This window comes from Mustela putorius, unplaced genomic scaffold (genome assembly GCF_011764305.1).
Source record: "Mustela putorius furo isolate JIRA1106 unplaced genomic scaffold, ASM1176430v1.1 tig00003903_pilon_pilon_pilon, whole genome shotgun sequence".
NCBI classification, from domain to species: Eukaryota; Metazoa; Chordata; class Mammalia; order Carnivora; family Mustelidae; genus Mustela; species Mustela putorius.
The window spans coordinates 3,363,636-3,426,337 of record NW_025422051.1 but is presented as its reverse complement, the minus strand read 5'-3'; the positions used below and the strand labels follow the sequence as shown (position 1 = coordinate 3,426,337).

At 52.0% G+C, this 62,702-nt stretch overlaps 3 protein-coding genes and 1 long non-coding RNA gene across 16 annotated transcripts; all 4 read left to right on the top strand.

Moving 5' to 3' along the window:
* The first annotated feature begins 3,021 nt into the window (after positions 1–3,021).
* UBA1 (ubiquitin like modifier activating enzyme 1) lies at positions 3,022–25,521 on the top strand. Of its 4 annotated transcripts, XM_004754954.3 has the most exons (27): positions 6,535–6,756; positions 10,935–11,057; positions 11,213–11,329; positions 11,464–11,522; positions 11,622–11,790; positions 11,879–12,013; positions 12,959–13,065; positions 13,322–13,412; positions 13,523–13,655; positions 14,179–14,276; positions 14,350–14,496; positions 14,645–14,821; positions 14,946–15,050; positions 15,136–15,216; positions 15,536–15,691; positions 17,321–17,486; positions 17,657–17,853; positions 19,884–19,948; positions 20,194–20,389; positions 21,117–21,191; positions 21,311–21,500; positions 22,997–23,085; positions 23,378–23,470; positions 23,624–23,815; positions 24,755–24,856; positions 24,965–25,065; positions 25,196–25,521. In XM_004754954.3, the coding sequence occupies exons 3-27, from the start codon at positions 11,213–11,215 to the stop codon at positions 25,329–25,331; spliced, it is 3,177 nt and encodes a 1,058-aa protein (XP_004755011.1). In that variant the 5' UTR covers positions 6,535–6,756; positions 10,935–11,057; the 3' UTR covers positions 25,332–25,521. The 4 variants fall into 4 exon arrangements, with proteins under 4 accessions (XP_004755014.1, XP_004755013.1, XP_004755011.1 ...); XM_004754957.3 differs by lacking the exons at positions 6,535–6,756; positions 10,935–11,057 and adding an exon at positions 3,022–3,171; XM_004754956.3 differs by lacking the exons at positions 6,535–6,756; positions 10,935–11,057 and adding an exon at positions 3,997–4,020.
* A 3,323-nt stretch (positions 25,522–28,844) lies between these two features.
* On the top strand, positions 28,845–40,669 carry CDK16 (cyclin dependent kinase 16). 10 transcript variants are annotated; one of them, XM_045068427.1, is made up of 17 exons: positions 28,845–29,261; positions 32,825–32,908; positions 34,110–34,317; positions 34,863–34,996; positions 35,092–35,217; positions 35,318–35,374; positions 35,472–35,586; positions 36,281–36,375; positions 36,465–36,527; positions 36,780–36,903; positions 37,102–37,222; positions 37,331–37,428; positions 37,509–37,614; positions 37,679–37,742; positions 37,911–38,001; positions 40,236–40,313; positions 40,374–40,669. In XM_045068427.1, exons 2-17 carry the CDS (start codon positions 32,903–32,905, stop codon positions 40,439–40,441), a joined length of 1,554 nt encoding a protein of 517 aa, XP_044924362.1. In that variant the 5' UTR covers positions 28,845–29,261; positions 32,825–32,902; the 3' UTR covers positions 40,442–40,669. The 10 variants fall into 10 exon arrangements, with proteins under 10 accessions (XP_044924362.1, XP_044924361.1, XP_004755010.1 ...); XM_045068428.1 differs by lacking the exon at positions 28,845–29,261 and adding an exon at positions 29,584–29,703; XM_045068426.1 differs by lacking the exon at positions 32,825–32,908.
* Positions 40,670–44,339: 3,670 nt separating this feature from the next.
* USP11 (ubiquitin specific peptidase 11) lies at positions 44,340–60,691 on the top strand. Its single transcript, XM_004754944.3, is given in 22 exon segments — positions 44,340–44,471; positions 44,473–44,627; positions 52,216–52,325; positions 52,489–52,619; positions 52,880–52,997; positions 53,376–53,521; positions 53,640–53,701; positions 53,827–53,926; positions 54,296–54,469; positions 54,579–54,737; positions 55,057–55,281; positions 55,418–55,501; positions 55,589–55,683; positions 56,663–56,869; positions 57,550–57,602; positions 57,775–58,017; positions 58,106–58,176; positions 58,385–58,497; positions 59,448–59,597; positions 59,687–59,802; positions 59,976–60,064; positions 60,151–60,691. Coding segments are annotated over 22 exon segments (2,856 nt in total). The 5' UTR covers positions 44,340–44,354; the 3' UTR covers positions 60,289–60,691.
* LOC123388597 lies at positions 44,634–46,017 on the top strand. Its single transcript, XR_006603069.1, has 2 exons — positions 44,634–45,325; positions 45,952–46,017. It is a non-coding gene; the product is annotated as an uncharacterized LOC123388597 (long non-coding RNA).
* Positions 60,692–62,702: the final 2,011 nt, after the last annotated feature.

Below are 62,702 nucleotides of genomic sequence, written 5' to 3'. Positions count from 1 at the left end.
TCCCATCCCAAATACAGAACCTGAATCTAACCACAAGGAAGCATGAGACAGGACCAAACCAAGGGACATGCTACAAAATTCCTGGCTTCTCATCTTCAAAAGCGCCAAGGTCATGAAGGTCAAGGGAAGACTGAAGAACTGTTCCAGACTGAAGGAGACAGGCCATTTGAAAGTTCAAATGTCACCTACTTAATGAGGCCTGCCCTGCCTACCCTATTTAAAATTCCAAACCCTCCCCCACCATACTCCCTATGCCCCACTCCTTGCATTACTTTTCTCCATAACACTTCTCAGATTCTAACATCCTCTCTCTCTATTTTTCCCTTTTCTATATTTTCTTCTTCACCAGAACCAAAGCTCCATAAGGGAAGAGACTTTCGTCTTGCCTTGCTCACCACTATGTCCCTAAATGCCTAAACCAGGGCTTCGCATATACCAGTTCTTGGAAGTATAAATAAAAACACATTCCACAAAAAAAAAAAAAAAGGCTAGAAAGAAAAGACAAAAACAAAACCAAAAAAGGCTAATATATAAAGAGTTCCTAAAAATCCATGAGAAGTACAGCAACCCGACAGAAATGAACAAAGGACCCAAACAGAAAATTCCCCCCAAAAACAAGAACCATAAATACCTTTAAAGCTATGAAAAGATGCCCAAGCTCACTCCCACAGAGTTCACAGGACACTCTCATCCGTGGCTGGGGGCAAAGCTAAATGGTACAATTCTCTCTCACCCTCACCTCCCCTTCCCTCTCTTTTTCCTGCTTTCTAACCTCCACGGGCTTCTGCCCAAGCTGTTCCCTCCAACTGCAATGCTCTCCTTCTCACTTAGGAAAGTCCAAATCCTGACTCAATGACTCCCTCTGATCCATTTGAGGGTAATCGATTCTTCAGAGAACTCGGCCACACCCATGGCTTCAGCTGTCCCCTCTGATGGTCCCCAAATCCGTATCTCCAGCCGCAGACCTCCCTCCATCCCCTGAATTTCACACCTACTCCCCAACTCTTCACTCAACCAACACAAACCACAACCTGGATGTCCAGCGTGCATCTCAAATATAACACATCTGAAAACAAACACCTGACCTTGCCCCACACCTGGTTCCTAATGGAGTATTTCCCCTGTCCGTTGATGACAACTCCATCCTTCCAGCTGCTCAGGCTAATAACCTGGGGGTCAGCCAGAACTCCTTACTTTTCATGTCCTCTATCATGACCCCTTGGCAAATCCTGGCATCTCTACCTTCAAAATCAACCCAAAATCGAATCTCTCCTCGCCTCTTCCACTTTTACCATCTCAGTCTGATCCTCTCTTGTTACTTCTGGCCTCTTGCAGTGGCCCTTCTGCTGGTTTCTTGGCTCCCATCTTTCCCCTTACAGTTGTTCTCTCTCCACACAGAGCAGCCAGCTTGTTTACGCTAGAATGGAATTTCTATCAGGTGGCACCTCTGCTTAAAATCCTTTCACGTCTCCCCACGGATCTTAGAACAAAACCCAAACATCTCAGCCTGGCTTATAACACCCTCCTTGACATGGCCTCAGATGTCATCACCAGTGTTCTCCCGTCCTCACTCCTCTCTTGACTACACAGACTTCTGCCCTCTTCCTCAGACTGGGACTCACACTCCCAAACTCCCAATGCTGTGCACCTGATGATGCCTCTGTTTGGAATTCCTTCCCCCATGTGATACATGGCCTGCTTCCTCACTTTTCACATGCTGCTTCCTCAGAGAGGCTGTCCCTGACTACCTCACAGGGAGTATCTGGGGAGGTCTCTCTGAGGTGAGGCAAAAGATGAGTAAGAAGGAAAAGACCTGATGGAAGAGTGTTCTTGACTATTGCAAGGGCAGTCTCCTTCATAGGTTCTCTGCTGTTTTCCCAGTGCTCTGCACTTAGTAGGCACTCAAGAAATCCTTTTCTGTTTTTCTTTTATTTATTTATTTTTTTAAAAAGATTTTATTTATTTATTTGACAGACAGAGATCACAGGGAGGCAGAGAGGCAGGCAGAGAGAGAGGAGGAAGCAGGCTCCCCGCTGAGCAGAGAGCCCCATCCCAGGACCCTGGGATCATGACCTGAGCCAAAGGCAGAGGCTTTAACCCACTGAGCCACCCAGGTGCCCCAAGAAATCCTTTTCAAATGAATAAATCTGGAGGTTGTTGACAGGATATGAGGTACAGAATTTGGGATAAGGTGATAAAGATATTTTCTGTGAGACGCATTTGCTCGAACATCACCTTCTCAGCAAGGCCTTCTTTGATCACTCAAAAAATGCAATCTGACCCCACAGATTTCCCCTTACCTCGTTCTGTTTCTCTCCATAGCACTGACAATTGTTACATACATATATACTACACGTATTTACATATATCTTTAATTATATATTCACCTACGAATATAGAATACACACAATGTATTTAAGACATTTATTATATACAGATGTAAATTAGTTACATATGGATACTAGCTATCATGTTATGTCAACTATGTATTTATATGTATATTTTATTACATATAATTTATATTATACAGTCACATGTATCTATCATAATAAGTATTTATATGCAAAACTATGATTTTTACTCATTTGCTGTATTTATGGTCTATCTCTCTCGCTGGAATGTCTGCTCTGTGAGGACAAGGAAAGAGTCCCTAGCGCGCCTGGCCCACAGCTTGAACTGCATAAATGTCAAACGAATGAACTCCTTTGGCCATCTGAGCCTCAGCCTTCCCATCTGTAGGATGGGTGTGCCTTTACATCTGGAGGTACCCCACGTTCCACTCTCTTTTCCCATCCCCCAGAGCACAGCTCCAGGAATTCCACAGCACAGGTTCACATTTTCCCATACTCTGGGCGCTGTAGCCCACCACGTGCACCAGGCACTGGCCAGACAGGACTACTACCCCCAGCATGCCTTGCGCGCTCGGGACGTACCACAACCTGTAGGGGTGTCTGGGTCTGACACGGGCGCCGACGGCGCGGCAGCAGGGGAGGGCGCCCCTCTAGCTAAGCGTCTGTGGTACATCCCCAACCGGGGGCCCTCTAAGGCCCCGCGCTTCCGAGCTCCGCGCAAACTCTGGCTCTGGTACGACGGAGGTGGTGTGCTCTTCCGTTGCCCCGTGGCTTCGGCTCATCTCCAGCAGGAAGGCGAGGCTTCCGCCCGGCGCAGGGGGTGAGCTGGAGCACGGTGCCCCCAAACCCTAGACAGCGTTTGGGGGAGGGGGCTCAATTTGGGGGATCCCCTAATGGGCACATTTGGAGCTCTGGGCCCGGGGTGGCTGCTTTTGATGGGTCCCTTAGGAAGTGGCATTTGGGGACACCGGGACGGGATTTGGAGTCTGTTTTAGGGAGTATCACTGGGAGGCAGGATTTATATACCCTTCAGAGGCAGGCTTTACACCCCTCGGAGACAGGGTTTTGGGGGGGTGTTTGAGGAGACCCTTAAGGTCCTTGTATGAGTTCTCTGTCCATGAGGCAGGATTTGGGGGTACTCCCCAAAGGGAGAGGCGAAGTTTGAGGTTCCTGAAGTCAAGGTGAAATTTTGGGAGAGCTTGTTTCAGGACAGGTCCTGTGACAGTGGTAACGTTCGGGACCGACGTGGCATTGTGGACGTATCCATGGCCTTTGTGACCTCTGGTTCTATGATGCGGTCCCCCCCTCCCCGCCCTTAGGTAGTCGGGGCGAGGCGACTGGACAGGTCGGAGCCCACACGTTTTTAGGGAGAGGGGGCCCCCCACCCCCTCCAGGCCAGGCTGTGGAAGGCACGCTGGAACCCAGTGTGCTAGGCTCTTCCCGAGGGGACAGCGTGCTACCGGGCCTTCGTTGCCCGCGGCTTTTTTCATTATTCATGAGGAGGTGTGGCTGTTGAGGAAGCCCATTTTTGCCTCTTTCGCACCTGGTCCGGGGAAGTATCCGCTTGTGAATTATTCACGAGGGGGCGGGTCAGCGTGCTGGAGGGATGTGCTGAAGGGGCGTTCTGCAGTCCGCCGGGCAAACTAGATCTCATTGATTAATCGGAAAGGTGAGTAGAGCCCCGAGTTTTCTGTGGCTTTTCTAGGGGCGTGATTTGCATAATTCATGAGGGGCGTAGCTTTTACGGTTTCATCTGCATGACCTGCTGTTAGCTTTCCCCTACAGGTTCCAGGATTTAAGTAACCCTTAACTCTAGCGACGGGAGGTAGGCCTTCTACACTGTTCATTCCTTATGGCCTGGTAATTCCAGGTTATCAACACAGGCTCTAGATTCAAATCCCATCGATCCTTGCCAGCTGTGTAATCTTTGGCAAATCTTTCTGTGAGCCTGAAAATGGGTATGGGCATAATGATAATCAGATGAGTTTACATTCATTTCACACTTTATTAGCCCATTTAATCCCCACAACAATCCTAGGAGGTAGGTTATTATTATCCCATTTTATAGGTGAGGAAACTGGGACACCGGGAGGCTAAGTAATTTACCTAAAGTTAGTCACAGTCAGTGAGTGGCTGAGCCAGGATTCATACCCAGTCAATCTAGTTCCAGAGTCTGTAGTCTTTTTTTTTTTTAAGATTTTTTTTTTTTTTTATCTGACAGAGATCACAAGTAGGCAGAGAGGCAAGCAGAGAGAGAGGAGGAAGCAGGCTCCCTGCAGAGCAGAGAGCCCGATGTGGGGCTCGATCCCAGGACCCTGGGATCATGACCTGAGCCGAAGGCAGAGGCTTAAACCACTGAGCCACCCAGGTGCCCCCAGAGTCTGTAGTCTTAATCAAATGCCACAATATCTCCCTCCGCCGCCACCACTTTAATGACATGTACTACTACTAATGTTAGTCATATAGTACTTGTGTCTGGCACTGTTCTAAGCCCTTTCTGCCCATTTACTCATTTAAACTCTGATCACAAGGTAGGTTACTATTGTTCTCATTTTATGGTTGGGGAAACAGTGGTCCCGAGAAGTGAAGTGTCTGGCCCTAGGTCACACAGCTAGTCACTGGTGGGTGGAAATGATTTTTGTGAGGCTTCAGGAACTCTCTAAGGAGGTCACCTCTGAGCTAAGACCTGAAGGCCGGGAAGGAACAGATTTTCTGCTCTGCATTCCTGAGATCAGTGGCACAATGCCTGGAAAGGACACATCACCATCATATGCGATCTGTTAATATGATCTGTTGTTATTTGAGAGAAGTGTGTTGAGTGCTTATTGTGTACCTGACAGAGCTTTGGCCTCAGAGATACAGTTGTATCTCTGGTGGCCTGGTCCTTTTGTCCTATCTATTCAGTGGACATTGGTGACCTTAGCATTCTGTTTACCATTGTCCTTCTGGGCGGTTGGTTGTCTCAAGACATTGTTTTTTTCTTTCTTTTCTTTTTTTTTTTCTCTCTTTAGTGCTGTGTAAGATTTCATTGCCTGGTCAAGACATTGTTTTTTAAATAATGCCCCAAGCTGGGAGTTTCTGTAGTGACCTGAGTATACCCTCAGCCATAACTAATTTTATATTAATATAAATATATATCTACATAGCTCTTTTATATTAATATAGAATACTTAAATTTAACAGCGCCCTGTGTCAGCACTGCTAGCTCACATCACGATCCATATTCTCTGATTTTCATAATAGCACACTTTGCTTTTATGAGGTAATTGTATTACTATCCCCATTTTACAGTTGTGGAAACTGAAGCACCTGCCAAAGGCATGTTAGTCTAAATTCAGTTGGGCCAAGGCTGCCCTGATGTTAGTCAGGGGTGGGGAGAAGGCGGCTACACTTCCCCTGGGTTTCCCCTGTGGCCCTGCAGCATCGTCTTTCATTATTCATGAACAGGAAGGCGTGGCTGTGTTCCTTGGCTGGAGTACTATAATCCCTGCTAGCTGGGCAGGGTTGTCTTGAGTGTTTCTGTCCATCCAGCTTCATACATAATTCATAAGTAACTAGGTGGGACCTTTCTTGGCCTCTCTGAGTTTCCAGGTTGAGCTGCCGCAGCATCATCATTCATTATTTATGAGCCGGGGGAGTGTGTTTTCCCTACCCCTTTTCCCTGCTTATAGGGTAATAGATGCGGCAGTAGGCGGGCCTCTACCTTTTGTTCCAGCCCACCGGGCTTCATGCATTATTCATGACAAGATGTGGCCTTGGTCTCTTTGGCTTCCGGGCTGCCGTGAGATTTATTAATTATTCATGAAGGGGCGTGGCTCCATGTTTTAACATGGGCCTTTTGGTTGTAGGGAGTTAGTCCACCAACCACCCGGCCTCATGCATAATTCATGGTTAGGAAATGTGGGCTTTTGAGGTCCTTTCTTAGTTATCTTGGCAACCTGGCTGCAACAATGTATTCATTATTCACGTTCCATGGGGCGTGGCATCTATGGTTTTTGTGTTTTGGGTTTTTTTTTAACCTGTCTTCCTAGTTGCTACCCCTTTCGCCACCAGGTGGAGCTCTTCGTCTTCGAATGGGTCACAGCGGGCTGGGACCATTTATACATGATTCATGAATGGGCGCGGCCTGCCTGCATCCGGGTTCCTGGGGGGTGGGGCTCAAGGTTTTGTTCCGGCCTCGGGCTCTCCGGCCGCCATCTTGTGTCGGCGGCGGAGGTGAAGGAGGTGGCAGGGTCGAGCACTACCACTACGGCCGGGGGAGGAGAAGGCGGCCCAGGCGGCGGCGATTCTAGGCGGCCCAGGCGGCGGGGAGGAGGAGGAGGAGGAGAAGGAGGAGGGTGGCAGCCGGGCTTGGCTTCGGCTCCTAGAGGAGTTGGCGGCGGCGCGACCCGGGGAACCGGCATTGGTAACAAACGGCCTTTCTCAGCGCCTTGGCTGGGGCAGGGGTTTCGGGAAGCATTGGAGGAGCTTGGGTCGGCGCTGGGCCAGGCCGATGTCGGGATGGGCGGTGGTGACTCGGTTGCTAGGGATCTGTGGGGAGGGGGACAGGTCTTGGGGTGGGGTCCACATTTCCCATCCTGGACCAGCCCTCGGGCTCGGAAATCTGACCTTGGGGTCAGACCACCCTCCCCACCCCCCCCCAAGGATCTGGTCTTAGAGACTCAGGCCCAGTATCCCTAGTCAGGGACCGGGACTTTGACCTGAACCTTGTATCGCAAGTCAGAATGTGTCTCAGTCGCTAACAGAGACTTAATGGGATTGACATTCCTGGGCGAAGCCCCGCACGAATGTGTGCCCTGAAAGCCCTACCCCAGAATCTTCTTTCAGACCCTCCTAGTCCTTCACTATTTGCTCTCACAGCTTCCAAGAGGGGCTAGACCCCGGGGAGGGCCTTCATTTCTGTAAGTCTAATCTAGCAGCTTCCTTCAGATAGCTCTCCCTCCTCCCCCAACTCACACAGGCATTATCTGCTCTCAGAGCCTCCAAGGAAACTAGACCCTGTGGAAAGACGATTTGGGCCTGGCTTCCATGTCAGAGACCTATTCTCTACATGTCCAACCCGAACCTGGCCCTAGTATCTTCCATGAAAAAGCCCTCTGGACCCCGCATTTCTAATCAGAGGTTCTCTTCAACATTTACCTTTAGAGACTCATTTGCTTTTAGAGGCGTTCTCTACTTTTAGGGAATGCCCTTTTTCACAGTTTCAGTATTCTCTCTGGAGACTACCGCTCATGGGCCTCAGCAGCTCCCTGGTCACACAGTCCTCACTGCAGGATGTTCCATCACAGATTCCCCTGGCCAGCACCTGCCTTTGCAGACCCCGTTGCCTTCCAGCCCCCTCCATCAGACTCTCCTCATACCCCACCCTTCACTCAGCCACTGCCTTCAAAAGCCAACCAGGGTTGCACCTTCGCTCCCAGATCCCTTAACATCACATAAATCAGGCCTCAGAATCTGCCCTCAGTCTTTCAAGGTCCCTAGCATCAGTTAGAGGATTTTAGGTTCATAGGACCCCAGCATCATTGTCAGATGTCCCTTCCCCCAACAGGCCCAGTTGTCTTCAGTCAGAGTAGAAAACCCCCTTCTCAGCATCTACTCAGAGCGTCCGTGGGATTCCATACAATTGGTCAGAGAAACCCAAACCTACTTGGAGATCTAGCCAGTATCTGCTTGCTGAACTTTTTAGGACTAGAACTATCTGGGCTCAGCCTCCTGTTTCCTCTCTGTTAGAGCAGCTGCTGTATCTAGCATGTACCAGAGATCAACACCAGGCCTTTGTGCTCCATTAGAAATCCCTCCTCAGCCCTACCCTAGGACTCACCATTCACCTTATAGCCTCCTGGGACTCTGACATCAATGTCAGAGACACCTCTCTCCCTACAAGTCCCTGTTTTTTTTGATCAAAGGTTTTTCTGTGCCAGTAGCATCCATCTGCAGAAACCCCTAAGGCCCCAGCATCCTTCTGATGGACAACACACCTCCCCCTGGATCCCAGCATCTTTCCGCAGCCTCCTTGGGTCCCAGAATCCCCCCACCTGTTCTTCGTGTAGCTTCCATGGGGCCCAGCCACTGCCCTCCTTTCTCCTTGCAGCCTCAGGGGACCTCTAGTGCAATTTCCTGGCCTTTCCCTAAAAGATCCTTTCCAAAGACTCAGGTATGAGTCTTAACAATCTGGCCTAGCTCTGCCTGGCATGCTTCCCATGACTTCTGTCCCCTTCTCCATCTCCCTCTGAGCCTCCATGGGCTCAAACAACTACCTAGTGACTCCTCTCTTTTGTGTTCCCAGGGACTTCTCAGTTAATCCCTCCCAGGAGGCTTGACAGGCCCCAGCATCCTGTGCCTTAGCTTCTCCATCTTGATAACCTGACCCTGTGCCTGCCCCCTTTCAAACCTGCTCCCAGACTCCTACCTCAAACCCTCTTTTCTGGTTTGTATGGTAGAGAATGCTCAGGCTTCAAAATCACCAGTTTGGAGACCTCAGGCAAGTTCTGAAATTCTCTAAGCCCCAGTTCAGCTTTGCTGAACAATGGATCAGATATGCGTCCCAAGGGGGCCTGATCATATGTTGAGGGAGAAAGGGTATCGATTTTGTACTGGGGGTGGGGGAATTATTAGCTCATCTCTGGGGTTACTGCCCCAGAATCTCTTGCCTTGAGACTGGGCTGTTCCAAATTCTCTGCAGTTGAAATCTTTTCTGGAACAGTCACCCAAAACCTGCTTAGTCCCTTGCTGGCAGCAGCAGGAATCCAGAGATAAAAGTGCAGATACTAAAGATCTCTCTGGTCCTGGATCATCACTGATTTAGGAAGCAAGGGAGGTGGTGTGTCCCAGATGATCAAACCAGTGACAAGGCAAAGAAATAAAAGTAATGGAGGCCACTGCAAGTGTCCAGGGAGGAGCTTACTTACGTCTTCAAGTCTCTGAGTTTTGACCACAGAAGTAGACTTTTTTAACCTCCCTAGCTGTTTGTCCCTGCTTTTGGAAAAGATGGGGCTCAGTAAATGAGATCCCTTCCTCAGGTCAGAAAGCCGGTAAATGAAAAAATTATGATTTGCCTCCATACTAATTCACCAACTTTTTCTTGTTTAGGTTAGTGCTTTGCATTCCCAGTACTTAGGCTGGTTGGCTCCAGGGCCCTAGCCAACCTCCTGCCTTCTGGGTCCTCCTCCTCCCTCACACCTCATCCCTTAGCCCCATGGGCTGGGTCCTGACCTTGGTCCTGACTCTCTTCTCCCAGGAGGCATTTGGCAAACAGGCCCCCACCAGCTGCATGACTGTGGGCAAGTGATTGAGTTCCCTGAGCCTTTGTTTTCTTACTTGTGATGTGGGCATGAGGTTATCTCCTTCGGTGGGCATTGTTGGGATTAGACAAAGCTTTTTACCCTGTGATTGACAGGCAGTGAGCTCTTGGTAGATGATAGGGAGCTCCTGTTTTCTTGCCTAGCGTCAGAGGGTGACCGGTGCCGAGATAGAATCTTAGGTACACTGGGTGTTCTCAGTGTGATTGGGGAGGGGGGCAGGCCAGAAAAGGCCCAGTGTGAGAGGACAGTGGCTTAGGAGATCATTGGTGGTAAGGGGAAACGATTGTGGGTCCTCTTGTCTCTGCCATGTGGATCCAGTCACACACATACATTTTTCTCTGCCACAGCAGGCTCTATTGTTCTCTCTCTGAGACCCGGTGTGTGATGCTCGGCAGGTTAACTTGATCTCGTGAGCTCAGGTTTTCTCATTTGTCTGGCAAGGATGCTCAGCCCTGGTTGAGGGGATAAAATGGGACTAACACAGGCGGCAGCCTAGGCTTCAGGGTCCGCAGATCCTGGTCAGGGCCTGGCCACTGTGTTTGTGGGAACCTTAGTCAAGTCACTAAGTGTCCCTGAGTGAATTTTTTTCCTCCAGTGGGAGTTGTGGGATGACACAGTAGTAGTCCAGATCTCAGGGAGACACCGTGAGGACAAAGTGAAGCAAGGCTCATAACGTGCTTGTTCTGACATCTGGCCCAGGGAGGATTCCTAATCAATATTCCTCTGCCATCATCGTTAACCTGTTTCCGGGTTCCATATGCAGACAGGGCTCGGGATGTGTGTGCGTGCGTGCGTGCGTGCGTGTGTGTGTGTGTGTGTGTGGTTTCTCCCCTGACCTCTTTCATTGGCCTGAGCCTTTCCCTTCCGGCCGGAGGGAGGGGGAGGGCTGGGGTGGGCTTTGGGAAACTCTCCTCCCTGAGCCCCTTTGGGGCTGGGTCTCTGGCAAGGTGTCTTCCGCCATCATGCCACCCTGATGGAAGTCTAAGCTGCGTTTCCCTCCTGTGCCCCTGTTGCTGGGGTTAAGGGGGAGGAGAATGGCTGCTTGTGGTTGCCTGCCTGCTCTGTGCCAGGCTCTGTGGTCTGGGCTCTCTTTCATCACTTCGGCAACTCCGTGGGGTAGGTAAGTGGCCCTGTCAGCCCTATTGCACAGGTGAGGGAACTGAGCCCACAGGTTAATGCTTAAATGAGGTCTGTCAAGGAGTGGCAGGGTCTGACCTGAGCCTACACCCTCCTCTGACTTTCCCACAAGGACATTCTTCATGTCACTCCTCTCACCCCGCAGGACTGGAGTCTCTCCCTCATGCTGGGCTGGGGAGAAAGGCGAATGGCCTAGTGGTCAGCAGCATGGATTGCAAGCCAGACCACCTGGGTTCAGATCTTAGCTCTGACAGCTCTGTGACCCTGGGCAAGTCACCTCACCTCTCTGTACCTGCCTCCTCTTCTGTAAAATGGAGATACCAGCCCTTAAGTCTTCCCTTCCCCCCGCCCCACGGTCACCACTAACCAACTGCAATACTCACATGCCCCAAGCTCACCTCTGACCCTCCTTTTCCCTTCCAGATGTCCAGCTCGCCGCTGTCCAAGAAACGTCGCGTGTCCGGGCCTGATCCAAAGCCGGGTTCTAACTGTTCCCCTGCCCACTCCGTGTTGTCCGAAGTGCCCTCGGTGCCAACCAACGTAAGTGTCTTCTTCCTAGACCCTGGCAGGCCGGGTGGTGGGAGTGGTGGGTGGGAGAGTCTTCTGTATCACAGAGCATCTGTCCACACCCTCCTCTGTATCTCCCTAAACCTGTTCCTCTTCTCTGTGCCTAGGGAATGGCGAAGAACGGCAGTGAAGCAGACATAGATGAGGGCCTTTACTCCCGGCAGCTGTAAGTGGGGCCTTGGTTGGACCAAGCAGCGGAGGGGGTACTGGGAGGACAGGGTCTGGAGGGCCAGACCTTGACCCGGAACGCCCCCCAACCTGGCAGGTACGTGTTGGGCCATGAGGCCATGAAGCGGCTCCAGACCTCCAGCGTCCTGGTGTCCGGCCTACGGGGCCTGGGCGTGGAGATTGCCAAGAACATCATCCTTGGTGGGGTCAAGGCTGTCACCCTGCATGACCAGGGCACTGCCCAGTGGGCTGACCTCTCCTCCCAGGTACTTCTTGGCAGCCCTTCTCCCTGGTGGAGGTGCCAGTCCCCCGGGCTCTGCCGCCACTCCCTTCCTCTCTGGCTCCCCTTTGCAGTTCTACCTGCGGGAGGAGGACATCGGTAAAAACCGGGCTGAGGTCTCCCAGCCCCGCCTCGCCGAACTCAACAGCTATGTGCCTGTCAGTGCCTACACCGGGCCTCTGGTCGAGGACTTCCTTAGTGGCTTTCAGGTACACTGGGGGCGTACCACCCAGCCTCCTGCCCAGTTTTCTCTGAATCTGTCTTTGCTCATTAGTTCTCTGGTAAATGGGCTGGCCTCTGTGCCAGGTTTCATGTTGGGGATGCAGGTGGGATTCAGGCTCTGGACCTGCCTATTCTGGGGGCGGGGGTGTGGATGGGCAGACCCACAGAGCCTGGTGGTGGTCAGCACGTGCTGGAGTCACACTTCCTAGTGAGGGTCTCCAGTAGAGGTCACTCGATCTCCTCTGTTTCATTTTTTTTCTTTCTTGTGGACTTGGAACCCATAGTAATACCTACTTCTTAGAGTTTTTGTGAGGGCTAAGTGCTTAGAATAGCAGCTGGCACATGATAAGGGCCATCTGGTTATTTGTTAAATAAAAATTCTGAGCTGGAAAGAGGAGTTGTGGGAGCTGAGATTCTGCCCTGGGGCATCCTGCCTCAGAACCTGAGGTAGTTGTAGGTGTTCCTCCGGGTGGGGAGGGCAGGGGAGGGAGGGCATTCAGGCAGAAAGCAAAATCCCAAGGCACGTGTTTCAGCAGGCATTGTCTGGAGAATTGGGAGCAAGTGGGTGTGGTAGGAGTGAGCTCAGTCTTTGGCTGCTGAGGGAGGGTAACTTCTGTGTCTCGCTGGTCTAGGAAGGGTTGTAGGCAGGCTGCGGTGGGCGTTGGTGCGTAAATGAGTCAGCTGGGCTCCATGCTCTGCTCCTGGCTGCCTCATTACCCAGCCGGCTGCTTTGCCTGCCCTGATGGAGGGATTGGCCTTTCTCTTTCCTCTGGGTTTCACCCTGGCTGAATCTGCTACACGGTAGGTCCTTTGTGAAAGTCTCTACTGAGCCAGGGGAGATAGTTCGAGTTCCTGGCACGAACCTTCCTCCGTTATTCTCTCCCCTTTGGTCCAGTGCCGGGCCCGTGCCCTGAGCCTCCACTTCTCCACAGGTGGTGGTCCTCACCAACACCCCCCTGGAGGACCAGCTGCGGGTCGGTGAGTTCTGTCACAACCGTGGCATCAAGCTGGTGGTGGCAGACACGCGGGGCCTATTTGGGTGAGTGCCCCCACCCTGGTTTCCCGACCCCTGCTGGGCCCGGGCCGAGACCCCTGAGCTCTCACGGCCCTGTCCCTCAGCCACTCGGGGTTTGGATTCCGTGTGTCCTTCTCTCCCCACGTGACATGAGCGCTGTGTGATTCCCAGCAGTGATGGGCAGAATTTGCTCAGCAAGTATTCGCTGCATCTCGAGGGACATGCGGGTCCCCGGGAGCATGGGACTCTGGGGCATCAGCCCTGTTGCCTCCCTTTACAGGCAGCTCTTTTGTGACTTTGGAGAGGAAATGATCCTCACAGATTCCAATGGGGAGCAGCCTCTCAGTGCTATGGTTTCTATGGTCACCAAGGTGAGGAGGCTAGCCTCAGGGCTCCGGGCAGGTGGATGGGCAGCAGCAGGCCTTCCGTCTGCTCCTGGTACCCCGAACCTGCCTCTGAGGCTCACTTCTCCTTTAACCAGGACAACCCCGGTGTGGTCACCTGCCTGGATGAGGCCCGACATGGGTTTGAGAATGGCGACTTTGTCTCCTTTTCAGAAGTACAGGGCATGGTTGAACTCAATGGAAGTCAGCCCATGGAGATCAAAGTCTTGGGTAAGCTAGGGCTGTGGAGGAATTGGGTGAGAGGATATGACCCTGGGCTCAGAGTGGGGGGAGACAGACACATGCTGCATGTCTGAGATGAACCAGAGACAGACCTACCCCCCTCACCCCCCGTCGAGGTCTAGCCAGAGTTGGTGGGCCTGGGGTAGAGGTGCTGTCTTGAGTTTGAGCTGTTTGTAGAATAGGTCTCTGGTGTCTGCGCTGATAGGGAAAAGGTCTCTGGTGTTTGAACAGAGCAGATCAGAGGATCCATTCTTTTCTGAGCTGGTGTAAACAGGGAGCAGAGAATGTCTTCTAGTGTAGACTTGGATCCAAGGGCAGAGGGTCGCGTGGGTTCAGAGCCTGGGTCTTGGGCAGAGTGGAGATGGTTTCTGATGTCCGAGTAGAACCTGGCGTGGGGTCTTGGCTCCTGATGACTGGGCTCCCTGAAAATCCATGGATTTTTTCCCTTATCTTGAGGATATTGTGGGCTTTAGGGAGAGTGGGTAGCCTGACCTTTTTCCTATCTACATAGGTCCTTACACCTTTAGCATCTGTGACACCTCTAACTTCTCTGATTACATCCGTGGAGGCATTGTCAGTCAGGTCAAAGTACCTAAGAAGATCAGCTTTGTGAGTATGGTGGGTAGTAGAGGGTGGGGGTGGTTCTGGGCATTTCTAGGCTCTGATGCCCTGTCCCCCACAGAAATCCTTGCTGGCCTCACTGGCAGAGCCTGACTTTGTGATGACGGACTTTGCCAAGTATTCCCGACCTGCCCAGCTGCACATTGGCTTCCAGGCCCTACACCAGTTCTGTGCTCAGCATGGCCGGCCCCCTCGGCCCCGCAACGAGGTGGGTGAATGGGTGGGCCAGCCAGGGCAGGTGACCTTGGCACCGAAGGTCCACTGTGCCTGTCTACTCTCCCTCCTCTTTGCCCCTCCCCATCCCTCTTCCCACAGTGGCCTGACAGGTGCCCTCTTGGTTTCTTCTGCCCCACCAGGAGGATGCAACAGAGCTGGTGACCTTAGCCCGAGCGGTGAATACACGAGCCCCGCGAGCGGTGCAGCAGGACAACCTGGATGAGGATCTCATCCGAAAGCTGGCCTATGTGGCTGCTGGGGATCTGGCGCCCGTAAACGCTTTCATTGGGGGCCTGGCTGCCCAGGAGGTCATGAAGGTCAGCGTGGGTGGAGAAGCTCAGGGTCGGGGGTGTGGGCCAGGCACTTCTCTGACTCCATCACTTACTGTCCATCTGCCCCAGTTAACCACTGACTGCTTCTTCTCTCCTCTGCAATCCCCAGGCCTGCTCTGGGAAGTTTATGCCCATCATGCAATGGCTGTACTTCGATGCCCTGGAGTGTCTCCCTGAGGACAAAGAGGCCCTCACAGAGGACAAGTGCCACCCGGTATGCGAGTAGGGCCCACAAGGAAGATGCCATTGGGGGCATTTCTGGCGGGTTCCTCTGACCCTCCTCCCTTTGCACTCCTCAGCGCCAGAACCGTTACGATGGGCAGGTGGCCGTGTTCGGCTCTGACCTACAGGAGAAGTTGGGCAAGCAGAAGTACTTCCTAGTGAGTGTTTCCCTTTGATTCCCTTAGATGCCCTCTACCTGTACCTCCCAGGCCTCTGGCCACCTATTCTTGAGTCTCCTGCCTCCCAAGGGAGAGTCTTCTGGTTCTGGTACCTCTGTTGTGGGCCTTTGGCCACGGCCTTCCCTCAGATAGCTCTGGGTTATTTCTTGTAGTTCTGGAACTTGAGGAAGTGGCACTAACCCCACTTCACCTCCCCTGTGGTCTTCAGGGGTGGTGGGGAGTGAGGAGTCATGCGTACCATCACACTTACCTGTGTTACCCCAGCCAGTCTCTGTCTCTCTTCTCTACTGCTTCCTAGGTGGGTGCAGGAGCCATTGGCTGTGAGCTGCTCAAGAACTTCGCCATGATTGGGCTGGGCTGTGGGGAGGGCGGAGAAATTGTCGTTACAGACATGGACACTATTGAGAAATCAAATCTGAACCGGCAGTTTCTATTCCGACCCTGGGACGTCACGGTGAGTGGGATGGGAGGGGGTGGGATTTTGTCCTCTGGCTTTCCTCCTGTCTCTTGTTTCCATATTTTCTGGAAAGGAGGGAGGCCTTTTTCTTCAACTCTTTCTCTCAGCTTCTCTGCATCACTGCATCATTCAGTAAACATTTCTTGACTATCCTTGCATTGGATCTGCAATTTTTCATCTCTTTTCTTTTTTTTATTCTTTTTCCTTGATCTCTTATCTGTGCTGGTTGGGACAGTGTGTTGGGGGTCCCCTAGACCACCCCCAGGTTCGATGATTGACTAGGAGGACTCAGGACTCAGCTTTTAGCTGTATTGATGGCTATGATTTCTTCCAGCAGAAGGATACAGAGCAAAATCAGCAAAGGGGAAAGGCACCCTGGGAGAAGTCTGGGGGAGACCAGGCACAGGCTTCTGAGACTCCTAGTGGAGTCGCACAGGATGCACTTAACTCCCCTAGTAGCGAGTTGTGACATCACGTGTGAAATGTTGCCAACCAGGGACGCTCATTAGCAACTCAGTGCCCAGGGCTTATACTATGGGCTATATGTACATACCTAAATTCCAGCCTTCCAGAAGGAAATCAGTTGTTCAGCAGAAACCACACTTTACATAAGCAGTCTAGGCACAGTGAACCACGCTTATCAGGTAAGGCATGGGGAAAACCCTCCCCAAATCCAGGTTCCCAGATGCCAACCAAGAGCCAGCCTTGGCAACAGGCCTTCCTAGGAGAACACTTGTGCTAGGTTCACTCTTCCCTGCCACATGGACACTGGGCTGTACACTGCTTGAGCTGCGAAGCCTTCCATGGCAGACGGTGTCATGTGTGCCTGCCCAGGATCTGTTCTCCTTTATGTTCATAGACTTTGTCACCAGGTAGCCATTGGCCTAGGCACTGTGCTCGGCACCTGGGATACAGCAAGGAAATAAAGGTGCTAAGAGAGTGAGGGCAGACCGGAAGCAATCTGTAAGGGTGAGGTTTGGGGTTTAACGTTGGTAAGTGCCCAAGCAAAGGGAAGTCAGACACACCCGGAGGATGGATTGGCAGGTTTGATGGTAGGGGTTAGGGAAGGGCTCAGTTCTGCAGGCCTGGAGGGTGGAAGGGTGTAGAGCACCCCCCACCCCCCAGAGCACTCCAGGCCAGGATCCTGATGGTGGGGAGAGAGATAGGAGGTGAGCTAGGGGAAATAGGGGCCAACTCCTTTTCCCCTCTGTGGAGGGGGTGGGGAGGTAGGGGGGAGGGTTTTGAGCAGAGGAGGGATGTGACCTGACCTGGGCTTTGGCAGGATCCTGTTTTGTTTGAGAGGATGGATTCCACCCCTGAGTTCTGTTATCTGAAAGAACAGTACATGTTGGGTAGGCATAGAAACAAGAGTGACTGGCCTCTTGCCTCAGATATGCATTTGTTCACTGCTTCCCTTTCCACTGAGCCTCTGCCACCTCTGTCACAGCTTTGGCTATGTGGTGCTGTCGGCAACTGTCTCCTAAATCAAGGAGCCTTCTGAACTTAGAGCCCTAGTTCTTTCTAAACTAAGTAGTCCATGTTTAGGAGGACAGTTGTATACAGGTTTGTTGGGTGAATACACGAATAACTGAGCCCCATGTTCCCATCCCGGCCTTGTCCCCTTAGAAGTTAAAGTCTGACACGGCTGCTGCAGCTGTGCGTCAGATGAATCCACACATCCGGGTGACAAGCCACCAGAACCGTGTGGGCCCTGACACGGAGCGCATCTATGACGATGATTTCTTCCAAAACCTGGATGGTGTGGCCAATGCCCTCGACAATGTGGATGCCCGTAAGTTTGGAGGCGGGCGAGGAGGTCGGGGCAGAGGCGGTATGCGCGTGCACGCGTGCGTGTGTATGTGTGTCCACTGTCGTTTTGCTATCCTCTATTGACTTTTTTTTGACACACACACACACACACACACACACACACGGTCTCCCATCCCCCACCCCTCCTCGTAGGCATGTACATGGACCGCCGCTGTGTGTACTACCGTAAGCCGCTGCTGGAGTCTGGCACACTGGGCACCAAGGGCAACGTGCAGGTGGTGATCCCCTTCCTGACAGAGTCCTACAGCTCTAGCCAGGATCCGCCTGAGAAGTCCATCCCCATCTGCACCCTGAAGAACTTCCCCAACGCCATTGAGCACACCCTGCAGGTAATCAGCTGTGGGGGAAGAGGGGAGGGAGCAGGCTCCTTCTTGGCCGCTAGGCCCCCTCAGGTATCACCAGCCTAAGCTCAAGACGTGCTGTCTCTTGAAACCTTCCTCTCTCACTTCCCATCCAGCAGCCTGGGTCTCTAGAGTGATACATTCATTTTCTTTTATTTTGAGAAGTTGTCAACATGTAGAGATACACAGAGAGTGGTATGATGAATACTTAAATATCATTCCTCATGCAGATTTAATAGTTGAAGTTTTTGACACATTTTCTTAGATTGCTGTATTTTTCCTTTTCTACTGAAACATATCACAGATATCACGGCATCTCAGTCCTTAATCGAATATGCTCTGCAAGGGACATGTGCTCTGCGTAACAGGGTCTCTCGACCTTGGCATTATTGGCACTTGGGGCCAGATATTTCTTTGTCGATGGTGGGTGGCGTCCTCTGCACCGGCCAGCGCTTAACAGCGTCCCTGGCTTCCACCCACAGGATGCCATTAGCAATTGGGAATGTCTCCAGATGTTGCCAGGTAGCCCTCTCCCCTCCCCAGGGTGGGGGCAGCATCACTCCCAGGTGAGGACTGCTGCTGTCTAATCAAAACCCTGCTTTTGTGCTGAGCGAAATTAATGGTCGTTTCTTACTGCCTCCTGCAGTTACCTAGGTCTTTAATGCTCCTCTTCAGGTTTCCCCAGGTATTGCTCAGAGTGGCTTCAACAGCTAGTTTCTCAGGACAGTCTTGTTTGTGTGATGCGTGTGCGCACAGCCCAGAGCTCCCGTCATCAGGCTGACTTTTTACAAAGTGAACACACCTAGGTGTCTGGCACCAGGGCCATGAACCAGAACCTGAGGGGTACCTGAAGAGAATGTACCCTTCTGTGCTATGAGAATGACCTGGTAGTCTTTGAGAACAGATTTCCAAATGTACCCTGAGGGGTACCTGAAGAGAGTGTACCCCTTGTGCTATGAGAATGACCTGGTAGTCTTTGAGAACAGATTTCCATATGTTTAGTTAGTTGGCCACTTTCCCCTCTGCCTGGAGTTCGAGAGTGGGCATGTTGATATTTGTGTCCCCATTGTGATCTCATGGGGTCGTGTGTGACTGGACACAGCTCTCCATGCCTGACTCCTCTGAAATGAGGCTGAGAGCAATGTCAGCCCCTTGGTGTGGAAAGCACTTAGTCTTTCCTATGTATCTGGAGCAGGTTTAGGAAACTCTCCATAACGTAGTAGTTTCTGGTTTCTCTTTTTCAACCTCGCCCAGTAGCTATTACTGTTACAGTATCTGTTTTAGAAAGGAGGGTGCAGGGGCGCCTGGGTGGCTCAGTGGGTTAAGCCGCTGCCTTCGGCTCAGGTCATGATCTCAGGGTCCTGGGATCGAGTCCCGCATCGGGCTCTCTGCTCAGCAGGGAGCCTGCTTCCTTCTCTCTCTCTCTCTCTGCCTGCCTCTCAGTGTACTTGTAATTTCTCTCTGTCAAATAAATAAATAAAATCTTTAAAAAAAAAAAGAAAGGAGGGTGCAAAGGTAAGTGTTGCTGCGTGTTTCTGAAGTCCTCAAACTAGATACTAGGTAGCAGAGCTGGGCATTGAACCCAGACTCAGGCACTAGTGAATGCATTTACTGTCCTTAGGAATTTGCATAGTGCAGAACATCTGTCTTATTTCCCGCTCAGCCCAGAGCCTGTATGGTGGCGGCTGTTTCGATTTGGGTCTGAATTTTTTTTTCGGTTATGGTAAAATCTAACTAAAAATTTTTAATTGAGATATATCTTTAGTAAGGCACACAGATCCTAAATAATAATTTTTTTCACACATACGCTAGTGTAACCATTGCCCAGATCAAGTTAATTGGTTTTTAAATTGAGGTGCGGGAGGGTGGGGGAGTGGGGAAGGTTAGGGAGCAGTGGCAGAGGGCTTCCCTGTTCTCCGAGCAGCGGTGTTCTAGTTGGATACATTCGCTGATGGTCTAATGACCAGTCCCTGGTTGTCAGCCGCCACTCCATGTCGTCCATCTGCTCTGTCTTCCAGTGGGCGCGGGATGAGTTTGAAGGCCTCTTCAAGCAGCCGGCAGAAAACGTGAATCAGTACCTCACGTAAGTATCCAAGCGACCCTTCGGCCTGTCCCTAGCCTGCCCGCCAAGGCGTCCTGCCTGCTTTCCTCACCAGTGATGCCCGGCACCAGGCCTGCTTACTTGGCAGATGAATTGGGGAAGGCTCGGGGTCTTGTACCTCTGGGGGTCAGGGCTAGCTTTCCGTGGAGGAAGTAGAGTGGTGCTGGAGCCCACTGCTAGGGCCGAGGTGTAATCCTGCCCCTCTGACCTCCTCCAATTCCCAATAGAGACCCCAAGTTTGTGGAGCGGACCCTGCGGCTGGCAGGCACCCAACCCCTGGAGGTGCTAGAGGCTGTACAGCGCAGTCTGGTGCTGCAGCGGCCGCAGACCTGGGCCGACTGCGTGAGCTGGGCCTGCCACCACTGGCACACCCAGTACTCCAACAACATCCGGCAGCTGCTGCATAACTTCCCTCCCGACCAGGTAATGCCTGTCTGCTGGCCCCGTTGGGTGTAAGGCCTTTTCCCGACGCAGGAACCTGCTGCGGGCTCTCCCCATGCTCTTCGCAGTCAGGAGGCCGGCTGCAGCAGGTGCCTCAGGTACCTCAGGGCCTAGGGCTCTCCACAGATGGATTAAGTCTGACCTGTTTTTCCCGTTGCCTTCCCTTTGAGCAAGAGACTTGTGTCCTTGTTTCCTTTGCCTGTGGCGTGCTCTGAGTCCAGCTCAACCCCCAGGGCCATACTGATTACAGAGGAGAAATTTGGTAGTCATTCGGTAGTCGTGGACACAGGAATGTGCATGGGTTCGCCTCCCGGCTCCATTTGCACTGGGGCAAGTCACATAGCTTCCTCTGCAGTTTGGTCTTCCACATGCAAAGTAGACAGAATAGCAGTCTACCTCACGGGTTTTTGTGAGGATTTACTGGTACTTACTGATAGGAAGTTAGTACAGTGCCTGGCAGTCCGTCAGAGTTCGTGAGGTGGCTGCATGTCTTGCACGAAGCAAGGGCCCAGGAATTGGTAGTTGTCTGCTCAGTGAGGGCCCCTGGTTCAGCCTGGTGTTGGAACATCCATCTACAGGACCCTACAGTCTGGGTCTTTCATGACTGACTCCAGGATCCTGCATGTACCCAGCTAGGAGTTCGGCTTGTTAGAGGGGCCTCTGCTCTCAAGTCCTGCCCCTCAGAAATCTCTTTGCTCTTTTCCTTCAGCTCACAAGCTCGGGAGCTCCATTCTGGTCCGGGCCCAAACGCTGTCCACACCCACTCACCTTTGATGTCAACAATGTAAGTCTCTTCCCTGGGATGTCTTTGGGTCAGGCGGAGGGTGGGTGAGAGGGAAGGAGGCCGAGACGCGTCAGGAGAGAGCCGATGTCCTCACCCTTCTGGGCCCTGCCTTCCCCCAGCCCCTGCATCTGGACTACGTGATGGCTGCCGCCAACCTGTTTGCCCAGACCTATGGGCTGACGGGCTCTCAGGACCGAGCTGCTGTGGCCACACTCCTACGGTCTGTGCAGGTCCCCGAGTTTACCCCCAAGTCTGGCGTCAAGATCCACGTCTCTGACCAGGAGCTGCAGAGCGCCAATGCCTCAGTTGGTGAGGGTGTTTGGCCAGTCGGCTGCCCAGGCCAGCTTCCCCACCAGTTCTCTGCCCCTGGCTCTGCTCTGCCACCCCAGGCCTGAGACTTCCCCACACCTTCCTTTGAGCCTCCCTTCTTCCAAAGTGTGGAGAAGTTTGGTCGGTTGGGACAAATTGTCTCCCTCACTCCTTCTCCCCCACTCTTTGGTCTTTTGTGTGTATTTGCCTTGCAAAAAGATTTTCTCTCTATTTCTTTTGTTTATGTTTCTCTGGGAGCTGTGATCTCCACCAGTGGTCTCTCTCCCTTGACATCTGGTCCCTGTATGCCTCTTCACCCTAATACTGCTCTCCATGTTATCTTTCCTTGGCATTCCCTACCCATCTCCCTCTGCACGTATCTCCTCTTCGACTTCCCATTTCTCTCCATCTCTTTCAGCTCATGATGCATATTAGGTGAGGGCCCAAATAGTGACCCTCAGGCTTTTCAGGCCAGAGTGTCTGCAGTCAATCACCTGTCACGGTTGAAGTACAAAAGCAGCCATATACAATGTGTAAATAAATGAACGTGTGTGGCTGTTTTCCAGAAAAATTTTATTGATAGAGCAGGTGGTGGGCTGACTTTGGCTCAGGGCCGTAGTTTGCTGACCCCCAGCCTGTGGATTTGATCTGTCTTGCCCTTCCTACCTCTCCCTGTCCATGGCCTAGATACCACATCTGCAGCTCTGTGGCTCCCCCTGCCCCTTCCATGCTCCCCATTTCCTCTCCATCGATCTTCTCCCTTCTCCTGTTATCTCCCCATCTCCCTTCCCAAGTCTCTACCCCCTCATGTTCCTCTCCGTATGTTTCTTCCTGTCTTTCCTTCCACGTTTTTCTTCACTTCATCCCTTTATTTCCATTTTTCTCCTCGCATACATAGGTATATACATGCATATAGCTGCCTAACCATATGTGAGATCTGTGTAATGTACGTAAGGTATGTGTGAAACGTGTGTAAATGATATATATAAAGTGTGTATGAAATACATCTACATGTCTCATGCCCCATTCTCCTCTCTTCCTTTTTCCCCTTCCCCATATCTTTCCTCTGTCTCTGTGTCTGTGTGTTCCCCCCAATACCCTCTCTGTATATTTTTTTCATACCCCTGTTGCCCCCCCCAAAGCCATATTTTCCGTGTCTCCCCACCTCTTTCTATAACATTCTCCCCAAGATCTACAGCTCTCCCATGTGGATCTGTCCATGTCCACTTCCTCATGATGTCTTCCTTAGTGTCTCTGGAGAGCTCGCTCTCTCCATATACCTACCCCCATTCTGTCTCCTTCAGGTTTGTGCTCTCTTGTCCTGCTCTATCTCTCCGCCTTGCACCTCCTCTCTCCCAGGATAGCTTTCTTTTTCAGGTCTTTTCTACCTGAACATCTTTTGCCCTCCCAGACCCCGCCCCCACCCCAGCTCCTGTCTCCATCTCAGACACTGGCCTGGGATCTAAAGGGTCAGTGGTGTCCCTTTCTTCCTGCAGATGACAGCCGTCTCGAGGAGCTCAAGGCCACACTGCCCAGTCCAGAAAAGCTCCCTGGATTCAAGATGTATCCCATCGACTTTGAGAAGGTGCTGGATGGGGGCCCTGGGTGGGTAGGGGGATGGCCCAGACAGAACGGGTTTGTGGGGATCTGGAGGCAGCCCCAGGCCTCTACCGGGATTGCATCATGGGCCTGCCACATGGCCCTGAACGTATGTATAGACGTTCCCAGCCTTGCCTTTGTGATCTCAGAGAACCCAGCAGGTAACTGTAGTGGAGGATACTTGTGTCCCCAGGGGCCAGGAATCCTTTTCCTCCTCCAACTCTGATCCTCTCGCCATCTCCCTGCCCTTTCCCTTCTCCCTCCCCTACTCATAAAAGGATGATGACAGCAATTTCCATATGGATTTCATTGTGGCGGCATCCAATCTCCGGGCAGAGAACTATGACATTCCCCCTGCGGACCGGCACAAGGTGAGGGGAGTCTGGACCTGATTCCACACCCACACCCAGCCTCACGCTTTACCCCTCCCCCAGGCTTGAGTACTCCACGTTCCATTCGTTCTTTGTAGGCTCTGCGCCTCCTCTATCTTAACTATCACATGTCTTGATCCTTCTGCCTCACAGAGCAAGCTGATTGCAGGGAAGATCATTCCAGCCATTGCCACGACCACAGCAGCTGTGGTTGGCCTTGTGTGTCTGGAGTTGTATAAAGTGGTGCACGGGCACCGACAGCTTGACTCCTATAAGAATGGTTTCCTCAACTTGGCCCTGCCCTTCTTTGCCTTCTCCGAACCCCTTGCGGCACCCCGTCACCAGGTAAGGGCCTGCATCGGGGCTGATGGGTTTGAGTGCGATGTTTCTCTGTAGAGCTGGCTTTGGTTTGCTTTCATAGCCTGTCACCATGTGAGGGTTTCTGTGAGCGTGCACCTACTCCCTTTGTGCACACATTATTCGTTTATTCATTTAACCTATTCTGTGCTAAGCACTGAATCTGCCTGTGGAAGCCCTTAGAAAAGATGGTATCTTCTAATTGTACCCTAAGAGATTATTAATAACATAATGATAGCAACTGACATTTATTGGGTGCTTATTATGATAAATACTTTCACTTGCTTCATTTGTTAATTCATTTCAACTATTTACTGAGCACCTGTGTGCCAGGTATTCTTGTAAGGGCTAGGTTTGTTCATTTGTGCACTAGATTCTATAAATAACATGATAAATGATCTTAGAACCTCCAAAAAAGACCACGGTAAGGAGGACTTGAGTACCAGGTGGCAAGAGGATGGGTTGGGGCCTTATAAACGTGGGATGGTCAGGAAAGGCCCTGCTGAAAAGATGATCTATGAGCCCAGACTTGGAGAAGGGGAGGAGGCAGACCACACAGGCTCCTGGAGGGGAGAGCATTCCAGGCAGAGGGATGAGCCTTTCCAGGGGTCCCAAGGTAGGAGAATGCCTGGCATGTTTAGGAAGAATAACTTGTTCGAACAGAGTGAGAGAGAGGATGGGAGATAGGAGATGAGAACAGAGCAGGCTCCCAATGACTAGGCCATGTTGGTCGTCGGTCACCAAAGGGCATCAGTGCTCAGGGTGCAACAGAAGCCGCATGTTTTTGACAAAGGAGGCTTGCAGTCTGACTAATGTTAGCCTGAGCAATGGGGGGGTTGGGGGGAGTGGGGGGACGGCGAGGACAGGACTGACGGGGCCAGACCCTGTGGTGGCCTGCAGCCCATCAGCCCAGTCCTTGTCCCGTAGTACTATAACCAGGAGTGGACGTTGTGGGATCGCTTTGAGGTCCAGGGGCTGCTGCCTAACGGTGAGGAGATGACGCTCAAACAGTTCCTGGACTACTTTAAGGTGAGGCCCCTCTCTCACTCTCATCCCACCTGCAGGCAGAGTATGCAGGCAAGGCTTGCTGGGCCGTCCGCCCACATGACACTGCTGTCTCCCTTCCCCCTCCTCCAGACAGAGCATAAATTGGAGATCACCATGCTGTCCCAGGGTGTGTCCATGCTCTACTCCTTTTTCATGCCAGCCGCCAAGCTCAAGGAACGGTTGGATCAGCCGTGAGTTGGGGGGGGGGGTTCCACTTGCAGCTGTTCCACCCCAGTTCACTGCCCTTCCCCTCTGCCCCCCCCTCCCCACCCTCCTCCCTTGCTTTTTGCCTCCCTGACCCTCTGCTCCTCTGCCCCCCAGGATGACAGAGATAGTAAGCCGTGTGTCGAAGCGAAAGCTGGGCCGCCATGTGCGGGCGCTGGTGCTTGAGCTGTGCTGCAACGACGAGAGCGGCGAGGACGTCGAGGTCCCCTATGTACGATACACCATCCGCTGACCCTTGTCCGCGCCCGTAGGCCGGCCCCAGCTCCCCTCCCCACCCTCAGCCCAGGGCTCCCATCGGGCCTCTGGCAGTGGCCCAGCTAGCCACGCCTGGTGTTCCCTCCTCATTCCCCTCCCTGCACCCCTCATGCCGCTGCTTTCTACCTTGTTTGGAACCTGAATCCTAATAAAGAATTATTAACCCAGATGGGGCATGCCCTGCTGCTTCCAGGGAAGGAAGGGACTTCTGGAGCGGTTCTGTTCAGGTGGTAACCCACAGGGCTCAGCCCCATCCCAACTGCCAGTTGCCTGGGCAGAGAAAATGTGGGAATTACCACATTGGAAAGAGATGGAGGCATAGAGCACAGGTACCTGGGTCCGCGTGACTATATTTGAGCTGGATTCGAATTCCACCTTGTCCAGCTCTCCAGCTTCTAACTCCCTGCCATGTTGATTTTGAGAGGTAGTAGGAGTCGTGTTTGAGCAAACCCTGTAACTTCTCTAACCTTGTTCTTTCCGCGAAGAAGAAAGTCCCCTGTGACCCATCAGCCAGGGCTCGGTCAGCATGGCTTATGTCCCTGCAGAGACAGATCCCTTCCCATCTGGCTTAAACCCCTGAGCCCTTGGACAAGTCTTCACCATCCTGGTTCCCAGTACCAGGAATGCCTATGGAGCCCTTGTTCAGCTTCCCAGCTGCAGGGGGCCTGAACAACTCTGTTGGACTGAGGAATGTCCATGACTATGCAGACTTTGCAGTTTTTAATGAAAATATTTGGCTGAGAACATCTGTGGAGGAAAAGACCCTTTCCCACTCCACCCTTCTCCCTCCTCAGGTCTGGTCTGCTTGTCCCTAGGCCTCCTACCTTTGCGAAGAGAGCCAGCTGTGGGTTGTTGATTGGTTGGAGCAGGCTCACCACAGTGCTGCTCCCACCCCGCCCCTGCCCTCAGGACTGCAGAGCTGCCCATGCTAGTCCTTGGTCTTGACTGAGGGCTCCAGATAGTTGAAAGCACCAATCAGACTGGCCACCTGGTGCCTGGGGATGCCACTCATACCTCTCCCTCACCCAGCCAGAAGCCCAACTTATTTCTCCCACTTAAAAAACAGACCCCTCATTCCTTCATTCATACCTAGGGTACTGGGAATAGCACAACCTATCCCTGAACCTGGCCTGACACTCCTCACAGCTTGCCCCCACATCTGCCACCTCCCAGGCCAGCTCTAGACCCCAGGCACAGCCTATGCCCCTGTCTGCCTCCCTCATGATTATTTTTTCCCTGGCCTGCTCTGCTTAGGTTACCTCATCCTTCCATACTTCCTTTTTATTCCCCTCTAGGATGTTGGAGACTGAAGTGCTTTACCTCTAGCATCTATTAAGTGGTGATGCTGTTTAGGTCAAGTGGAGAGGTTTTCCTGCCAGAGGTACTTTCTCCATTGCCGTTTAAGAGTTCCCCAAACACTCCACACCTTGATCCACTGCTGCTACCATCTGACACTTGAACACAAACTTCTGCCCCCTTTCAATACTATCCCAGCTCCTCGCCCACTATCTCCCCCCCCATTATAACTCGTGATTCTCCAGACACTTCTGTGCCTTTGTTCACCGCCGAACTCCTGGATCACCTTCCTCTCTCATTCGTACCTGAAACGCTTCTTGATCAAGAAAAGCTTCAGCAGGAACCCCTGAATCCTGGTTATATCTCAGTACTCCCCCATGTGCCATTTTCTGTCCTGTTTGGCTACCATTGTAACACCAACAAGATAGAAGACCAGAGTTCAGTGGGCAGGGTTTGGGTCACTTCACTGGGCCCCCTGCACCAGGCAGGCACAAAGGGAAGGGTGTTACATGGTTGTCTCTTGACCTAGAGCTATTTGCCATCGAACATTTGCCCCAACATTTGTTGAGTGCTTACTATGGGACAGGCACTATTCTAGGCATTGGAGACAACAATGGATAAAAAATAAAAAAAAGGGGCGCCTGGGTGGCTCAGTGGGTGAAGCCGCTGCCTTCGGCTCAGGTCATGATCTCGGGGTCCTGGGATCGAGCCCCGCATAGGGCTCTCTGCTCAGCAGGGAGCCTGCTTCCCTCTCTCTCTCTCTGCCTGCCTGTCTGCCTACTTGTAATCTCTCTCTGTCAAATAAATAAATAAAATCTTAAAAGAAAAGAAAATGTTTAAAAAATAAATAAATAAATAAATAAATAAATAAATAAAAATCCCTGCCTTGAAGGGTGTGTGTAGGTGTGTGTGGGGGGCGGGGGTGCCTCATGTTCTGCTAGGGTGAGACCCAGAACAAACACAAGTAAATTGTAGTAAGTTGACAAGTCATTCAGAAGGTTTGTAGGGCTAGGTCTGGGGGTCTCGAATGGGATGCAGGTAGACATTTTTAAATAGGGTATTCAGGGAAGGCTTCATGAAGGTGACATTAAAGCAAGGACTTGGAAGAAGTGAAGGGATGAGGCATGTGAGTATCTAGAAGAATATTCCTGGCAAAGGGAACAGCAAGTGCAAAGTCCCTGAGGCTGGATTGTGCCTGCTTTATTCAAAAACAGCTTGAAGGGAACAAATGCGTCTGGAGCGGAGTGAGAAGAAGTGAGTGAAAGGAAGAAGAGTAGGAAATGAAAATGAGGTCAAAGAAGTAATGGACCTGATGGTCTAGCCCACGGTGGACTTCTGTCTTTGTCAAGTATTTCCACTCCCATCGTGCTCTGATAACCCTCGCTAGTATGAACCTTACTAGAATACTCTAACTGGTGTGATCAAGGCTGCCATAAAAAGAAGCCCAGAAGAGGCGGGGAAGCTGGCTTTGGACTGAGATGCAGTGTAAGGATGTCCCAGAAGGCCTGCCAAAAGCTGCCGCCATTTGAGCCAGGCTTATTGACAGTGTAGGAGTTTTCCAGGCATAGAGGAGTGAGGGCTTAAGGTGTGCTGGCAGTGCTTGACACACAACAGGCGCTCAATAAATAAAACAGAAAACCGCAGACCTGGGGAGAGCCACGGGCGGGGTTCTGGCAGACAAGAGGTAACAGAGCTGGCAGGCAAGAAACCCAATTCAGGGTGCATACGCAAATACTCGCGTGAGGCGGAAAAGAGGTCTCCTCCCGACCCAAAGCCCCAAGCATGCGCAGTAACGCACCTTCCTCTCTTAAGGTCCGCCTTCCCTCTTTTCTCAGCCTAGGCTCCACCCCGTGCGTCTTGCTGGGGTGGGGGGGAATGGGAGGGGTTTAGAGGAGGGGCGAAAGACGATTGAACGCTCTTTTGACCAATCATCTTGCAGAATATTCGGCCTGTGGCGAGAGAGGCGCTCCGAACAAAAAGAAGTGTCCGCCCCCAGCGCTGAAAGCCAATGAAAACCTGGCGGAGGCGTGGCACGGATCAGTGAAATCACGCCTCTTCAGCTCAGCCACGCCCTTCATTCTTGCTCTGCCTCACCCCAGGGGGCAAATCCGATTGGCTGGGCGACAACCTCAAAGGGCGGGGCCGCACACGTTCACAGTGGGAAAGAGCTGGAGGAGGTGGGGGGGGGTGCTGGGCGGGGTTAGACTCTGTCCTATCTAAGGTGGTAAAAGCCAATGATTCTCCAGGCCGCCTCTCCTAGAAAAGTCATCTTCTCGCGAACCTTTGAAATTCCTGCCTTCCAAGGCACCTCAAGGGACTCAGACTGACTGCCTCATCTGTCTTTTTCCTCCTTGCCAAAGTCCCGTTTGCCACCATGGGAATGTACCAAGTGAGACCAAGTAGGGGGACCGAGTGGTGACCGGCACGCTGGTTACCGGCTGCTGCCCACCTTGGCACTAGCAAACTTCTAGCAAGATCGGAACTGAGTACTAAGCAACCTCTACACTTCCCCCTGGCGCCGTTCCAGGGCTGGCGCCACATTCCCCGGTGGGCGCGCAATGGCCGGGCCCCCTCCCGCTGCGGACGGGTCTTTTGGTACATGCAGTCCGAGGTGAGTCCCCTCCTTCCCCACTTCAGCCTTTTCAGCGCGTGCGTGCGCATGCGTGGAGCGCGGCGCGCGCGGCGGTTGGGCCGTTGGGTGTTCGGCCCTGGGATCTGCCGCGTCTCCGCAAGCAGTCGGCACTGAGCCGCGAGCCGCCGTGAGCTCTCGGGTTCGAGCGGGCGCCAGCGAGCCCGGGGGCATCGCCCGCAGCGGCCAAGCTCATGGCCGGCTGAGCGGGACGCCGCCTCCGCCTCAACCGCCGCCGCCGCCGCCGCCTCCTCCTCCTCAGCCGGCGGCGGCCCGGGCCCAGCAGCCATGGCCGAAGACTACTGGGACGGGCGCCTGCGGCGAACAGGAGGAGAAGGAGGTCGCGCGGCCTCAGCCCGGGCCGCCGCCCCAGGCGCCGCCGCGCCGGCCCCGCGGCGCTGAGGTTGCTCGCGCGCCCCCGCCGGTGAGCGCGTCCCCGAGACGTGGGGTGGGGGCTGCCCATCTTCTTGCAGAACCAACCCAGACCCCGGGCGGTGCCCAGGGGTCTGGGCTGCACCCCTGGCAAGTGCCCCCTCCCCCAGCGAATTTCCCAGAGTGCACCGGGGCGGGGGGTCATTCGGGGCCTCCCTGACCTTGGCCCCGCCCTGGGCCCGGTCTGGGAACTGGGAACTGGGAACCCAGTCCTGTGGGTGCTAATGGGGAGCAGGGTGATCAAAGGACTAGAGGATGTGGAAGTGGGTGGTGAAAGACTCGAGCTTTGCTAATGGCCTGAGCTGTGGAGGGGTCGGAGCGTGTGATAAGTCTTAACCGCTGTGTAGGGCTTGAGGCCCAGCGTGTGCTAATGGAAGGGGGGCAGTGAAGGGCCCCGACGGTGTGTGTTGGGGGAGAGCATGTTAGGAATGCTGAGGTATGCAAACAGGGTTATAGGTGTGGAGAGACCCCCGTGTGTGTTAATGGGGGTTAAGGTGGTAGAGATAGCAGAAGGGATGCTAATAGGATCAGGGCTCTGAAGTCCTGTGTGTGTTACTGAGCATCAGGATGGTGTCAATACTGTGTATTCGTCCGTGAGGGACTGCAGCGTGCTGGGGTCCAGAGAGTGCTCATGGAGGTCAGGGTAGTCGAAGAACTCCGGTGTTGAGTGTTGCTAATGGGGGTCATAGCTGTAAAGGGTACATGTGTGTGTTAATAAAGGCTGGGTAGTATGAGGCCCAGGATATGCTAACGGGGACAGAGTGGTGGAAGACCCGAGCCTGTGCTACTGAGTACCAGAAGTTATGGATATATGTGAGGTGGGAGGGCACAGTGGTGAGGAAAATGTCTTAGCACTGTAAGAGGTCCAATATATTAAGGATCAAGATGGGGTGTGTGTCCCCGTGTCCATTCGTCCCCAATCATCCATGAGGACGGGATGTGAGACTCCAGGATGCGATAAGGGACAGTTACATATGAAAACCTAGTGACCAGCCTTGGAGGTGCTTAAATGTGTGCCATGGGGAAGAGTCAGAGCCGTATCAGGTCTGGAAAATGCTAGTGATCGTCAGAACGTTGTGAAGACAGTGTGCTTTTGTCCATGGGGGGCTGGGGTGTGTTGAGGTTCCAGGGGGTGCAGTAAGGAGAATCGGGATTGTGAAGGGGTTCAGGTGTGAACCAACAGGCATTATAGGTGTGAAAGATTTGAAGCAAAGAGAAATAAAGGACAGGAATATGTGAAGGTCTAGGTGTGATAAAGTGGATTCAGAACCATGGAGGGCTGAAGTGTGTGCTAATGGTGCTCCAGGCAGAGTGAAGACCTGGGTGCGCTAATGAGGGCCAGGCCATTATAGAACACTGTGTTGGTATGTCCCTGGGGAATGGGGCTGAGTGAAGGGTTCAGGGTGTGCTAATGGGGAGGCACTGTGTGAGGCCCAGTGTGTGCTAATAGAGGTCAGGGTGAAGTGAAGGTCCAGCTTGTGCTGATGGGGGGTGGTGGGGACAGGGTAGTGAGAGGACCAGAACATGGGTTTACTGATAGTTTTGCCTGAGTGGGCAAAACAGGTCAGGGACTGGCAAGTTTCACCTCATGTTAATGAGATTCAGGGCAGTGTGAAGGTCCAGTGAGTGCTAATTTGGGTCAGCTGTAGAGGGTCCCAAGTGCATGTTAATAGGGGTCAGAATCATGCACAGGGAACAGCGTGTTAATGGGGGTAAGTGCTTTAGAGAAGCTAACGGGCAACTTGGCCTAGGAGGCACCCAAGAATGTGGCAGTGAGAGTTAACTTTGAGGGGCCCGAGCCTATGCAAACAGTGCTCTGCTCTGTTGGGGCTTCCTGTGCTGATGGGGGTTAGAAATAAATGGGGAAATTGCAGGTGCTGTTAAAATGCAGGGAGGCCTTTTTGAGGGGCCAGTTTATGCTTATAGGTTTCTGGACAGGATGAGGATGTTGTGTTTTCGGTGCGAGTTGTGTGGTGACCGTGATGACTAGAGTATGATGACTATGTCTTCAGTGGACAGTGTGGTGTGAGGTGATGAGTGCCTTTGAGGGTGAGAGTATTCTGAGGATGGGTGTATGTCCTCGGAGGGTCAGGAAGGACATATGCCCTTTTTTTGAGTGGAGTTGTGTATCCAGTTTCTTGTTCCTTCCTTTACTATTCTGAACCCTTAAAAAGCTCAGAAAATGGAAATAATAATATTTAAAAGTTTTGTTGTATATTAATGTTCAAGTGTCTCTGTTCACAAAGGTCTGCCCAGGGCACCCCTGCTGGGAATGTTACGTGATACACAGATTTTGTATCCTGTCTTCCTAAAATCCCCCCAAAACTGAATTCTGGAACATGTTCAGCTCTTGGAGTTTCCAGTTAAAGGTTATGGACCCTGGCTCCTTCTGGCTCCCTCCTCATCTTCCATCCAGCCCTACTTAACGTCCCCACAGATGCCCCATTCCCTGCCACTACAGGCAAAGCCGACTGAGTATTTGTACCATGGATGCAAGACTGCCTTTGGGGCTGGCCATGCTTCTCCTTCTTCAGCTTCAGGTCCAGTGTTCGGCCTGCTGGATCAGGATTTTTGTGGTTCTCCTGGGTTCTCTGAATGGACCTCATCCTCTTTGCTGGGGTCTCTCTGCTAGGCTGGCACCTCTGCTCCTCCTGGGGGTGGTGAGGCCAGGCAGGCAGAAGCAGGGTATAGGGACCAGTGGGGTAAGCGTCTGATTTCAAGGTAACAGATGACCCACTTCTCTCCTCGAATCCAGCCCCACCTCATCCTCCCACCTCCTCTCTAGCTCTATTTCCCTTGGGCCCAGGGCCATCTTAGGCCCGCTGTGAGTCCAGATGGTTCCTAGGCCAGGTCTTTCCCCCACCTTGCTGGCCTGGAGCCCAGGAGGAAGCAGAAGAAGGCCAGCCTAAGCCTTTTGGTGGCCCTGTTCCCTCCAGCGGCCCCATCTAGGTCATCTTCCTGCGATGCCAATGTCCCTGGGCCACATTTTCTGGAGTTGTTCACAAGTAGCAGACCTACCCTGCCCATCCGGGTGGGGATTGGTCTTAGGCCCTCAGCCTTCTGATTCATTAATTTCTGCCATAAGCACTTTTTGAGCGTCTACTCTGTGTCAGTCACTGTTCCAGGTCCTCAGGATATAGCCGTGACCTAAACAGACAGAAATCTACCCTGGCGGAGCTGATCTTCTAGTTATGGCGGTGAGGAGACAGACAGTTAAGAATATAGAAACCAATAAGTAGGTGGTATCATTTCTGAGGAGGTGATAAGTGCTGGGGGGATAATTTGGCAAAGTAAGGGGGAGCTCAGTATGGTTGAGATTTTAAGTAGGGTTATTTGTGGAGGATTATCCATGGAAAAGGTGGTATTTGAGCAAGGGGTCTGAAGAGGGTGAGGGAGTGAGCTATTTTGAAATCTGGGGGAAGGGTATTCCATGCACCAGGAGCAGCCAGTGCAAAGGGCCTGAGGTGGGACAGCTGGTTGTGGTTGCAGAACAGCAACTGGCAGTAGTTGTGGGGGGAGGTGAGGCCAGGAAGCTAATGGGGTGAATAGGATAAGACCTTGTGGGCCACCCTTGAGGACTGGGACATTTATTTGGGGTGATAAGGGAGATGTGCACTCTCAAGTAGAAAAAATTTTAATAAGGCCTGGCTTATAAAAATCTTGAGTGGGACCCATAGGGTCCCAACCTGGTTGAAACTTTCCATGAGCCCTCAGGACAGCTGGTGTCCATTGAGATTCAGCACTCCCCACAACCTACCCAGTGGTTGGGTCTGGGCAGGACTCCCCTCTCCGTACACCCCTCACTTGAGTAGACCAGTGGGGTAGTCCACTTAGTCACCTTGACAATGGTTGCTGGGGAAGGCGGGCGGGTCCTTATGGTTGTGGGGAACATTCTGCCTTGGCAGTTGGGGGGTGATGTGGGGCTGGTGCCGGCGGAACATGCCATTCTATGGGCGAGTCCAGGGCCGTATTGGTGGCCCCTCAGTCCTGGGAGAGCGCCTCGCCCCACCCACAGCTGGGCCCATTACCGCCACTGCACCTGAGAATGCCTGCTGTGGGGGCCTTTGTTCCCACACTGAGGCTGCCCCCATAGAGGCCAACAGTCCACCAGTTGGGCCCTTGCCCTCAGCCAGCCACCCAGGCCTCAACACCCAGGTGTGCTACTCAGGAGTGCGGTCCCCAGGGGCTGGCTGTAGGTGGGTGGGCACTGACAAGGGTCCCCATCTGTGCCAGGTTTCTGGGAATCCCAAGTGTTTCAAGGCCTCCACAGTGGTTGGGTGGGCACTGACACAGGTTTGTGTCCGTGTACCTCACTAAGTTGTCTTGGGCTTTAGAGGGCCCGTGATGGTCAGGCAAGTGCTAACGTGGGACCCATTCCCATCTATCCCTCCTGCTCAGGTCGCCATGGATCGGATGAAGAAGATCAAGCGGCAGCTGTCGATGACACTCCGAGGGGGCCGAGGTGTGGACAAGACCAATGGTGCCCCTGAACAGATAGGCCTGGATGAGAGTGGGGGTGGCGGTGGCAGTGACCTTGGAGAGGTACCCACTCGTGCCGCTCCTGGGGAACCTCGCTCCGGACGGGGCCCACTCAGCTCTGCACCAGGTAGGTCCACTGATCACTCCTGCCCCCAGCACTGGTCCCCAGGAGCTGCCTCCCAGCCTAGTTCCCCTTAGACTTGTATTATTTCCGTTTTCCTTTCTCTATTCTCTTTCCCTCCCTGCCATCCTCTCAGCACCCTCTATCTGTCCATCTGTGTCCCTCTCCTTGGCTTTGTGCCCAGGCCTCAGGGGGAGGAAGCGTGCCCTGCCTGCTGCAGCTGCCCCAACCTTCCCTTTGCCCTTCCCCTGCACTCCGCTATGGCCCCCTCAGGCCTACGGGTGCCTGCCTGCCCTGGGCCAGCACCAGTCTCAGCTCACCCCTGGAATGGGGGTGCTCCACTAGGTGACTATTGCCCCTCTACCCCTACTCAGCCCACCGCGACCTGTCTGAACCTTCCTGGGCCTTGCCACCCTCGCCTGAGGGACTCCAGGCGGCGTGGGGGGTTTGTGTGTATTTGTGTGATGAAGCAGTGTGTTCCGCAGGGGGGGGGGTTCCTGGGGCTCTGGACCTCAACTGGTCTGCCCTCCTCCCCCTGTCCTCACTACCAGAGATTGTACATGAGGACTTGAAGATGGGGTCTGATGGGGAGAGTGACCAGGCTTCAGCCACGTCCTCGGATGAGGTGCAGTCGCCAGTGAGGGTGCGCATGCGCAACCATCCCCCACGCAAGATCTCCACCGAGGTGCTTAACCCTGTCTGGCTGGTGGTGGGACGAGAGAAGAGGGTGGAACCCGGGAAGGTGGCACTCATGGTCTTCCCACCTGTCTTGCCTTCTAGGACATCAACAAGCGCCTGTCACTCCCAGCCGACATCCGGCTGCCTGAGGGCTACCTTGAGAAGTTGACCCTCAACAGCCCCATCTTCGACAAGCCCCTCAGCCGCCGCCTCCGCCGCGTCAGCCTGGTGAGCGTCTCCTGCTTCTGGCCTCGCCTCACCTCTGCCCACTTCTCTCTTCCCCGGCCCCTCCCGTGTGCCTGCTTCAATCTGCCCTTTTACCCCACAGTCTGAGATTGGCTTTGGGAAACTGGAGACGTACATCAAGCTGGACAAGCTGGGTGAGGTGAGAGACAATCGGGAGGCCTGTGGTGGGGATAGGGGGCCGCGAGAGCTTCCTGTAGCCTCCAGCTCCTTTCCTGTCACTCTTCCTCACACTCCAGGGTACCTATGCCACCGTCTACAAAGGCAAAAGCAAGCTCACAGACAACCTTGTGGCACTCAAGGAGATCAGACTGGAACACGAAGAAGGGGCTCCCTGCACCGCCATCCGGGAAGGTACAGACACCCAGGAAGGCTGTCCCAGGCTTCCCGGGCTCTCCCCATGTCTCATCTGTACACACCCCATGGTGAGCACAGAGACTGGGGGTTTTGGGACTTCGCTTCTGACGCTGGCTTTCAGTAGAAAGTGCCCATCGTGCAGATATCTAGGTCATAATCGAGGTAACTGTAGATATGTTCCTGTTCGGAGAAGAGACCAAGGAATTAGAAAGCCAGGTGCTTGCTTTGTCCGCTTCTGAGAGCACCCATGGAAGTGCTAACGTTTCCTTGACATGACAGTTTCTAGTCTGACTGTCCCACGGAATGAGCTTGAATTGCGTAGAGGTTACATGTGCAAACTCAATTTCATAGAAGCTGAGAGCCTTTGTACTGAGGGTTGAAGCAAAACCCCTTTGCAGAAAGCAAAGACAGGTTGTGAATATCTAATGTCACATAAGCCTGGGGCTGTAAGCCCAGGTTCTTGCTTCTTGCTGCAAACTTCTTCTCTGAGCCTTAGTTTCCACATCTGGAACATAGGAACACCCCTCTCTAGCACCGGGTGGGATAGAGCCAGTGGCTATGAGCCACTACCCCAGAGTGCACGGGGAAAGAAAGGAACCTTGGGCTCATCCCTGTCTGGTCCTCATCCTCGCCTCTATCCTGAGGGTGGGGTCCTAACTCTTCCCCCATCTCATTCCCATGCTTCCTGCAGTGTCCCTGCTCAAGGACCTCAAACATGCCAATATTGTCACGTTACATGACATTATCCACACGGAGAAGTCCCTCACCCTTGTCTTTGAGTACCTGGTAAGGTTGAGTGGTGGTTGGTCCTGGAGGGAGGTGGGGAGATGGCCACTGTCCCCTCTTTTCTCCTGTATCTCCTCTCCTCTCCTCAGGACAAGGACCTGAAGCAGTACCTGGATGACTGTGGGAACGTCATCAACATGCACAATGTGAAAGTGGGTGTGGGGCAGGAAGCGGGGGCACACGGGGGCCCCCACTCACCCACTCCACCCCACAAATCTCCCAGAAACAGACTTTTCCCGATTGGCTTTTTTGCTGGGAGCCCTTGGAGGGCATTGGGACCCTGTCCTCTTCCGTGAGATAAGGCTCTGGGCTCAGTGTCTGTGTTTGGGAGGGGGAGCAGTGTCTGCTGGGGGTCGGGCTGCTGGATATACTTTGACCTCCACCTGCCTTTCCTGGGTCCCTAGCTGTTCCTGTTCCAGCTGCTTCGTGGCCTGGCCTACTGCCACCGGCAGAAGGTGCTACACCGAGACCTCAAGCCCCAAAACCTGCTCATCAACGAGAGAGGAGAACTGAAGCTGGCAGATTTTGGTACCCTGCCCCCACCCCCCGCTTCCCCGTGACGCCCCAGCCTTATCCTCTCAGACCCTCCTTCTTCATGACTACCTAATCTCAGTCCACTTCAGCTTCTCCAGGCTTTGCTTAAGATGCTCTCCATCCCAGCTGTCCTCTCCCCCAGACTGCCCGGGACCTCCTCAATTCCAGCTGCCCCTTCTCTCAACCTCCCAGGCCTGGCCCGAGCTAAGTCGATTCCAACGAAGACCTACTCCAATGAGGTGGTGACACTGTGGTACCGACCCCCTGACATTCTGCTTGGGTCCACGGACTACTCTACCCAGATTGACATGTGGTGAGGACAGGTGGAAGTGTGGCAGGAGCTGTGTAGTGAAGGCGGTGGCTTGGTCACAATGGCCAGTCAGCCGACTGCCTCCCTTTTCACTGTGCCCTCCCTGCCTAGGGGTGTGGGCTGCATCTTCTATGAGATGGCCACAGGCCGGCCCCTCTTCCCAGGCTCCACCGTGGAGGAACAGCTGCACTTCATCTTCCGCATCTTGGGTGAGGAGCAATGGGCCCTAGGAGCTGTGGGGACATTTAGTGATGCCCTGTGGATGCTTAGGGTAATTCTTCCCCACCAGGAACCCCAACTGAGGAGACGTGGCCAGGCATTCTATCCAACGAAGAGTTCAAGACATACAACTACCCCAAGTATCGAGCCGAGGCCCTTTTGAGCCATGCACCCCGGTGAGACTGGTGGGTGGGTGGGCAAGTGTTAGGGGCCAGAGTGCCCAAACTCAATTTAAAGCAGGTCCCCTTGTCCTTGCTGTAGACTTGACAGCGATGGGGCTGACCTCCTCAACAAGCTGCTGCAGGTGAGTCCACCTTCCTGGGCCAGCCTTGGGGGTTAGGGGATTCTAGGGGTGGGGAAACGGGGGAGCTCCAGGGGTGGGGAGGAAGAGAGTCCTGCTTGTTGAAGGTGTTCAGTACACTGCCGCCGCCCTCACTGCCCCTTGCTCTCCCCACGCCTGTCCCCCACTCAGTTTGAAGGTCGCAATCGGATCTCCGCAGAGGACGCCATGAAACATCCATTCTTCCTCAGTCTGGGGGAGCGGATCCACAAACTTCCTGACAGTGAGTGAAGCTGGTGGGGGGCTGGGGGGGACAAGAGGCTGGGCAGGTTGTGCAGGGCTCGGGTTGTGTCACCTCTGGGGTAGCACATCCTTGTTCAGACACGTGATGCATTTATTACAAAAATTAACTTGGTTTTCGGTTCCTTTTTACCTTTCCTGGGAATTTTCAAACATACATAAAGATAGATGCAACATCACTTTCCCTTATTCTAGTAAACATTTTCTTATAAAATATATATGAAATGCACAGATCATAAGTATACATCACAATGAATTTTCACAAACTAACACACCTGTGTAACTGGCATATGGGCCAAAAAATAGGATATGAGGGACGCCTGGATGGCTTAGTTTGTTAGGCGTCTGCCTTTGTCTCAGGTCATGATCCCAGGGTCCTGGGATCAAGTCCTGCATCAGGCTCCCTGCTCAGCAGGGAGTCTACTTCTCCTACTCCCTCTGCCTGCCGCTCCCCCTGCTTGTGCTTGTGTGCGCTCTCTCTCTCTCTCTCTCTTTCTAACCTTAAAAAAAAGAAAGAAGAAATAAGATATGAGGAGCTTCCCTGAAGGTGCCCTCTTATTTCGTTTAGTTATCCCTAACCCCTTCCCAAGGATTACCACTAGTTGGACTTCTAACATTGGTTTTCCCCATTCTTGGAACTATGCAGAAATGTAATCACACAGGGTGTTCTCTTTTTTATTTTTAAGATTGATTTATTTCCAATAGAAAGTGTGAGTGAGGGGCTCAGAGGGGTAGGAAGAGAAGTCCTCAAGCAGATTCCCAGCAGAGCATGGATCCCGACACGGGTTTCAATCCCAGGACCCTGAGATCATGACCTGAGCCAAAACCAAGAGTTGGACACTTAACTGACTGAGCCGTCCAGGCACCCCAAAGATTTATTTGTTTTGGAGGGAGTGTGTGGTGGGGAGGGGTTGAAGGAAAGGGAGAGAGAGTAGAGTTAAAGCAGCAGAGCCCGACATGGGACTCAGTTTCAGGACCCTGAGATGATCTGAGCCAAAACCAGGAGTCCCGACGCTCAACTGACTGCACCACTCAGGCTCCCCTTTATATATTTGGGGGCACCAGCCTAGTTCAGTTAGTGGAGATATAACTCTTGATCTTAGGGTTGTGAGTTTGAGTCCAACATTAGGTATAGAGGTTACTTTAAAAAAAATAAATAGGGGGCGCCTGGGTGGCTCAGTGGGTTAAGCCGCTGCCTTCGGCTCAGGTCATGATCTCAGGGTCCTGGGATCGAGTCCCGCATCGGGCTCTCTGCTCAGCAAGGAGCCTGCTTCCTCCTCTCTCTCTCTCTGCCTGTCTCTCTGCCTACTTGTGATCTCTCTCTGTCAAATAAATAAATAAAATCTTTAAATAAATAAATACATAGGGGCACCTAGGTGGCTCTGTTGGTTAAGCATTTGACTCTTGCTTTTGGCTCAGGTCATGATCTCAGGGTAGTAAGTTCAAGCCCCACATTGGGCTCTGTGGAGTCTGCTTGTCCCTCTCCCTCCCCTCTGTCCCTCCCCATACTCCTCTTTCTATCTCCCTCTCTTTTTCAAATAAGATTTTTAAAGATTTTATTTGACACAGAAAGCGACCACAAGCAGGGGGAGCGGCAGGCAGAAGGAGAGAGGGAGAAGCAGGCTCCCAGCTGAGCAGAGAGCCCGACATGAGGCTCAATCCCAGGAGCCTGCCCCAATAAGATCTTTTTAAGAAAAAAAAAATAAGTAGAATTATATATATTTATCTATTAGACCAAATAATATGAGTCCCCAAGTATTCCCAACAGGTCATCAACTTGTGGCCAATACGGTTTTATCTGTATTCCCTCTGATTATTTTGAATCAGATCCCAGATATGTCATTCATCTATAAATTTCAGCATGTGTCTCTAAAATATTTTTCATAACAATATTATATACCTTAAAAATTGGCCCACTTCCTGCATCTCCCCACTAGATTAAACTAAAATCCCAAGCACCATCATCTAGACTCAGCAGGTGGTAATTGCAGTACTATTATCACACTTGACAGAATTACTGATTTTCTGGCATTATGTAATAGTCCATATTCCATATTCCCTAGCTATAGCTGGTTTGTGTGTAAGGATTGTTTGATAGGCGAAAGTCAAGCCTCTCAAAGAAAAGGCAGCTTTTTCTAATTCCGCCAAGGGGGCCATGTGGGAGGTGATCCTGGATGGCCCTGTGGGTCATTTCCCAGTGTCTCTCTTCATCCACAGCTACTTCCATATTTGCACTAAAGGAGATCCAGCTACAAAAGGAGGCCAGCCTTCGGTCTTCATCAATGCCTGACTCCGGTAGGTGTGGCCCTCGCCCTCTTCCCTGCCCCAGCCACCATCCTGCTTACCCACCAACAGCCATCCGCTCTGCTTCCCCCTCCAGGCAGGCCAGCTTTCCGCGTGGTGGACACCGAGTTCTGAGCTGAGTTCTAAGCCACAGACCGAGGCCCCAGCAGGCAGCAGCTGGAGGGATGCCACTCCCCTCACAGGGCAGCCCCCAGCCGCATCCTCCTCGCTTGCTGCCTGCCTACCTGCCTGACTCATGCTCGCCTGCCCACATGTTCCCGCTGCCTGTCCGAACACCCGACCATTGGCCTGTCAGCCCACCCATTGGCCTGTCTGCTGGGTGCTAACAAAGCTCTCATCGCTCCTTCGCCTGGTTTGTCTGTCTTGTCTGTCTGTCTGTCTCTCTCTGTCTCGGTAGTTGCCGGCGGACAGCATGGCCCTGCCAGCCTCCCACGCTGAGGCCAGGCCTTTCCCCCCCTCCCCATCATACCTTCCCCCAGGACCACTACCCCATGGCCAGCCAGGGGTCCGGAGCTAGCCTGGGCTGGGGGATCTCGACTCAGGATGTGGCAATGCCTTGGGTCTGAGGCTTCCCCTGCCTGCTTTCTTGCCTGCCCCACCTGCCTCATGTTGTGTGGGCCTTTTTTTATTTGTTTCATTCATTGTTGTTTTTAATTATTTTAAATGAGGTTTTCATTTTTTAAATGCAATATCTCTGTATACAGACTGGCTGGGCCCCACCCCCTGCGTGTGGCCCTCCCACAGTATTTTGTGCAATGAAGCCCCGCTCCCAGCCTTTCCAAGGCGGGGACACAGCCCCTATTTGGAGCCCTGACCATCACCAGACCCTGGGGTCGGCTAAGGGAAAGCATGCCTTGACCATTCGCCTTCCTACCCCCCTGGCCCGCCATCCTCGGCCACAGGGGGACCTGTGGACTACCGGAGACTCTCTGGGAGGTGGACGAGGTGGGGGGCCCCCCACTCTTTCCCTCCTGCTGTCCCATAGCTGGGGCCTCCTTCCTTCTCAGGGTCTCCTTAACCCAACCCTCCCGCCCCTGTCCCACTCGGTGCTGTTGAGTAGGGCCCTGCCAGGAACTGACCAACTCTTCAAGGAGCCATAGTGTGTATATGTGCACAAGCAGGGGCAGAGGGGTGCATGGGGTCCGGGCCCAGGTGTTATCCCTGAACCCCTGGGGAGGGTGAGGCAGGGCAGGGACAGGTCGGTCCCAGATGGGTGGTTACTTCCCCATCCTCCACTCTAAACCTGGGTCCCTCAAATGGGGTGGGAGGGCTGGGGTGGGGGCCCTCCTAGTGGGGTTTGGGGGGTTGGGTTCCTGAATGCACCATAATCGCTGTATGAAATATTAAAAAGTCTAAAGTGAAAAACCTGATTGCAAGTCCCTGCAGGGGTGGGGGTGGGCTCAATCCATGGTGAGTTCTGGGACCTTGGAGAATTTGTAACTGGTTTCCATCATCTAGGAGAGCAGTGAGGTGGGCCAGGGACATGGCATGACTATGTCCACGCAACAGTAGAACATTGTGTTGAAGCAGGTGGGGCAGGCTGAATAGAGGATGAACTACTAAAAATCAAACAGAAAAGAGATTCACCCAAGTGTATGAGGAAGCTAGTTGGTGGAGACTGGTGTATGTAGAGGGGCTGTTTGTTTGCAAGACACTTGGGAAGGCCCAATAAAACCAGGAGGTAGGGAGGAGAGGCCCAGTATGACCACATGTCGGAACTGGACACCATGAGGCAGGCCAGTTGGAGAGGGAGGTGGGAGAGGAGGTTAAATTTTGGACCACTGAGTAGGTAGGGGAATCCTTTAAATGGGTTAAATTCAGAGATGGGGCTACCAATGGATGGAACTAGAAGTTTCGATTATTGGTGTCCAGGAGGTAACAGAAACCATGGGCATGGGTGAGATAACCCTGAGAAGGACGTGATGCCTAGTCCAGGTAATAAGCTAAGGCTGCTTACTGTAGTCCAGTGGTGGAGCCCGAGGACCACTAACCGTTCCACTGTACCCCTGTAAGCATTTTGGCGATATCTCCGCCTACAGCCTTCTGGTTCCATGATGGCTGCCATGTTCCCAGAGATGGGAAAGCAAGTGAGGAAAATAGGACATTTGTCCTGTCTTATTACCTTGTAACAGGGCTGAACTGTCCACAAGCTCAACAGACTTCCGGTGCCATTCTGTGGCTAGAATAAGATGATATGGCCACCTCTGGCAGCAAGGGAGGCTGGGAAGATGAGGACCTTGTAAAGGGAGGCAGGATTGCCAGGCCAGACTTAAAAGGACTAGAATTCACACAACTGCTCTGGGAAGTGGTAGGCTAATTGGTGTGTGCAGAGGTGGGCCTTTGGAAGGTGAGGAAACCAAACAGTCTAGGCCTGGGGATGGGAGACCTTGCTGAACTGTAGGAAGGACAGGCTACCCAGTAAATGGGGAGGAAAAGTCTGCAGAGGGGCAATGAGGCAATTCAGAGAATCAGAAGATTCAGCTGGGCATGCAGACCAGCTACTTGCCATGTGCCAGACTCTGTGCCATTATAGAGACCCCAGGGTGAAAGGGCTAGTCTCAGCTCCCTCAGAGTTTACACAACTGAGCTGTAACCCCTCAGCTGTGTCAGGTCTGGGCTAGGGGCTGGAATCACAGTAGTAGAGACATAACCCCTGCTCTATAGAGGTTAACTGAAAATTGAGGTAAACTACGATATCCAGTGGATGGGTGGGGCTTGAAATTGTGCAGGGAGAGGGTGTTCTGGACATTCCAGGTGCACAGGTGTGGGAAGGCAACCGGTGGTCTTGCTTGTGGAGATGGGTGGTGATAAGGAAGTCACTGAACCAGAACCACAATCATCAGCCTGTCTTAGGGAGTATATAGGACAATCAGGTGGGGGCAGCCAGTGCATGAAATATTCAAATTACCAACAAGAAGGGCTGGAAGCCCCAGCAGATGAGGATGGCAGAACCTAGTACAGTGGTTCTCAACCAGTGATCTCCATACCCAATGAACACTGGCAATGTCTGGAGACACTTTGGGGAATCAAACGGGGGATGATAACTTGCTATTCCGTGGGGAAAGGGCAGGGATGCCGCTAAATATCCTACAGTGCTTCCCACAACAGAGAAATGTCAATGGCGCCTAGGTTGAGAACCCCTGGCCTGGTGCAATGGTTCAAAACTTTTTGGTCACAATCCCCTTATAGTGTTAAAAATTGAGGACATCTAAATAACTTTTGCTTATGTAGCCTCAGAATATTACACCACACATGCAAGAAAGAATGACAATGAAAAAAAGTATTGTGAAGATAGTTTTGACTTTGTGAACCCTCCTGAGAAGGTCTTCTGAACCAGTAAGAAGACCGGAACCACAGTTTGAGATCTATGGCCTGGTGCTTAAGGTCACAGCTCTGAGTTCGAACCACAGCTCAGCCATTTACTAGTTTCTGGTCTTCACCTTGCCCCATTGAAGTCCAAAGGTGACAGGGATATTTATCTGCTGCCTAAGGCTACTATTTACATGCAATAAAGCACTTAAACAGGGCCAACTATTACAAGTTATCATTGCTATAATGCCAACAAATACACTGGGCTCGAGGCCGACTTGCCTTCAACACGTTTGTCAAGAAAATAAATCTAATTCAGGCAGGGAAAGCCCGCAGGCCTGGGTGGTGATCTTTCTTGTACCAGGTTTTGATGGATGAGAAGAGCAGTGCAATAAAGGCAGGGCGTTCTGGTCAGCTTAACAAAAACTCTCAGGGCAGGGGCCCCTGTTCCCCAGCAAAGCACTGGACCGAGAAAGCCCGGAACCTTTGTGTCCCTGAGCATTCCCCAAAATGTCTTCGTCCATATCGGGGACCTCCGCCTGTACCTTTCCACACAACCTTTTACCCAGACTCAACATGGCGTTAAAATCCTACAAGGCACCTTGGTCTTTCTTGGTTCCCAACTGGAGGTTTTACCCCGCCCATTAGCCGCAGAGATCACCGCCCACAGTCCGATGCCTGCCTAGCCCCTCCACGCGTCCGACCGTGGGGTCCCTTTCCAAGATGGCAGTAGACCCCTGGCCATTTGGGGGGCTCTGTTTCCGTTTCCGGGATCAGAATCCGGAAGTGGCCGTTGAGGGGCCTCTTCCCATCTCCAGATGCGGTAGCTGCAAGAGGAGGGCGAACGGTGATGGCGGCGGTCGCAGCGAATGTGGCGGCTGCGGCCGAGGACCAAGAGCCGCAGCGCGAAGCTGTGCCGAGCCTCGAGAGCCAGCGGCTCCAGATCGAAAACGGCGAGAGTGGACGAGGGCGTCCACTGCGGGCCGGCGAAAGCTGGTGAGGCAGGGCTGCGAGCGGATCCTCGGCAGAGGGGGACAAGCGGGGGCGTAGGCAGCTGCGGGGGACGTGGCGGCCGAGGTCCGCAGACTACCGCGGGGGTGGGGGAGTGGCCTGTGGGACTGCGGGCGGGAAGGGCGGGGAAGTGCCTGCTAGTGGATCGCCTTGTCTGGGAAAGGGGCGGAGACTGTATGGTGGCGCCCGAGGCCTGAGAACAGGAGAGGGTTTGTTTGGGAGAGGCGGCGGGGGCGGGGCCGGGGAAAAAAACGGTCACGGGGGTGGGGCCGGGCCTGCGTGGTGGAACTCGGAACCTGGGAAAGGGCGGGCTCGGCGGCCGAGGCCGGGGGGCGTGGTCTGCGCGGCGTTTAAGTAGCATCTGGCGGCAGGGGCGGCCTGCGGTTGCCTGGCGCCTGAGAGCTAGGGAAAGGGGATGACGTCAGGCAGAAAAGCGGAATCCGAGCCTTAGGGCTGTGGGCGGGCGGGAGGGAATCGGAGCCTGCGTGGTGGAGGGAGCTGGCGCCTGGGAACGAGGCTTGTGACGTGGGCCGAGGGGCGTGTCCTGAGGCCGAGGAAAGACTGCAGAGGGGAGGTGGTGCCTGTGAAGCAGAAAATGGCGCCTGCGAATGAGCAAAGTTTGTGACGCGGCGAGGTTTTTGCCTCTGGCCGAGGCCTTCTTCCCAGGACGGGAGAAAGTGCAGGTGATTGGCACGGGAGGGGCCTTCGATGTTACGTCTGTTTTCTGTTTTAGTACTGTTTTGTTTTTGTAATCAGGAGAAATAGCTATTTAAAAAAAAATGTCAATGCGTATCTTGATAAATCCTCTTGTTTTACTGATTTCTTGGCTAACCAGTGCTTGAAATGTACTGTTTCTGGGTTTATTTTATTTCTCGCCGAGTTGCATCTCATTTTTAAAATTGTGATATACGTAAGACCTAACAAGATCGCATAAAACGTTTACATAGCCCAGGTTGATGGACATTCTGTAAAAAATACACGGCCTGTGCTCTTCAAAAATTTCAAGGTCGTGAAAGACAAAGGATGAAGAACTGTTCCAGATTAAAGGAATTAATGGAATTTAAAGAGTCGTAACTAAAATGCAATGTGTGGTCCTGGATTGGATCCTGGAGCAGAGAAAAATAAATTATTTTTAAAAATCAGGTTTTTTCTCATAAAATTAATTTTCTTTTTTTTTTTTTACTGTTAAAGATGTTAATGGGGAAATTGGTGAAATTTGACTGAGACTTGTAGATTAGATATCAGCAGTGATAATTTCTTGATTTAGTTAATTGTACTGCAATTATGAAAGAGTATCTTTTTTTTTAAGGGAATACATACCGAAATTTTTACGGATAAAGAACCGTCTTGTAAGCCGCTTACTCGCAAATGGTTGGAAAAAATAGCGTACATAAAAATGTATGTAAAAAAACAATGATGGGGCGAATGGATAAATGTTAAATTTGGGGAATCTGGATGAAGGGTATACGGGAATTCTTTATATTACTTTTGCAATATTTTTCAGTCTATATCAAAGTAAAAAAAATCAAAGAATAATAAATTTGTGAATTCACCATTCAGCTTGAAATTCAGACCGTTAGCTTAAGAAATCCTGTGCCCCTCTTGGGTGAAAATCCCTCTCCCTGCGCCACTGTTAGCCTGAATTTTTCAATTTGTTAACGTTTTTCCATTTCTGTATGCATCCATAAGTAGTATTTGTGGTCTAAGCTTTCATTTTATGGAGGATACATGTGAAATCATACTAGGTGCGTACCGTGTGCCCTCCGCATCATATCAGGCGGTACATGGTATCCACATGACGTCATTGGTGACGTTAGCCTTGATCATTTGGTGAAGGTGGTATCTCTGCCCTGTTTCTCCACTATAAAGGTACTCTTTTTTTTCTTTTCTTACACGGTAATTCTTTTAAAAACATATTTCTTTCCATCCATTCCTCAAAACGTTTAACAGCTTCCCATCTTGTGTAGTGTAAATGCTATGATTCTTACAATGACTGGCAAGGCTGGTCCCAGGCTCCGATTGCTTCTCTGATCTCGCCTCTGATTTCCAGCACACACACACACACACACACACACCGCCCCCCCAAGCTCTCTCCATCCCGCCATATTAGACCCTTGCTGTTCCTGTAACACTGTGGGCATGCACTCACCTGAGGGCTTTTCTGAGTGAGGTTTGCTCATTTTAGAGTTCTCTAGTCACAGTGCTAGTGAGATATATGTGTCCCTGTTCTTGGGGACTAGGCCAAGCTGAGGTTGTCCAAATAGGGAATACGAAATCTTTTTTTTTTTTTTTTGAGTGTTGCGCTGTAACTGTTCAGCAAGGAAAAGCCTCATTCCATCCTGAGAATTCATCCTGAGAATAAACAACAATTACTGGAACGTTTTTTATAGTTCATTTGGATGTGTTCATGGGGTTGGGGGCTCCCGTTCCTGCCGCATCCTGCCTTTACAGCCGCCTGGTGACAATACCCTTTAAAATTACCTCATGGGTATGGGTTTCCTTTCGGGGTGTTGAAAATGTTTTGGAACTAGATAGAGGTCGCGGTTGCACAACACTGTGAATGTACTAAATGCCACTGAACTGTTCATTTGAAAATGGTTAATTTTATGTGAATTTTTAAAAGTATGTTTTGTCAATAAAAAAAAAAAAAATTACCCCACCAATGTTGGTTCAGTATTGAAGCCAGTTCATCTCTGCAGTTGTGGCTGATAGATAACATGAAGCCTTTTTCCTTAACTCTATTTTTAAAATGCTTATCTACTTAGGTGATAGCAAAGCATCTCAAGGTTCTTTAATTTGCTTTTCATTTTATAGGAGTTTGCTGCAGTGGTCAGGAAATTTGTGTTTACAAAGCATTTCGAAGTCACCAGTATTAATATTTTGCACCTTCTTTTGTCAGCTGGCAGATCTGGGCAAGGACAAGTAATCTGGCCATCTGAACTGATTTAATTTCTAGGAAAAACTTGTATTTTAAGAGTAAATTGAAATCTATGATAGTAAAATTTCCTTGGCAAATACCAGTTTTGCTTTTTAAGAATGAACTATCTACAAACATAATTAAATCAGGGAGAGTGGAGGGAGTTTCTAGAAGGTTTGTGCAGGGTGTGTGTAGTTTCCTAACAGGTAAGCAGGCAAGGAGTTCTTTGTTCAGGTAAAGGAAGTAGTGTGGCAGAGTGGATAGTGATGTGTGAAGGGAAAGTGACAGTGTTCCATTCGAGGTTAAGGGCTACCCTAGAAAGGCTGAGGGTTTTCTGTCGGTGGAGAAGTCTGCACAGCACCAGGGACCATAGAGTGTAATGAAGACCCTAGAACTCAACCAGCAATTTTCACCATTTGCTTGGTGACTTCTGTAGTAGCTCTTAAACAAGGTGGATATGCCTTGACTTCTGGAACTAATGAAAAGACTGAAATAAACAATAAACCTCTGGCAATTCCCTTGTCACTGAGTCGGTCCCCCTAGTGCTTGTTCAGAGTTTTCATGAAGAGGGGGGGTTTTGGGTGTTTAGAGTCCTGGACTGGAGCATCTTTTGGTAGATCGTAATTGCACCAGTCTTTGTTGCTTGAACATGAGTATGCTTTTTAGCTTGAAAATACACAATTACTGAAAGATACTTGAAATTCTAATTATGATTAATATAATTAAGGTAGGAAGATAAACTTGCTTTTTGATTTGTCATTTTTCAAAAATACCACGTGTACACTTACCGCCATGAGCACTGGGTAATATATAGAATTGTTGAGTCACTATATTACACACCTGAAACTGTGTTGACTTTACTGGAATTAAAATTAAAAACCCAATAAAATTTAAAGAAAATGTTAAGTTCGGAACATGGACGAGCTTTTATAAAAATTTTAAGTTCTTTGAAATTTGGAGAATTTTAATTAAACCTAGTTATGCCTATTGCCATTCTTTCCTTTTATAGGGGAACAGAGCAAATCTTTGTGTTATCTCCCAGAGGTGGTTTCGCCATAAAAGAACATTTTAATAGTATTATTCTGGATTGGGGAAAGACAAATCAAAAATAGTTGTTGGGGGAAAAAAAAGATATACATTGAAGTAAGGACAAAAAATACTTATAGTCAACTTTGTAAAAATGCAGTGATAAATAACAAAGATGATTAGAAGCGTAACTTTTTTGATGTCAGAAAACACCTAGAGTTAATAATTTGGTGTTAAAAAAGGACCTTATAATCTGGGCATAGAATAATGACGTTTTACAGAAAAGGCCCAAATTCTAATTTTCCTCCTTTGGTGTGTTATAGATGTAGCAATTTACAGTAAAGGATTCATTTACATGTCTCTGTGTACATCTGTTTAGGCCTAAACGGATATATAAGTGATAAACTTAGAACAACGTAGTACTATGTTTACTGTCTGAATAGGCTGACAAAGCTTTTAATAAACAAATAGGAAACCCTACCTCTTCTTTAAAATCCGTATTTCTGATTTTTGTATCTAGTATAGTTGACCTGATATGTATATTGTTACCTTAAGCAATATAACCAATTTTTTCAGACATGAGAGAAAACCAGAGGACAAAGAACTTTGTTGAGTGGGTTTTTTTCCCCCATAAGCACATATTTCGTAAGCACTTCAGGGAATTTGAGGAAATAGAAACATAAGGGACTTTAGCATGATGTTTTATTTCTATATACTAGCAGGAAGAAATTGAAAACTGAAAATTTAAAAGATACCATTTATGATTGCTTCCTCTCGATCAGATACCTAGGGGTAAATCTAACAATGTGTGTGCTTCCCTATCAGACGATGGCAGTTCTGTCATGACTGCCATCTGGGCTGACGGATCATGAGACCTCCCAATTTCAGAGATGTTAAACATTTTTAAAGTGTCCTTGAACCCGAAGAAATCTGGTAGTCTTATTCTGTGAAAATTGGTATAAACGTCAGGCTCCTGTGAAGACTTTAGAAATTCAGGTATGAGGGATTTTGCTCACCTCTGCAGTGTGATTTTTTTTTAATTGCTGTATAGTTGATACACAATGTTACATTAGTTCCAGGTGTATGCTACAGAGTGGTTTTAATGTTAATTTTCCTTAAAAATCTGCTCTTCATTCAAGGATGAGCAGTGCCTCCCCTTGCAAGGAAAAACTTTAGGGAAGATGTTAAGGTCATAGACCTGCCAGCGGAGGCATTGAAAGCCACAGCAGGGAGGGGTGGGGGGTCAGTGATGGGGTGTTCCAGAAGAGTGATGGGAGGTTTGTGGCATGCGCCACTGGGTCAGGGAGGGCGTGTGTTCCTGGTATGAGTGATGTGCAGGGGGTTCAGTGCAGCAAAAACAAACAACAGAACCCCACCAAAATGTGTGCCTGTGTGGGTGACGCATGACTGTTGCAAGGTTTTCTAGCCCTCCATCCCTCCACCTCCCTCATCCTTTTATGAACACAGGAAAAGTTGCCATTTTAAAGAATCGGGCGCCTGAGTGGCTCAGTGGTTAAGCCGCTGCCTTCGGCTCAGGTCATGATCTCGGAGTCCTGGGATCGAGTCCCACATCGGGCTCTCTGCTCAGCGGGGAGCCTGCTTCCTCCTCTCTCTCTGCCTGCCTCTCTGCCTACTTTCGATCTCTCTCTGTCAAATAAATAAATAAATAAATCTTTAAAGAATCCCACTGAAAGGGTTAAATTGCTAGAACACTAATCACTACAGCGTGAGAGTAATATTTTTAAAAATTGTTTATTTGAGGCGGTTAACTTTGGGACAGCCTCTTATATGTCACAAATCCCATAGCAGAGCAGGTGTGTGACTGAGTGTGGACAGGGGTTGTGTGTCTGTGAGCTTTGAGGTCCAAGCCCTGGGACTGAATCAGTAACGGCTAACATTCATTTAGCATTTTTTTTAAAGATTTTATTTATTTATATGACAGATAGAGATCACAAGTAGGCTGAGAGGCAGGCAGAGGAGAGAGGAGGAAGCAGGCTCCCTGCGGAGCAGAGAGCCTGATGTGGGGCTCGATCCCAGCACCCTGGGATCATGACCAGAGCTGAAGGCAGAGGTTTAACCCACTGAGCCACCCCAGTGCCCCCATTTAGCATTTTTTACTCTATGTCAGGTCTTTCTGGTCTTGAGAATTGCCCTTGACATTTTACAGAGGCAGCGTTCAGCCGTCCTAAATGTTCATCCTAGGTGTCGTGCATATCAGAGTTCCTCTTTTAAAAGAGAGCGGGTCAAGCTGTACACTTTAAAATGGTTCAGATGGTAAATTTTACAGTATGTGCTGCTTTTTGCCACAATTAAAAAAGAGAGAGAGAGAGAGGGACGCCTGGGTGACCCAGTCGGTTATGTGTCTCCCTTCTGCTCAGGTCATGATCCCGGGGTCCTGGGATCGAGCCCCGGGTCAGACACCCCATTCAGTGGAGAACCTACTCTTCCTCGCTCTGCTCCCCGCTCCTGCTCTCTCTTATTATCTCTGTCTCTCTCTCAAATAAATAAAATCTTAAAAAAAAAAAAAAAAAAAGAACGAGCCAGTCACCATAAGCTCGGAGATCTATTATAAAGCCGAAATAAATCCTCAACACAAAAGTGACCAAAAAAGGTGGGATACAGTCTTTGAAGGAGTTCTTTTAGCATCTTAAAATCTTCTCAGTTTCTGAACAGGTTTCCAGAATTTAATAATTGATTTCTTACTCTCCCTTTATATATCCTTTATAAACATTGCACACTTAATGAGTGGCTAAAAGCTCTACAACATTAGCTGTAAATAACGGGTAATTTTCAGCCTAATTCTTTGTTCTATAATAAAACCTCATATTTCCTGGCATTCTGGATGTGGGTTTGTGGTTTGTTTTGTCTTGTTTTGTTTGGGGTTTTGCCATTTTCTGTTTTTTTTTTTTTTTTTAAAGATTTTATTTATTTGACAGAGAGAAATCACAAGTAGATGGAGAGGCAGGCAGAGAGAGAGGGGGAAGCAGGCTCCCTGCTGAGCAGAGAGCCCGATTCGGGACTTGATCCCAGGACCCTGAGATCATGACCTGAGCCGAAGGCAGCGGCTTAACCCACTGAGCCACCCAGGTGCCCCATTTTCTGTTTTTATTTTTATTTTTTTTAAGATTTTATTTACTTATTTGACACAGAGATCACAAGTAGGCAGAGAGGCAGGCCGAGAAAGAGAGGAGGAAGCAGCCTCCCTGCTATGTAGAGAGCCCGATGCGGGGCTCGATCCCAGGACACTGGGGTCATGACCTGAGCCGAAGGCAGAGGCTTTAAACCACTGAACCACCCAGGAGCCCCCATTTTCTATTTTTAATCAAATCTCTTTTAGTGTCCTCAGAAATTAGGTAATCTGTTTAAACCTGAGTTTCGCTGAATGCATTTTGCTTCTGATTATTTTTATATGATGGTGAAGCTTTTTAAAAATTTTCATGTTAAGTTCTGGGAGAGATTTCCCTTTTTTATTGAGCTATAATTGACACATATCCTGGTATTATTTTAGGTGTATGTGAAATTTGTCATGTTGAATGGCAGTGTGTTGATCTTTTTAGTCTACTAACCATAGGAAGTGGTACCACTAATTCCAGGTGACCATGTGCCGCCCTTGTTCCCTGTCTGGTCCAGGTTCCTCGTGGTGCGGCACTGGTACAAACAGTGGGAAGCGTATGTGCAGGGAGGAGACAAGGACTCTGGCACCTTCCCAGGCTGCATCAATAATGCTGACCTCTTTGAAGGTACCAGACCTCTCCCTCCCCACCTCAGTCAAGCCCTAGAGCTCTTGTCCCCTCTGTCCTTAGAGCCAACGATCATAAGCGTCTTCACTGACCTATGTCGTCGGGGTGATGGCCAGAGTGACTTACCACTTTCCCTCCCTGATTCTTCCTCTACCCCCGGCAGACCAGGTAAACTGGCACCTCAGGAAGGGTCTAGTGGAAGGTGAGGATTATGTGCTGCTCCCAGCGGCGGCTTGGCATTACCTGGTCGACTGGTACGGTCTAGAGCATGGCCAGCCACCCATTGAGCGCAAGGTACAGTGGATGAGGCGGGTGCTTGGGGCAGGAGAAAGGCCTTGGAGGCCCGGGATGGGTCTAGACTCGTGTACATGGGTGCCCGCATACGCTGTGTAGCCACATCCTGTCTGCACTCCTCTCCCCTCAAGTATCTTGGTGTGTGTACGTCTGTGTGCATGCTCCTCTGACCTCAGAAGTTGTCGTGCCTGTGCCTGTGTCTGAGTGTCTGTGTGTCTGTTGTGTGGGTACACCCGTTTGCGCGCCCCTCCTCCTCCCAGGTTGTGGAGCTGCCCAGCGTCCAAAAGGTCGAAGTGTATCCAGTAGAGCTGCTGCTGGCCCGGCACAGTGATATGGACACAACCCACACTGCTCAATTCAGCCGTACGGATTCTGTTGGTAAGTCGGAGGGCCACAGAGTGAGTCGGCCTTCCTGCTGCTCAGTGACCCAAGACAGCTGGGGCCTTGTCTGTGGAAAGCAGCAGTTGGGCTTTGGAGGACCAGGAAGGTATTGGTTTAGTTGGGCAAAGGCCCTGAGGGCGTGCCCTAGAGTCCTGAGGGGGTGTGAGCTGCTCTCCCGTGGCTAAGATGGTACGCCAGAGGGTCCTTGCTGGGGGTGGTCTCGGGTCCCCAGCCAGCATCTGTCACTCGGAGATGTGTCACTCGGGCACACAAGGTATTGACCAGGCGTGCAAAGTCTGAGGATGGGTCAGGGGCTGATGCCGAGATGGGTCGATCATTCAGGGTCTCAGGAGGATCCTCTGCCACCTTCCACAGACCTCGTTCTGCGCACCGCCCGAGAGCAGTTTCTGGTGAGCCCCCAGGAAGAGACACGGCTGTGGATCAAGAACGCCGAGGGCTCTTTTGAGAGATTGTGTAACACACGAGTCACAGTGCTCGACGCTGCCCTCAAGACTGGGCAGGTGAGGGTGGGGAGGGCCCTCCTGCTCACCACCAGTGCTCTCAGGTTGGAGGAAGGGAGAGTGAGATGCCCATAGGCCCTCCATGAGCGCCTGCTTTTCTTTCTCTTCCTCAACCCAGGTGGTCATCATGGAGACCCGAAACAAGGATGGCACTTGGCCTAGTGCCCAGCCACAGGCCGTGTAAGCCCCTAGAGTGTCTGGGTCAGAGTGGGGTACCCCTAGTAGGCAGGATGACTGAGTTCATGAGCCTATTTCTTGTGCACACTGTTGACCTTCAGCTGATAAGCATTTTCCCTCCGCCCTAGGAACACTGCATTGGAGGAGGATGAGAACTTCCAGGGCCAGCCAGGCATCTGTGGTCTCACCAACCTGGGCAACACATGCTTCATGAACTCGGCCCTGCAGGTTGGGCGAGTAGAGTTGCGTCTGGCACAGCAATGGGGGTGGGCCTCAAGTGAGGAGGATTGGGTTGGGGGACTGTAGGGCAAGGGGTTAGGTGGGAAGCTGGGGTTCCACAGGTCGGACCTGATGTGCCTGCGGTCCTCCCTGAAACATCAGTACCTTCTCGCTCTGCTCCCCTCTGTTTTGGGTTCTTTTCTCCTTTGTCACCACGTTCTTCCTTTTCTCGAGATGCTGCTGCCTTCTCTCCCCTGCCTCATCCCCCCCCCCCCCCAGTTCTGTCCCCTTCCTCTTTGCTTCTTCCTTTCTGTCTCCACCTTGGTCACCCCTCTCTCCTCTCCTCTGCCTCGTTTTCCTGGGCCCTGCCTTCTGCAGTGCCTCAGCAATGTGCCACAGCTCACCGAGTACTTCCTCAAAAACCGCTACCTGGAGGAGCTCAACTTCTGCAACCCGCTGGGCATGAAGGGTGAGATCGCCGAGGCCTATGCAGACCTGGTGAAGCAGGCCTGGTCCGGCCACCACCGGTCCATCGTGCCTCATGTGTTCAAGGTATGACTCAGGCTTGGGCTGCCCCTACCCACGCACCCCCCCACACACACACACTGCCCCCGCCCCTGCTCCTGCCCTCTCACCCTGACCACCCTGCCTGTCTTCTCAGACCAAGGTTGGCCACTTTGCATCCCAGTTTCTGGGCTACCAGCAGCATGACTCGCAGGAGCTGCTGTCGTTCCTCCTGGATGGGCTGCATGAGGACCTCAATCGCGTCAAGAAGAAGGAATATGTGGAATTGTGCGATGCTGCTGGGCGACCAGATCAGGTGGGCATTCCTCAGAGACTCCTGTGCTGAGAGCTCCATTAAAATCACCAGGGCCTCAGCTTCAGGGATCCTCTGGGCTCCCTGGGGCCTCCCACACACCCTACCTGACCTCCCAGCCCAGAGTTACCCCTCACCCAGTATCCTGCCCAAATACAGCCCAGCCTGACTGAACACCACCTCCAGAGAGCCCTGGCTATAACTCCGTCCCTGCACTTTGCCATGACCCTCACCTTGACTTCAGCTCCATGCACACCCACCCCAAGCTGCAGTTTCCCCTTCCCTGGGCAAACCTTGTCACCCACCATGACATTGTCAACAGGAGGTTGCTCAGGAGGCCTGGCAGAACCACAAACGGCGGAATGATTCTGTGATTGTGGACACTTTCCACGGTCTCTTCAAGTCCACGCTGGTCTGCCCTGACTGTGGCAACGTGTCAGTGACCTTCGACCCCTTCTGCTACCTCAGTGTCCCGCTGCCTGTCAGCCACAAGAGGGTCATGGAGGTCTTCTTCGTCTCCATGGATCCTCGCCGCAAGCCAGAGCAGGTGTGGGGTCATGGAGATGTGGGAATGTGATGAGGGCTGTAGTCTGAGTTTGAGGGCTCTGCTGTACCTTGATGTGGCCCACACCGACTGACCACATGCCCTTCTGCTCTTGTGTGGATACTGTTTTCCCCTACAGCACCGGCTCGTGGTCCCCAAGAAGGGCAAAATCTCGGATCTGTGTGTGGCTCTTGCCAAACACACTGGCATGTCGCCAGAGAGGGTGAGGCTCTGCGGGTACAGGGAGGGTGGGATTGAGGGGCAGGGAGGCAGAGGGCCCAGACGAGCCCCCACTGCATTCCATTCCCAGATGATGGTGGCTGATGTGTTCAGTCACCGCTTCTATAAGATCTACCAGCTGGAGGAGTCTCTGAGCAGCATCTTGGACCGAGATGATATTTTCATGTGAGTGAGGGCCCTGGGGATTTAAGGGTACCTCAGGAATCTCCTCCTCTTAGCCAGCTTCCCTGCCCACCTTTGGCTGGACTCACAGGCCACCCGCCTTGTGCAGGGTTTGGATCATGGGCCTTAGTAGGGCAGAAGCCTTGGGGCTGTCAGGAAGGTGGGCGAGACATCCTTACACAGGGGGTTCCTGGGTGTTTTTTCCTCGTACGTGGTGGAGGCTCTTGTTTCTTCATTTTAGTCAGCACACACTGAGTATCTCCTGTGTACTGGGTACTTGATTCTCCTTCCTTACTCCTGTTGGAGTCCTCAGAAAACCAAAAGGGATTTTTGAAATAGGGAACACTAAGATATTTTCCAAACATCAGAGTATTCAGAACAAATTTGAAGTTAAAATAGAAAGTGCAGGGACGCCTGGGTAGCTCAGTTGGTTAAGCATCCGGCCTGTGATTCAGGCTCCGGTCACAAACTCGGGGTTAGGGGATCAAGCCCTGCATCGGGCTTTGTTCTGAGCAGGGAGTCTGCTGGAGAGTCTTTTCGCACTGCCACTTACCCCACTTGCACTTGAGTGCGTGTGCTTTCTCTTTTCTCCCGCTCGCGCTCTCAAATAAATCTTTAAAAAAATAGAAAATAAAAATAAAACAGTAAGTGCTACATCTTGAGAAGATCTTTTTAAACCAAGGAGGGTTTTCCAAAAACAAAATGGTTTTAGATCCCTTCATTGCTAAAAATTTGTGTCACTTTCCTCAGTGCTTTTTTACCACCAGAGCGCTCTGTGAAATGTCAGGCAGAGTGTTGGGCCATCTACCAGTCTGTAAAGCGCAAACCATGGGGTGGCTCTTCAGACCCTTTAAAAAACTATTTTCAGGCCATGAGGGGTGAGTGAGTAGAAGAGCTGGGGCAGAGTCCCCAAGTCCCTCTGGCGTGTCCTGATCAGGTGTGACACGATATTCACGCCCTACCCCACCCCACCCCCGCACAGATACGAGGTGTCAGGCAGGTCTGCTATTGGCGAGAACACCAGGGAGGATGTCGTGCTTCCCATCTACCTGCGGGAGCGCACTCCAGCCCGGGACTACAACAACTCCTACTATGGGCTGATGCTCTTCGGGCACCCTCTCCTGGTGTCGGTGCCCCGCGACCGGCTCTCCTGGGATGCCCTCTATCATATCCTGCTCTACCGCCTGTCGTGAGTCTGCCTTTTGGGGTGCAAAGGGGGGAAGGTGGAGTCCGAATTCAGACCTGGGTGTTGAGCTGCTTGTTGCCAACCCTCTTCCGCTTCCAAAGCAAAGCTTAACGTGGCCGGAGAGGAACTTGGAGGGTTTTTTTGCTCGGTCTACACCTCCGGCTTTGCCGCTGCCTCTCCTGGGTGTTGGGGATAACCGGGGTCAACAAAATGGACAAAAAACACATACCTTTGTCCTGTGCATCTCGATTATCCTCTCCTTGGTGAGGCAGGGTTATTTGGATTTTTATGAAGAGATTTCCACTGTGCCCTAAAATCCGGAGGCTTTAGCGAGGCAAACAGCGGTAGGCTCTCTGGCTTAATTTCTCGTTTGTGCTGCACTAACAAGTCCATTGCTCAGAGGCCTGATTAAAGTTGACAGTTTATGGGGTGTTTATTTGAAGTGGCTCACCACGCTTAAGGTCCATACTCCTTAGCCGTGGCTCACGAGACCCTACCTGGTCGAGCGACCTCTACCTGCACTTCTGTGTCATCTCCCGAGACCTTCCGGGCTCAGCATGAACAGCTGCTTGTGGGGGCCTTTGCCAGTGGTTTCCCATCAGAAGCCAAGTGGAGTCCGTCCGGGGCCCTGGCCTCCTGGCCCCCGTGGCCCTCCTCAGGAGTCTGCTCTGCTCTCTTGGCAGGCGCTATGTGACCAGACCCAGCTCAGATGATGAAGACGACGGAGATGAGAAAGGTGAGGAGGGGTGAGGAGAGAGAACTGACAAGGATGACGGTCTGTACGAGCCGGTCTAGGGCCCGAAGGAGGGGGTGGAGGTCTGGGGGAGGTCTGCCCACATTCACATGGCCGCTCAGCCACCTGGGGGCTCATCCAGACCCGCGTCTGCCACCCTCCCCTGTCCTCGCAGACATGGAGGATAAGGACAACATCCCCAAGCCTGGACACGTGGCTGGGGGCAGCTCCCAGGATTCTGGGCCAGAGCAGGCCGGGCCCAGCTCCGGAGTCGCAGGCGGGAGCCGGGCCCCTGTGGACAGCTCCCCTGGACCATCTCACTGGCCCCAAAGGGCGCGGCGCAAGCACCTGTTCACCCTGCAGACCGTGAACTCCAATGGGACCAGCGACCGCTCGACCTTCAACGAGGATACCCATGGTGTCTCCTTCAGCTGTGAGCCAGGGTTGGGAGGCGGGTGGGGGGGTTCCTTGGCAGCAGGGCCCATGACCACCTCCCTCGCCCCCAGCCCAGCCGTATATTGCCATTGACTGGGAGCCGGAGATGAAGAAGCGTTACTACGACGAGGTGGAGGCTGAGGTAAACGAGCCCCCACCCCCCCACCCGCCACCCTTCACACCCCTGCCCCCCCACCTCCTCCAAGCCGTGACCACAGAGCTCCCAGGGACTCAGATTCCCAGCTTCAGAAGCCATGACCTTCACTGCGGGGCACAGGTCTCCTGCCCCCACTCCCTTTCACGTGCCATCCTCACTCCTGGCCATTTCCCACCCCCCGCCCCCGGCCTAGGGCTACGTGAAACATGACTGTGTCGGGTATGTGCTGAAGAAGGCTCCCGTGCGGCTGCAGGAGTGCATTGAGCTCTTCACCACTGTGGAGACTCTGGAGAAGGAAAATCCCTGGTGAGGGACTGGAATGGGGTCTCTTGGGGGGATAACTGGGCGGGACGACCTGGCCAGATCCCTCTTACCTGTAAATGTCCCTCCTTTGCCCCTCACTCAGACCCTTCCTGCCACTCTGGCCACCAGTACTCAGGCTCGGTCCCACCTGAGAGCCTTGGCCTTTCTCTTCCTCCTTCCAGTCCAGTTATCTGCAGGACTGGACGCGCCATTTTGCTCAGGTCTCTGACCCAACGTCAGCTTATCAGAGCTCTCTCTTTCTACCCTGTTAGAAGCCACTCCCCCCACACCATCTCTCCTTCCGTTCCCTCCCCAGGCTCACTCTGTCTAGCCCAGCATTACTTTCCTCCTGGCTCAGTAATACCACTTGTTGGCATGTCCTGGATCCCCTTTGCATCATTCTTTGCTTTTTCCATCAGAGGAAACTCTTGAGGGTGAAGACTTCTAAGTTTCTGCTGTGATCTCTTCTCACTGATGATAAGGGGGGTGGGGAGGGCAGGGACAGGAGGCGCTCAGTAGCTCCTTGCAGGATAAACAAGATCTAAAGGGACAACCAAAAAGTTGAAACCAATCACGAAAATTGGAGTGGCTTCTCCATGGAGCAGGGGTGGCCACAGGACTGGGCAGTAAGTGGTCAGTAAGTATTTGGCAAGTGAGTGAGTGGATAAAATGGAGAAGTAGAGGGACAGAGGCAGGCACTAAACAAGATGAGTGTCTCATGGACCTGAACCCAAAGCAAATCACATGCTAGTACGTGACAGCACCTGATGAAGGACAGGGTTTTAACACGGGAGGAGAGCCCAACTGGAGTAACAGGCGGTCTGGAAGGAAGAGCAGCATCTCTGTGACCCCAGACGGGGCCTGTGGCCGCCCCCCCCCCCCCCCCGCCAACACAGAGAAGGGGCAGTAGGTGCTCAGCGAGTGCCTGTGCTGATGCGGGCTCGTGTTCGCAGGTACTGCCCTACCTGCAAGCAGCACCAGCTGGCCACCAAGAAGCTGGACCTGTGGATGCTCCCTGAGACACTCATCATCCACCTGAAGCGCTTTTCCTACACCAAATTCTCCCGGGAGAAGCTGGATACCCTTGTGGAGTTTCCTATCCGGTCTGGGCAGGGCCCAGAGCAGGGTGGTTGGGGGAGGGGCAGGGAGCGGGGAAGGGGTGCGCTGGGAGTGACCCTGGCCTCCCCCACAGGGACCTGGACTTCTCCGAGTTTGTCATCAAGCCGCAGAACGAGTCGGCGCCAGAGCTATACAAATACGATCTCATTGCGGTTTCCAACCATTACGGGGGCCTGCGTGATGGACACTGTATGTACTGGGCTGTGGCAGGGCTGGCCTGGGTCAGGGGGTTAGGATATCCCGTGTGTGACTAAGATAAGTGAGCGGGTGGCGAGGTTGTCCTGGCGCGCAGAGTGGGGAGGGAACATGGGAAGCTCTCGGGGGTCAGGGGAGCCGGTATGGACAGCCCCCTTCTCTTGTAGACACGACATTTGCCTGCAACAAGGACAGTGGCCAGTGGCACTACTTCGATGACAACAGCGTCTCCCCTGTAACTGAGAACCAGATCGAGGTGGGATCTCCCTCCATCCTCCCCTTCTCCCGACCCCCCACCCGGCAGCGCACAGCTCCACGCTGACTCCTGTCCCCTCCCTGCAGTCCAAGGCGGCCTACGTCCTCTTCTACCAACGCCAGGATGTGGCGCGTCGTCTGCAACCCCAGCCCGGCTCATCTGACCCCCCAGCGTCCCCTGCCTGCGGTTCCCCGCCCAACTCTGAGTTCATGGATGTAAACTGAGGAGCTCCCCCCCGACTCGGCCCTGCCTCAGGGAAGGAAGCCATCTCTGCTCTCTTCCTTCCTGTACCGGCCCCCTTCCCCCCTCCCCGCCCCCTTACCCATGTTAGGCTCCCCGTGCCAGGCATCACAGGCTTAGTCGTGGCTACTGTTCTCTCGTGCCGCTCTATTGCTCTCTCCCGGGGAAGAAGAGGTCGTGTCTCCTCCCGGCAGTGTGTTCCCCGCCTGTGTGTGCCCCTTAGAGCATTACCCTTCCCTTCTCTTCTCTATTTATGGTTGTCCCCTTCCCTCTGTCCTCATCCTGGGGTGTTCTGTGGGGGTGGTGGTGGGGTGCACCTGAACACAGAGTGTATTTTCTTATCAAGACCCTGTACCTGCTGTGTATATATAAAGTGCCAGTGTGTTCCTTGGCGGTGTGGTTTCTTCCCCACGCCGTCCCTGTGTGTGAGGGGTGCTGCGCCGGGTGCTTGCCAAGGGCTTGCTGAGTGCCGTGTGCGGGGTGGGGGGCGTGGTTTCTGCATCCCTGGACGCCAGACACGGTTCTCAGCACTAACCACGTGCCCAAGGTTTTCCAGAGAATTTTACATGCCGACTTAAAATCCTCACCATGGTCTCATGTGGGAGTTGTCATCTCCAGTTCAAGATGGGTAAACTGAGGTACAGAGATGAATTAATTGCTCAGATTCTGTCAGGAGATCACATCTCGTTCGTTACCCTGGTGTTGGTTCCCGGAGGGGGTGTGTTTGACCTCCCTGGACCCAAGACAGCAATCTTTCTGGGGACATGGCCAGCCCCCTATAGCAGATATGGGAAACAGATATGGGACCCCTGGAACAGACAGGCATCCCTGTGGACAAATGTGTGGTTTCTGGACACATGCAAAGATACTAGCCAGACCACCTTGCAGACTCCTAGCAGTGTCCTCCCAGGAGAACTGTGGAGGTGGTACCTGACCCAAACCAGCCAGCCCTATAGGACAAGGGTGCTGTGTCTTTGTCATTCCTGTACTTAGCCCCTGGTGCTCCCCCACCAGATAGGGTCCCTCCAACCTCATCCCAGAGAAGAGGGAGCTGGAACACCTACCACAGAACAGGAACAGCATAGCATGTATGGGTATAGGACACCATTTAAACACCGAGCATCTCACACCTGACCCCTCCTTATAGGCATCAACCGCTTTGTTTAAGAACTGGCTCCCATGGGACCCACTGTGGGATGGAGCGATATGGACAGATGTATAGTACGTGGGTGTAAACAAGCCCCCAGCCCCTCACTCTGAGGAAGGGAATCTTGCGCCGTGGGGGTTAATGGGACATTCCCACAGGAAGGGCCTCCACGTCCCCCTGGCAAGCCCCTCTTAGGGTCACTCGGCCCAGTGTTACCACCTGCAAACGGCCCCAGTCACACGGCTGACCCCGGCAAGAAGGGAGGTAGTTGACGCGAGGAGCCCAGCTCAAACTGACGTAGGTAGGGCTAGATCCAGGAACTCAAAAAAGCAGTCATTTAATCCTCACAAGGACCATATGATTTGAACACTGTTACCCCATTCTGCAGATGAGGCCCGCCCAAAGAACTGGCTCAGAATGGGCTTTAAGTGCAGAAAGACCTCATTTCATTACCTGTGCATCAGTCAGTCCTGAACAAAGACCTCCTGAAGTGAACCCATTTAAGATAACTTCCCTGATTTAACCAAAAATGTCTGGAAATGACAACATGTGGGGTGCCTGGGTGGCTCAGTGGGTTAAGCGTCTGCTTGTGGCTCAGGTCATGATCTCTGGGTCCTGGGATCAAGCCCTGCATCGGGCTCCTTGCTCAGTGAGAAGTCTGCTTCTCCCTCTCATTCTCTGTCTCTCTCCCTCTGCCCCTCCCCACCACCCATTCTCCGTGTCTCTCTCTCCAAGTCTTTTTTTTAAAAATGACAACATGCATAAGAATCAGAATCATAAGAATCAGACTCACAGAGGTGCCTCACATTAGAATTCTTAGACAACAATGTAAAACAGCTGTGCTGACTCTGGTGCTGGAACTAAAGGTGACAGGAAGTGAAAAAGAAGTATAAAACTTAAAAAGATGAAAATGAGTTTAAAAAGAGCCAAGTAGAAAAGATAGGCCGAGATAGGTAATAACAAAATTTAAGAAACCAATGGATGAGGGGCGCCTGGGTGGCTCAGATGGTTAAGCGTCTGCCTTTGGCTCAGGTCATGATCCCCAGGGTCCTGGGATCCAGGCCCAAGTCCAGCTCCCTGCTCAGCAGAGAGTCAGCTTCTCCCTCTCCCACTGCCTCTCCCTTGCTTATACTGGCACTTCCACTCTCTCTGTCAAATAAATAATCTTAGGGGAAAAAGAAAACAACAAACAGTTGAGTTGAACAACACATTACCTGTAGCCAAGGAGCAAGGGGGTGAATTGGCTAAAGG

Coding starts and splice junctions, on each gene's coding strand:
- UBA1 (XM_004754957.3), top strand. CDS start 11,213: ATGTCCAGCTCGCCGCTGTCCAAGAAACGTCGCGTGTCCGGGCCTGAT. Junction 23,086..23,377: donor ATCCCATCGACTTTGAGAAG/GTGCTGGATGGG, acceptor TACTCATAAAAG/GATGATGACAGCAATTTCCA. Junction 23,816..24,754: donor TTGCGGCACCCCGTCACCAG/GTAAGGGCCTGC, acceptor CTTGTCCCGTAG/TACTATAACCAGGAGTGGAC.
- CDK16 (XM_045068423.1), top strand. CDS start 33,627: ATGTGGGGCTGGTGCCGGCGGAACATGCCATTCTATGGGCGAGTCCAG. Junction 34,318..34,862: donor CCCACTCAGCTCTGCACCAG/GTAGGTCCACTG, acceptor CCTCACTACCAG/AGATTGTACATGAGGACTTG. Junction 35,218..35,317: donor GCCTCCGCCGCGTCAGCCTG/GTGAGCGTCTCC, acceptor TTTACCCCACAG/TCTGAGATTGGCTTTGGGAA.